The 72089-nt window shown below is 29.6% G+C and overlaps 5 protein-coding genes across 5 annotated transcripts; 2 read left to right on the top strand and 3 right to left on the bottom strand.

Moving 5' to 3' along the window:
- Nucleotides 1–6206: 6206 nt before the first annotated feature.
- LOC119689790 lies at nucleotides 6207–7809 on the top strand. The gene has a single exon (XM_038104692.1). It carries the CDS (start codon nucleotides 6340–6342, stop codon nucleotides 7762–7764), a length of 1425 nt encoding a protein of 474 aa, XP_037960620.1. The 5' UTR covers nucleotides 6207–6339; the 3' UTR covers nucleotides 7765–7809.
- Nucleotides 7810–36104: 28295 nt separating this feature from the next.
- Nucleotides 36105–36841, top strand: LOC119689788. Its single transcript, XM_038104691.1, has 2 exons — nucleotides 36105–36283; nucleotides 36429–36841. The coding sequence occupies exons 1-2, from the start codon at nucleotides 36267–36269 to the stop codon at nucleotides 36793–36795; spliced, it is 384 nt and encodes a 127-aa protein (XP_037960619.1). The 5' UTR covers nucleotides 36105–36266; the 3' UTR covers nucleotides 36796–36841.
- Nucleotides 36842–38250: 1409 nt separating this feature from the next.
- LOC119688260 (serine-rich adhesin for platelets-like) lies at nucleotides 38251–39296 on the bottom strand. Its single transcript, XM_038102941.1, has 2 exons — nucleotides 39206–39296; nucleotides 38251–38964 (listed from the first exon to the last, which is right to left on the bottom strand). The coding sequence occupies exons 1-2, from the start codon at nucleotides 39224–39226 to the stop codon at nucleotides 38251–38253; spliced, it is 735 nt and encodes a 244-aa protein (XP_037958869.1). The 5' UTR covers nucleotides 39227–39296.
- A 2723-nt stretch (nucleotides 39297–42019) lies between these two features.
- On the bottom strand, nucleotides 42020–43377 carry LOC119688259 (nuA4 complex subunit EAF3 homolog). The gene is made up of 4 exons (XM_038102939.1): nucleotides 43260–43377; nucleotides 43073–43190; nucleotides 42908–43020; nucleotides 42020–42825 (listed from the first exon to the last, which is right to left on the bottom strand). The coding sequence occupies exons 1-4, from the start codon at nucleotides 43285–43287 to the stop codon at nucleotides 42020–42022; spliced, it is 1065 nt and encodes a 354-aa protein (XP_037958867.1). The 5' UTR covers nucleotides 43288–43377.
- Nucleotides 43378–65300: 21923 nt separating this feature from the next.
- On the bottom strand, nucleotides 65301–66656 carry LOC119688258 (nuA4 complex subunit EAF3 homolog). Its single transcript, XM_038102938.1, has 4 exons — nucleotides 66541–66656; nucleotides 66354–66471; nucleotides 66189–66301; nucleotides 65301–66106 (listed from the first exon to the last, which is right to left on the bottom strand). The coding sequence occupies exons 1-4, from the start codon at nucleotides 66566–66568 to the stop codon at nucleotides 65301–65303; spliced, it is 1065 nt and encodes a 354-aa protein (XP_037958866.1). The 5' UTR covers nucleotides 66569–66656.
- Between the last annotated feature and the right edge of the window lie 5433 nt (nucleotides 66657–72089).

The raw sequence follows: 72089 nt of genomic DNA, 5'->3' as shown, positions 1-72089 counted from the left end.
TCGGTCTTGTTCAAACAATGACCGACATCATGGTACCATATTTTATTATCGTTATGCGGCGTAACCAAACTACGAATTTTGTTATCAGTATTCGATATTTCGAATTTGTGCTATAAATATAATAGAAGGCGTGAGATGTAAGTTAGTCTTAAGAAATATTTTAAATAAAGTGGTAGCAGAGGCTGCAAAGAAAGAAAAATACATAATATTAATTTGCATTTCGCTTTGGCTTAAGCTCGCTTAAGTTTTTACGTTACATACCGACTACCTGAGCCTTAACTGAGCCTTAAGAGAATGTCTCCCAAATAAGCAGTGACCGATTATACAAACCATGACCTTAAAGTTGTCTTCTCTATGTTAGACTTAGTAAATTTTTTTTTTCTATTAAGTATCGATCACATGGGACCAGTTTTTATACGGATGTCCTTGTTTGCTCAAGAACTGCTCGTTTCTTGAATAAAGTTATACATCTACAAAAATGTACAGGTGCTGATAAGTATTTCAACAACGATAAGAACAGAAATTAACTAAAGAAAAACAAAAACTAACTAAATTTTTTTTTTGTCTTATTTTTGCCATTCAACACCTTTTAAAAAAAATGCTTTGTTTGTTTAATAATAGCATGTCAGTATAAGTAGAGTTGCAATAGTTTATATCTAAATTATATTAACTTTTATATATAAATTAACTAAATTTTTGTTATTGTCTTTTTTTTGCTATTCAAATCCTTCTAAAAAAATTGGCTTGTTTGTTCAATAATAGCAATTCAGTATAAGTAGAGTGGCAAAGCTTTAGCATTTAATAAAATCAATGTTAATTATTTGAATACTTATTATATTAACAAACAGAGTTAAGAAATTATAGATTGTAATGTATTACTCATTCGGTAGTCAAATCGAGAGTGAGTTTAATTAATTAGTTCATTTATTTATTTATTCATTCATTTACTCTTCATTACATACTTAGCAAGATAATGTTAGATAATTTAATACAAGATTTTGCCAGATTGGCTTTATATTACAATACTTAACATTGATATAAAATTGTTTATATTTTATATTTTATTTTATATTTTATATCTTAAAATTATAATAATTGCTTATATATTCTTGATCTATTTCAATTCATACTATACTTTCTTTCGGTACAATAGTTTACTGTGATGTTTTCAAAAGAGACTGAAGTGTCGAAACTATATCCTTGTGTACACCTATAGGAGTTGAAAATAAAATTTGCATAAAAATTTGAAAAATAAAAATACATTCATAAGAAAATTAAAAATTTAAGCAAATATCCTTAAGTGCTAAATGCAGGATTCCTTAAATTATTTAACTACTTGCGCGTTTACATGAAAGAAGTGAAAAGCTATGATTACAGCTTTTATGTTTTATCTGAAGAAATTAAATTTTTGCTATCTTTAACATAAAAACGCCCTCGCCTGCAACAGAAAACAGAATAAAGAATAAACCGTTTTCCGTAAATTGCTAACTTGTCCTCTGTGCATTCTACTAAAAGACGTTGGAACCTTAAGCCGGTGGCAATACTTGTAGGTACCCTTTTCACGGATGCTGTTGGCAGTAACAACATGTTTGTCGCTAAAATATTTCACGTTTTTTTTGTGTTTTTTTCAAATTTCTTACATTTTTGTCTCAAACTTAAGTTTTAATTTGTTTCCTTATTTTTTTTGTTAAGATAATTGTTTCGAAGACTGAAAATTCTAAACGATTTCATTAAATTTCCCTTTCATAAACCATTTTTTCACTTTAACTGAAATTACAATACGAGGAAAGAAGAGAAAAAATGTGAGCAATATTTAACAAAATTAAGTCATTGTAAAAATATTGACGACATCCAAGGAGACAACAATGATAGCAGCGTTGATAACAGAAACGAAACAAAAAAGGAAAATGTCGAGAAATATTCATATTATTATCCTAATTTAATAATTGCGATTCTTCCTGCTGCTACCTTTGTGTTGTTGCTTTGTTGCTTTTGTGCTTCTTGAAAGTGTCTAAGTCGGAGTTGCTGTCGCATTTTCAAGGTAAAATAATCTTTGGGGAGTGCTTGGGTCCCTCTACTTGGGGTCTCGCTAATAAGTTAAAATGCTTGAATGACTTCAACACTTTACATAATTTTAACGATGCGACAATTGCTGTGCGTTGTTACATTTGATATTGGATTTTAGAGAAGAAGGAAATAAGAAACGAAATATTATTTGCTTTTTTGCTAACAAACAAAAGTAGCCAGTTTCATTATTGACAGTAGCTCCTTAGAATAGCTGCTTTGTAAAACTAAGATCCTTTTGCTTTAGTTAACTTATTATTTAGGTTTTGACGTGAAATCGCCAAATGCCGGTACTACAGCCAGAAGTGTCCTATTGTACCATGCTTTAGTTAATTTACAACATCTGTTGGATATTTTTCTTTTCGACATAAGTTCAAAAAAAAAAATGCAAAGATTTCTACTTTTATAAAATAATGAAGAGTAAAAATTTCGGGTCTGGTTCCTACAATTTTTAAATAGATGTATAATTCGATTTTACGTCTAATACTCCACGTTGACTAGTAAGGCTGATGGATAGCAGGTAGGTAGGTTGATTGAAGGGGCGGCCTTGTTTCCAAAAAAAACCCAATAATGCTCAAATGATGGCGCATTGTAGTACCACAGGAATAGCATTGGTACGTACATAGATTTAAATCAGCATACAGTCAACGCCCAAAAAGGTGGCGACTCCCACATTAGATAAAGGAAAACTAACCTGACAGTTCTATAAATTTGGCCAGGTCCCTAACATTACAGGATGACAGCTCGGTGAGAAAAGGGGATCCGAAGATTTTTGATTTTCTTTTAGCTAAAGAAGGACACTGACACATGAGATGGAACATGGTTTCCTCCTTATCCTCAGAGCCACAACCTCGACAAAAATCATTCGACGCAGTCTTATAGCATGCCTTTCTATTACGCAGTGTCCCGTCAGCACAGATACCATAGTGCTGATCAGGTTCCGCCTTAGTTGAAGTAGCTGACTAGTTCGTGTGGTGGTTTGTGCTTAATAAGCAATGTAATATGAATAAGTGGATGTATATACCATAATTATGTTAGATATAAATGAAACGTACTTTGCTGCTATTCAATCATAACTCCACGTTTTGTTGCTCACTCAAAGTTCTTGAAGTGTAAAGTGGCAACAATAATCTTAAAAACTAAAGAGAGATAGTTCACAATATAACTTAAATGAGGCTTAGTTCACACACATGAATTGGAATATAAGCGTGGCGGTATTAAGTGGTCTTGGAATTATTTCTTGTATTTGATTATTCGTAAATAATTTTTTGAGACTGCAAGTGCCAGGAATCGAACTCGTGCCCTGCCAAATCGGAAGCTCAGAGTCAGCACTCCTTAAACAACTAACCCAAAGCCGTACTTGACTTTTACTATATAGTCGCACATTTTTCTGTAGTTTTGCTGATTCGCTGTGAAAATTTATTCACAAATAAAGTGTATTTGTGTTCTGTGTTAGAACGAAATCATAAACCGGCTGTAGTATAATTGAATTAGTTAATTATATTTTTATTTTTAATTGTTAAATTTCAATAATATTCTGTAAGATTTTTTATAGAATAATAAACTGTAGACTTTTATCAGATCTAATGAAGTGCTTTCATAACGTTCTCCTTTTTTTATCTGTTTAGAGAAGAAGGAAACCTTTTATTTTGTTCTGACTTAATATTCCTTCCAAAAAATGATAAAATGTATATATTTAATTAATGAAGAAGAGTAGTAAATACGTCAATATTCTTGTGTATAACTTTGTGTCCTTTGAAGTTGTCCTTGTTTGAATAAAAAGTTTTGTGCAACCATATGTCCTGAACGATTTGCTCGCTTAGCAGTTACGAATTCATTCGTAATAAATTCGTCTTGTAGGAAAGTTTGTTGCTTCAGGGTAAATTAAATATAAGAAGAAAAACGAAATTTTGTTTTAAATTTAATATTAAATACAGTCTAAAGTAGCTCAGATGTAAACAAACAAAAATTATGAAAAAAAATTTTTTTAAAAAAACAAAAAGGAAAGCAAATATTTTCTGCTTTTATTATTCAGCAAGGAAAACAAGCAAAGTGAAGTGTAATAATGACAGAAGCAATAAAATTATTTTTTTTTTAAAAAAAAAGTTAAAATATTTAAAAATATGTGCGCTTTACGTGAAAATGCGTTTTTCTCATTTTCACTTTCTTTATACTTTCTCCTCATAATTTCGGTTACTTTTTGTTTCGACTGGGCCAGCTCCGGCATGTTTGCTCTCAATGAAGCTGTCAGAGAATTCGTTATTTTTATTATTATTATTATTATTTGGTTAAAACAAAAAAGTTTAAATGCTCAGAAAGAAAAATTAAATTGAATAAAGCAAATTAACCCACCAAAAGATGAATTTAAAAAGAAGATACCATTCACAGATAAAATTCACAAAAAAAAAAAAAAATGAGTGCACGGAATTGTGTGCTTCCCCCGTTTGGAGCTATCTTCGCTCCTTTCGTACACCGTTTTGATGACCGTAATTGTTGGAAAATTGTGCGTTCACGTTGTAAAATATAATTTCTCGTGCTCTTACTTTGACTGCTGTCGGTGTTCTTGCTAAATATTTTGTTAGCCAAATAATTGCATAATGAAAGACGTTTATGTTCTTAATTATAATTCATAAATTTTTTGTTTGCATTTTTATGCGATTTTAAACAGTTTAATTGCATCTTTAATGGCTTTAAACGAATCGCTAACGCTGAAGCCATTTGAATTATTTCATACGCGTACTCGTATCTTTGCCAGTCTTTGCCAGTCTTTGCTAGTCTTTCCCAGCAAAAGTAAAAACACGTAGGAAGCCTCAAATATTTATTTGTGGAAATCTGACGATGTATGGAATGGTTAAATTTTATAAAACATATAACAGTATTACGTTCCTAGATTTAGATTATGTATATAAGAAAGAATATATAAATCATGCCACATTGGTATAATGCCCTTACACACAGAATAGTTTGAAATTTAACAATTAAAAATAAAAAATATAATTAGTTAATTCAATTATACTACAGCCGGTTTATGACTACGGCTTTGGGTCACAATTCTTTAAGGAGCGCTGACTCTGAGCTTCAAATTTGGCACGGCACGAGTTCAATTCCTGTTACTTGCAGTCTTAATAAAAATTATTTACGAATAATTAAATACAAGAATTATTTCCAAGACCACTGATGATGGGCATGACTTAGCTATATTTACCATGTAAATGTTAAGTCTTACCATTCGTCACTCCTTCCCTTGAATTCTGAAATTAGACTCCCAGTCTTGGACCTACACGGGCAGTTGCTTGGCAACTATTCTCTTCACATTTCCTGTAAGGTGATTTTAGTGGGTAACGTGAGGGTAACTATAAAAAAAAACAACTGATGATGGGTATTTGACAATACTCGTAACAGTATTGTCAATACTCGAAATATTACAAAATTTTGTTGTTACAATTTACTACTATTCGAAGCCTATCTATTGAAAAATCTATATTATAAAAATTATTTAAAAACTTATTTAGATTAACTTAGAAAAATTTAGAATAATCTTATTATGTACGAATTTAATACATTGAATATTGATATTTTGTCAGGTCATTAAAGCATGAATCTTTGTAAAAATCTTTGATTAGCAAATCAAGCCAGAGGAAGCAGATAACACACACTGTAGTTGCGTTGTTGTAGTTGCATTTGCGTTGATGTTGTTATGTGCGTTATATGTGCAGTTACGGTTGTTATCATACACCTTATTTTTCGTAAAGTTGTTTGTATTTTTATGCTTTTGGCTTGTTGCTTTTTTTAATGTATGACGGTGGTTTTTGTATATTTTTTTTCTTCGAAGTGATCGAATATATATTTGTTTGAGTATATTTATATCTTATTTTTAATTGATTGTGTGCTTTCTTGCGTATTTGGTCAAATTGGGAAAAGGATATGAAAAATTATCAAATTATTACAATTAAATAATTTCATATTAATATTAATTTGAAATAAAATTAATATTAATATTAAAGTTTTTTACTTGTTTTTTGAAATAATTTCAAAGTTTATTTATTAAATGTTTTGTGAAGATTTTTTATTCATTTTTTTTTTATTTATTGAAACATATAATGTATTTTTGTATATAATTTTTATTTATCGAAAGAATTTTTTTAATTTTGTTTATTTTTTTTCTTAATTTTTTACTTTTATTATTTAATTATAAGCATTCTATTTTGTCACCAATTCCTTTTGCTGTTATTGCAAAAGTGCTAAATTCAAAAAAACTCACACCAGAAGCATGAAATGATTCATATACATAAGGACACCTACGTTCCACAATATCGCAATGGGACTTGGAAGTGGAACGACACAGACAAAGTTTTTGAGTTTGTGCCAATATATGAGTTAGCGCAAGAGCAAGAAGAATATCTGTTATGCGAAGGTTTTAAGTATAAAAAAACACTGAATCAAGTCGATGAAGTGCTTTTTCGCAGTGAATTTGAACGCTCAGAAATATCACACGATGCCGATGTCATTTTGATACAGGATATCAAAAATTTAGTTCTGTTTCTATCGCCAGCAGAAATGATGCGTCGAGATTTTTTGTGTTTTCTGCATACCGAAGTAGTTGATCGCCTTCTTAATTCACTTATCATATACTTTGAGTATTTTCTTAAACTCGTCGAGATGATACTTATTCGACGGGATGAAACCACAGGTCCAACTCCAAAAATTCAGAGCAAAGAAAGTTTGGATATGAAATACATTTTCTCATCACATTTATTACAATATCGTTTGATACTAGCACGTGAATATGCTGAAATTGTTTTGGGGAATGGAGAATTGGATGCATTCTACTTTATAACGCCGCTCGTTAAAATACCGCGAACAAGATGGGATAGTATGTTTCACGAGCAATTTCTCTCATTTGCTACGCAAATAGTATGGATTGCTATGCATCGTCGTGCTTACGATGTGATTGTTATGGAAATGGAACGTTTGTTTCGTACGGAACACTTTATGTTACAACAAACTAATCCACTGTATTTCAATCCATCTGAGGCAAGTATGCTATATGGTATAAATTATAAACGCCGAAATTTTCGTGTACAAAACTCACCGCTAATACAGGAATTAATGTCGGTCTCGAAACACAATTTGCCTTTTCTACGCATTGGTGAACAAAAATATCGCGGTACAGATTTGCGTGTACATCAAGTGGAACTAGAATATATTGTACCACCAAGTCAACTTGCACTGATCGATGTAACACATGGCATACTAGGCCATCCAAAGAAGTTGTATAACACACTTTTAGCACTGAATCAGGATGCAGTACGTTCTGAAAACTTTTCAGAAACCAACGATCCTTATCGGTTATTTAGACAACCCTGTATAAAGATACCTCCACTTGACTCGGAAAAAATGCGTTATTTTGCCAAAAAGCTTGATTCTTACTATAAAGTTGTGGCACGCATTGAAATTGTTAGTGAAGAAACGCTTATCAAGTGGTGCAAACGTGAAGAGATTAGATCTAATTTTAATGTCGAACTCATGGTCATTAGTAGTTTTGACAAGAGTGCGAAAGATGTTGAAAGCAATTCTTATGGTCCCACCGCCGAAGAAATTATTGAAAAGTTCATTGCAAAGAAAACAAAACTGCGGAAAATTAAGGAACTTGAAGAAAAGAAAGACGCAGAAGTCATTACATTTCATGCGGACAGGTAATACTTTCATTTGGAAATATGTTTTAATAATGAAATCAAAAATTAATAAAACTGCCAACAATAGTCGAATTTGATTTTTTCATTTCAAGATTGCAAGTATAGAACCTGGCGGCTAGATAGAATAGAACAACTACTTACAGCGACAACGTTTCTTCATTTTATTAAAAATCATATGAATTTATTTGTTTCAAGAATTTTTAAATTAAAATCTTATATAGATATATGAGAATATCGTCTAATCCACCGAATGTAAGAATTAAGTATGTTCTCGTAGTAAGATTTGAATTTGGATCTCTGCATAATGCAATTTTTTATACAGTCCGAATATTCGCTTTTAAAACAGATATTCAGAAAATTACTATAAGTAACAATAGTCAATATATAGCAACATATATAAAATAGTGGTAAATTAATATATCAGGTTCAGGTTCTGTCTGAATGTCGAAATCCTGTTGATAGTATTGAGTGACATATAATTGTCTAATTTGGCAAGTTCCTCTGTAAAGTACGCCAGCCCAATTCTAGTACCTCAAAAATTGCAGCTCCCATTTTTCTGTGCATTTTTGTCCCTCTTTTTTAGTATCATTTAACTGTTTAAGATAATATTGTAATTAAATGGTGTTTATACCAACATGATGAATCGGTTGTATTGGAGTATGGAAAACAAATATTCATCGGATTAATATGGTCTTAGTGTTATAAAATTTTTGAAAACTTCAGATATTTCCAGATATTCACTAAAAGTACCAAACTATTAACTACTCCCGACAAATGGACAGTCAAACATCATCCGCATATGTGGAGACTTTGTAAATGTAAAGAAACTCTGCTTCATTATGACAATGCCATACATATAATATGATGTGATATATATAATATACTTGATTAACTATCTGTCAAATATAACAAGTATGTATTCACTCATATACCCTTACTTAAATAGTGTGGAATACCCTTATATAATTAATAATCTTAAAAAGTTAATTGATAAATGTAAAAAATGTACAGTTTCAATATATAAAAGAAAAAATAGCAATATATTTAATCTATATATTTCGATTGATAAATCTGGGATAACTTTTTTAATCGAGATTTACTTTAAGTGCAATTTTAATTTTCGATTTGTAACTCTCGAGTGAAGTAAGTGTGTGCTTCCCGAGGGGGAAAGTGTATAACACACAAGATTAATTTGTAACCCTTTAGTTATTTTGCCAGAGAAGCAAGGTTAGCCTCATATTAACAGCTGTTTTATATGACTTGGCAAATTAAATATGACTTAATTTTATATATATTATATATGAATAATATCAAAATTTACTAAGACTAAAAAAATTATAGATTTTTGATCAACAAAATTGAGCAGATCGAGGTTAAATCCAGATTAAACTCAGATTTACCAATCGAAAATGGTATTAGACAAATTTTCGCCAACTACTAAGACGCAAACGTGACTAAACGTGGCTTTCAGCCCTTAAAATAATTTTTTTTATCCGTCACAGAAATTTTTCTTAGTATATATAGAGAGAAAAACGCAAGAATGCTTTTAACGCAAGAAAATACACTTATTGTATTTCGTCCCATACAGACTTAATCTCTTCCTGTTTATATATATAAATTATTTATATTAATTTACACTAATTAGTTTTAAGTCCTTTTAGTCCCTTACTACCAGCGCATAGATTCAACCAAGCTTTATTTTTACAAAACCGTTTTGCTAAGCAGACAATAAAATTAAATAAAAAAATTTCTGGAAAAAAAAATCGTAAATGAGAATCAAAAGCATAAATATCTACAAAAGAATATAATTAAATTCTAAGTATTGCTGAACCTTGCCTTTAATGTTTCTTATTAGGTCCGTCTGCTTTATAACATTTTTTGCACTCTTTACTTAGACACAAAGCGTCAACGAAGTCAAATACAAAAATAAATTTAAAATTTTCACCTTTAAAAGGATTCGAGCGAAGGAAAATTTTATAAAAAAAAAACATAACGGTACAGATTGGAAAATAACAACGTTGCAACCGGACTCTGGTCCACATGCAGCGAATAGCGCTGCCAAGCCAAACTGAGTGCCATATTTTGTTGATATATATATTTTTTTTTGTTTTAATTTTCATATTTTTCTTATTTCCTATTTTCCTTTTGGCTGTTCTTATAAAATAAAATAAAGTCAAATGTAGTAAACTAAAATAAAATACAAAAAAAAATAAAACAAAACACAAAAAAATAAAATAGAATACAAATAAATAATATAAAATTAAGTAAAATTAAATAAAATAAAATAATATACAAAATAAAATAAATTTTAAACATATATATAAAAAATTAAAATTTATACAATATAATATAAATAAATATATTTAAATAATAATATAAGATAGATTATTATAATATTATTAAAATTATTAAATAAAGAAAAACAAATCTATTAAAATTTTAATATAATATAATAGTAGAATAATATAGTTGAATAAAATAAAATAAAATAAAATAAAATAAAATAAAATAAAATAAAATAAAATAAAATAAAATAAAATAAAAAAAAGTAAAATAAAATAAAATAAAATAAAATAAAATAAAATAAAATAAAATAAAATAAAATACAATAAAATAAAATAAAATAAAATAACATAAAATAAAATAATATAAAATAAAATAAAATAAAATAAAATAAAATAAAATAAAATAAAATAAAATAATATAAAATAAAATAAAATAAAATAAAATAATTAAAATAAAATAAAATAAAATAAAATAAAATAAAATAAAATAAAATAAAATAATATAATATAATATAATATAAAATAAAATAAAATAAAATAAAATAAAATAAAATAAAATAAAACAAAACAAAATAAAATAAAATAAAATAAAATAAATTAAAATAAAATAAAATAAAATAAAATAAAACAAAATAATATAAAATAAAATAAAAACAAATAAAAACTAATAAAATAAAATAAAAACAAAAGAAAATAAAATAAAATTAAACAAAATATGGTAATATAAAATAAAATAAAATTAAACAAAATAAAATCAAACAAAAAAAATTAAGCAAAATAAAATTAAACAAAATAAAATGAAAGTAAAGTCAAATAATAAAAAACAGAATAAAATAGAATTTATTTCCTTTTTAGTGGCTACACAGCGTGCTCATCGTCATCGTCATCGTCGTCGTCGTCATCATTCCTGCATTCCAGGCATTGTAGAAGCTTTTCTATTTCAAGTGGGCGAGATTCAAAGGAAACGGCAATGCGGCATGTGCGGCTAGAGCGGCTACAGCGGCCGGTTGATGCAGCTATGCTGGCAATCCTATTGCATTTCTTTTGTTGTTGTTTTTGCATTGTTGTTCGAGTTTAGTTGGTGTTTAAGTTGGAGAGAGCATTTTAACATTTTTTCACACTTTCAACTCCCCACCACCCGCTGTCAGCAATGTTAGCTTTTTATGGTTTAAAATTGCAAAAAGGTTTAAAACACAGAAAAAACATGTGTTGTTTATATAAAAATATATGAAGAACAATAAATAAGAGCAAAAATAAGTAACGACAGAGCAAAATACATGTAATAATATTTAAAGCGGTTAAGTGAGAATTCACAGCGTTTTCCATTGTGGTTGTACCTAAATTGGATAATACATTTGTTCCCACAATTTCATAGAAAAAGTTTGAAAAAATTTTACATAGTTTTGTAAAACTTTTGATTAGACACCTTAATTAAGATATTATCAAACTATCAAGTGAAATATTTTTTAATTATGCCTCTACGTACACAAATTAATGACCGACTGGACTATGGAAAAATTAAACAATGCATACAAAATACTGCAAGGACCGTATATAATAGCTTCACCAAAAATATTCAAAAAGAAATAGTTGTCTAAATTCTTATTTTAGTATATAGTTATCATTTTAAATACTTTCATTCTACAGATAATGCAAAAATGCAAAACTCAAAAATTAAAAATTAAATTTGACTTTTTTAATTTTATTTTTTATGTACACAAATAAATATCACTAAAATTTATAAAATTGCAGAATTGGTTTTGTAATTACAATACTTATTAAATAAAAATCAAATTAACTTTTAAACATTTCGTTTGTGAGTTCACAAAAACAAATCCCAAATTCAGCCTTGTTCAAAAAAAAAAACGCCCCCTTGCGACTTCTATTTGTTTTTCTAAAAAAAAATTACAAACAAAGACTTTTATTTTTGCATTAAAAAAAAGAAGTAAGTATTTAGTTTTATATCATATTAAGTTTTATATATTAAGTAACAAATTTTTTGGTTTTCAATTAAGCACAATAAATATTTTTATATATATAGCACATTCACACTGTCTCATTTACGCGGTGTTGCTAATGAGAATGATTTACCACACAAAAATCTTTCATAATGAGTTCATTTCATTATCAATAAATCAGCTGATTTAAGAAATTATTTTTTTAAATATAAAATTAAAATTCATATAACAAAAAGCATCAAAATAACATTCCCCCTTCGACAAGCGACTTTCAATTCAGTAAAAATAAAAAGTTTTATTATTTAATCAAAAAAAAAATAAGTTGAGTTTAAAAAAATCCTACTGAATCTAACTTTTAGAGTCCAATTATAGAGCTCAGCTATATATACTAGAACTTCAGCGGCGGAAAAAAGTTTTTATATCAATCGAGAATATAAGGACATAAATTTTAGGGATTCTTTAAAATATTAATTAATAGAAGTTTAAAAAGTTCACTCCAGGACACATATAGCATAATGTTCTGCTCTTAAAGTTCTTAGGAGGAAGCAAGAGAAACGATACATTATTTTTTTTGCTAAACTATTTTATCTCCAGACAAAATTAAAGAGATCCAATAAGAAACGTACTGTCATATTTCTTAGTGTGTCGAAACTGCAGCTTCAACAACCCAATATTGTATATATGGAATTACTATTGTTATACAAAGTTATGTCAGATTTATTAGTAATTGCGTGGCTCCACATTACACACGGTAGTTATATATTCATCAATGCTCTTTAAAAGTTCACATTTTTAGGTCAGTGCTGAGTTGGTGAGTTTATTTCAGTCCATTTAGTAACCTTTTCTCACCATATAATCTGCTAGTTCATTCTCCTTAATACGAGTATCTTTATATGGATCAAATGGATCATTCATCTCCCACTAGTCACATCCCCACTGGGTAGTATAAAATGGACGTACGACTAATGAAAGAATTTCGAATGATTTCGCGTAATGGGAAATATTGTAAATGTGATTATTAATAATTATATTAGTGATGTCATAATTTTAGATATTAAGCTTGTGAAGCACAATAATCTATCTATAATCTAACTATAACAAAAGCGCTAAGGCTTAAAGGATTTGTCAGTGTAGGCCACTTCATTGATTCAGCTTGTTAGGCTGCGTGTAAAAGGTTCTCTAATCGCAGATCTTACTTATTGTAGATACTTTAATATTTAACTACACTATAATTTTATTATATATTTTACAATTTTTTATTAAAGCTTTTGCATCACAACTTTTGTTCCCAATAAATTTAAAAATACAATAACAACTTTTAATTATTTAACTTCTGCAAAGTGAATTTATTGTTTAAATTATTTTAACATATATTTTTAATATTTCATAAATTTTATTAAATTAACATATAATTTAGTTTGTATAAAGTTTGTTTTTAATCATTTCGAGAATAACAATAGTAACTTATAGTTTTAAATTTTAGCAAAATAAATTTGATATAAAATAAAAATTCCATAATTTTGAATCAAATCATTTTTTTTTTTCAAAAACCTTTGAAAAACATTAACGTAAAAGCGGAAAACTTATTCTTGAAATGTGTTTGCATCTTTTTCCAATGGAGTATCATCAATTTTGAATTCAACTCCACCGTCTTCAGTAGCAGCTTGCAAGACTTCTTCAATCAAACCTTCACGAACACCCTCATATTCCATAACACCATTATTTTTGGGCTTTAAATCGTCAGGAACATCTTTTATATGCATAGTTTTGTATGAAGAAGTTTTTGCAACTACATCCCCATTAATACCTTCATTTTGTATGATGTCGTCATTGGAAGATTGTTTTAGACGAACTGCTTCAACCACATCTTCGGCAGTGCCTTCGTTTTGCATGATGCTATCATTGATTATTAAGTTAGACATTTCAGACCTTAAATAATCCTGAAGTATACACTGATCTTGTATGTCTACAAGTTGATGCTGTGTAGCTGTACGAACGACATCTTCGTTTTGCGTAGTGACATCGCTAACTACTAGGGTAGACGTTGTAGTCATTAAACCATCCTGACCAATATTCTCACCCGCAAGCTTTTCCATTTCTACAAATTGATTATGATAAACTGTTTTAGCAACATCTCCGGCAATGCATTCATTTCGCATGTTATCATTATTGGTTATTGGGCCAGACATTTCAACCATTACACCATCCTGAAGAATATTCTGATTTTCCATGTCTACTAAATGATTTAGACGAACTGTTTGAGCAACATCTCCGGCACCATTTTCATTTTTCATGATTTCATTATTGGTTATTGGGCAAGAGACTTCTGTCACTATATCATTCTGAAGTATGGTTTGAACGATATCTTTATAAGTATCTTCATTTTGGCTGATGTCAGCATTTGTTATTCCGGTAAACATTTTAGACATCACATCATTCTGAAATTGCATGCCTATATATTGAGGTGTTGTGACTGTTGAATCAATATCTCTGTTACCATTTTCGTTTTGTATGATGTTATCATTAATTAAGTTTAATGTTTCAGTCGTTAAATCGTCCAGTAACATATCACAACTCTCAATATTTTCCATGCCTACAAATCGATTTAAAGGAACTGTTCGAATGACATCTCCCGTAGCTCCCGCATTTTCCATGATATCATCACCATCAATAGCTGTTCGAGTCGCATCTCTATCAACATCTTCGTTTTGCATGATGACATCATTGCTTATTAAGTTATTTGTTTCAGCCATTAAACCATAATTAAGTATATTCTGGGACTTAAGAACTTCTTCAGGGGTGTTCTTAATTTGATTGATTTCTTTTCCAGAAAGGTCTCGCAAAAATTCGCCTTTTGTAAGGACTGAAAATTTGCATTTCTCCAAATTCGATTCAATTTTTAAGTGGCTTGCTATATTTAACTTAATTAGACATACGTCATTAGTTTCATTACTTAGATTATAGTGGGCTTTCAGGTACTGCTCCGCTTTACATTCATTATAACCAATTGCTGATGCGCTCTTCTTGCTTTCAATGCCAAACTTATTAATTTTGAAGATATGAGAACCTTCAGCATCAAATCCACATATAATTATCTTGCAATATGAGCTATCATCAATATTGCGGAGTAGTCCCGACACGTATGAGGATATATATGAAACACTTATTTGCCCTCCACGTAGACTACATATAGCACATTCGGTTTTGGCCTCCTCATATACGTGCCACCCAATGAAACAATAGCCTACGGTCATCATAACAATTTGGTCTGTTAGTGGCAGGAGTCTGTTTTCAATACTGCATGGCAGAGACTCGTCATTTTCAATTAAATTATGGACACCGATAACGAAGGAACTTCTTCCACGAATCACAACGCTGCTTGAAGATAGATACATATCTGAAGAGATCATTTTTATATCCGGAACATTAGTTGCAGCCATTTTAGATTTTTGTTTGTATTATTATTCAATATTGCAGAACTGGAAAATTATCTGTAACAATCGAACCTATAATATTTTTTTTTTATTAAATAAAGAAATTTATTTATAAAATTTTATTTTTATATGTCAGTTTAAGGGCAATGCCAACTCTAAAAATTTTTCCATTTAATTATTATTTATACTCTAAACATACATAGGATTATATATATTATATTATATAGTTGCACAAAAAAACTATTTGTTCTATATATTAAATTTTGCTAAAAAGACCGTAGCAAATATAAATTAATTTAACTAATCGATTGTAGTTAGTATAGTAGATTAACAATATTAAATATATATAAATACGGTCAAATTTCCATTACTGAAACTTCTATAACTCGACTTTTCTATAACTCGAATTAAAACGAGTGCAAAGGGTTTTAGGGAGCAAATTACACATAATTCTGCTTCCTTTACTCGATCTTCAATAACTCGAATTTGTCACGTCCCAATAGGAATGTGGGAAAGTGCATTCTATAAGTGGAATTTTTGTTTAAAGTATGAATACATGTTGGTGTTAGGGAAAGTCCCTTTTTCCAAACTAAGTGTTTCAATTTTTTCTTTATTATGTTGTTTCTTTGCGCAAATGCCAGTCCCTGATAAATAGTAGTCAAACGGTAGTGCTCTACTTTAAAAAAGCTGGAATTGGATAATTTTCTACATGGGACGAACAGGACGACATTCTTTGAATTTACTGGAATAACATTGATGAAGACCGTGAATTGATGTAAAAGTAAAATAAAAGTAAAGAAAATAGAGTAACTGCCATTTGCTCCTCTTAACCATTATAGTATATTGAACTTAAGAATGAAATTTGTACATCAAGCTTTCCAACAGATGACGATATTATGGGAAATTATAGCTTTAAATAAGTGGAACCGATTCTAAGCGCAACGAAAAGTGATGAGGGTTTGGTGAATGAAATTGTGCATCAGACTTCCAAGAAATGTAGTAGAGGACTCATTCAAAATTCTGAATATTTATTTGCAAACGAATGGTACTACAACTGATGATCACTATAAGTGTATGATTAACGTGGAATCTCTTTTTACTGAAAATAAGAAAAAAAATAGAAATTTCAAACCCTAATTTCTGAATACTTTACTTCACTATAATTAATGTGCTGCATTTGATTGCAAATAAATAAATAAATATCTTAAAGTGTAATTCTAGTTTCTTTTAAAAATATGAAAAAAAAATAAAAAATTCTCTAACTCGAAGTTTGACTATAACTATATAATAACTAGATATTCTATACAATTATATTATAGTATATAATATAACTATATAATCTATATAGTTCTAGTTATACTTTCTGAATAAGTTACTTGCTATGTCTAAAAGTAAGAAAATATGTTTTATGAAAAATTAATTAATATAAGAAAAAACCTAAGATATACTATAAAATTATTATTACATTTAAATACTTTTCCTAATGGATACTTATAAACATAAAAAAAATATTATTATTCCTGAAAAATCCTTACCTTGCTACTTCACGACTTCACGACTTTGCGCTTTTAGTATCAAGAACTTTTTCCTTCCTTGTGATCGTGCAAGTGATAGGAGTTAGCCAATGTCTAATTGCACGACTTCACAAACAGTCCAAAGCAGTACTGTACCTTATTAAATTTACCACCAATTGATTATAATAACTAAAAAAAGAAGAAAGATTTTCAGTTTAAATTATTTATTATACCATTTTAGTTAATTATTTTTCATTTGTTTTGGTGTCCAGATCTCCAGGCGCCCATTTGGCAGATTGGAGCTCCATCACCCTCATGGGCCCATATCCATATCAATGGTGTCAAGTAAAAAAATGTCAGTAAAATCTTTAATTAATTTATACAAGTTAAGGGATCGTTTATATTGCAGAACTTCGGCGAGACTGGAGAACTTTACAGAGATGAAAAAACATATATAACGAGAATACAGTTTGATATGTTATAATAAAAAAGCGAATAAATTGGGACAGAACCTTTAGTTAATAATAAAATCATTCTCTTGTCAGTTTAGGTATATAGCAAGCAATATATTTTAAAGTCGGTTTTGTTTTTTCAAGAATTTTAATTTTTATGTCGAGCGCAATTTTTAGTATATTTCTATACGTATTTCGACAAATTTACTTTTGCATTCATCAGGGGAATTACTAATTCAGAAAATTTTCCATCAAAACATATATTTTAAAAATAACTTATCGTAGACAAAGCACAGAACTAACTGAATTAATGCCATGTTTCTATTTGCCTATTTCTATTATTTAAGGCAATTCTGTTCACTAAGTCATATAAATGAGCTCATTATAAATAAATCAACTCATTTAAGGCGGAAAATATCGAATGCAACCGTTAAAAATAAATTTGTCACAAGCTATTTCACATGCATCAGTTTTTGTCAGTGGCAACTACAAAATCTTAATATCTTTATCATTACTAGTTTAAGCTGCAGTGGAAACGACCAAATTTTAATTTCATTAACATTAGTAGTTTTAGCTACAATGGAAACGAGTAAATTTTATTATCATTAATTATTAGTAGAAGTTTTAGCTGCAGTGGAAACGACCAAATTTTAATTTCATTATCATTAGTTGCTTTAGTTACAGTGGAAACGACTAAATATTAGTATCATTAATTATTAGTAGAAGTTTTAGCTGCAGTGGAAACGACCAAATATTAATTTCATTAACATTAGTAGTTTTAGAAGCTGTGGTAAAATGACATATCTCCATAAAAACTCATTTTCAATATATAACTGAAGACTAGTTGAACTATAAAAAGTGTGCAAAGCAAGAAAGGAGCAAGGAATGAAATCCTGATTTCTCAAAAAAAACAAAGCTCATCCTAAATATAATTCGAGACTAGTCGAATTATAAATTGTAGGCAAAGAAACAAGGATTAAAAGCTATATTTGGTATCCATTAAATTTTATTTACAAGTAGAAATATTTTTAACTTAATAAATTAATACTGAAGCATTCATTTTTTGTTTTGAGTTTCATCGGAAAAGAAAAAAAACTTATTAAATATAAATACGTTGCCCTCTGGAAACTTAATAAATGATTAATGCACATTAACGAAATAAGGACAATTCATTTAAATGAGATTTAAGAACTTTACCGTCTCCATTATTAAAAGTGCTTGAAACACTTTTAATGCACTTTGCGCAATTTTTTCCCAAAAAACAACTTAAAACTTTTTAATTGGCAACCCAAAAGCCTGATTTAACCATTATTAGCCATAATCAAAAATTATTAAAAGCGAACACACTACACAAAGAATATATCTAAAACTTTTCTCAATAACAATTAAGTGAAAATAGAATTGCCTCGAAAAAATACTCCATATTCCCTCAAACAAAGGCAAATAGTAGGAACTGTTGAAAAAAAGCGAACCATACCGTACGGTACCGAACAGAAAGGGTCCGAAAAGGTAAAGGTAAAGGGGCAGGGCAGTGAGAATGTTGCTTTATGCATTATTAAAAATACAAAAATTTATAAACATTTTAGGCAATACAGCGTAAATATACGTACGAATGCATGGCATGGAGTCAGAATTTTCTGTAATTCATAAACAGTTTGCGCGAAAATTTCCATTTCACGGACTTTCGAAAACATTTTTTCAATTTTTAAAATTTTTACAATATTTACAATTTTCACAATTTTCACAATTTCCACAATTTTTACAGTTTTTACAAAATTAAACGTAGTCCGTAGCCGTAATGCCGGAGTATTTATGAAGTTGCGCGCGTGCAAAGGACCACTCATATAATTTACTAATAAAATGAGCATTAAAAGTAAAAGGAAAATTGGCACAGAAAGTGAAAAAATAAATATCAGCTCAAAAACGGTGGCATGCCGTTACGGCTCAAACAACACCAACAACACAAACAACACAAACACATTCAAACACAAAAATTGAAACGAATATGAACGAGGGTTGTTTGATAACTACACTTTTAATCTTTTAATCTTTTAAGATATTTACTATTCCATTATTTTTATAAGCTAATGATATTTAGAAGCTTAATTTTGATGGCTCTGAGAAGACTTTTCAAGGTACTATGGTACATTAGGACGACTAACATCCTCGCGGACCTCAAGATTGATCCGATCAAAAAATACATAAACGATAGAGCCCTGAAATTATTTACGAAAACTGACAGGCTTACCAACATCGCGTTATCGAATCCCAGAATCGTTACAGGCTCCTCGAAGAGGTAAGCAGATAAACAATAATCCAGTCAAGGCGTAAAAAGGGGGGTTATGAAGAAACCACGCAGTTAATAAAGAGTAAAAGTGCTCAAGTATGCTGACTCAACTAACCTCAACATAATAATTAACTTTGAAGTTTTATTATTTTTTTGTTTTTGTGACAATTGACAGTGCTCTTTTACTCTAACAGCTGTATATAAATTTCCCACGTCTAATGGCTTCCAAATCTGACATTATGTTACGTTATAATAACAATGTACACAATTGTGTTATGACCCATATTTTCAAAAATTTCAAAAAATGTACTGCACTCAAGCTCTATGTGTTTAGTCCTTTTATTGATTTGAATTTCTTCTCCACAACGACCAATTCGTGGTTCCAAGAGCAGGTCCCAGACTTACTTGTCAAACTCAATGGCCAACAAGTGCAGTTCAACATTCACAAAAGGGACGAACACAGACAGGCCCCTGTAGGTCCTTACAACAGCAATCAATTAAGTCAACAGAATTCATTATAAAAGTATTGTTTTTATAAAAGACATATTAATGAACGATCACCGATTGAAAGTACGTAACATTGTTAATATATCTGGTAATAGCCGTGCTATCTGTAATAAATTATTTAGAACATTTTTATTCATTTTTTTGGGATAAAATAATAATAAATATAACAAAGAAAAATTTGCTTGATTATGGTTGATAAGAAACATGTCGTGGGAAATATTATTCGCGGGCCACATAATTCTCGTGCGCCGTGCTTTGAACAACCCTGGCTTAACTAGTGATTTCTGAAAAACGTGGCTTGAAAAAATTGCGACTTTCGTGCGAAATCTTTAGTATTGATAAGCTACAAAAAAATAGTCCAAAAAATGCAAAAGTGCATCTTAATTTTTGCGTAATCAATTATCTTTTATAATACGAACTAATAACATAGCGATATTAGAAAACTCTTTTAGACCGTGGATTTTGGATACAATAAAATTTTAGAAAAATACACATTTGCAAAAAAATCATTCTTGTCACTACCATAGCTTGTCAGCTCTTTCGTCAGCAATTGCAACAGGTGAGTCAACTATAAGACCGGATTACATTTAAGTTATGATAACTGGCTCTGTTGTCTCTAGGGACTTATAATAACACATTTACTAGACTCAGCTTTATTTTTGATTATTTCTGACTAAAAATTTGAAAATATTGCTGCATTGTTTCCAATAAGCTACAAATAAATATTCTAAATACTTCAATGAACCCCATTTTTCAGAAAGTATAAAAAAAAATTGAAATATCGTCACACTAAGCGTATCGTCCGTCATCAGCCGTTTCTTTAGCTTTTTGGTGGACTTAAGGCTTCGGTAAAGCATGCTAAGCTTATATAGTTTAGGTTAAAAGATCGCACTCAACCAAATGCACGGGGTAAACATAAATGCAAAACATTCTTATTGGTTTTAAGTTGCTGACTTATCCAACAGCCCTCGTGTGTTGCTGTGCGTACTTCAACAGCTTCAATCACACACACACACACAAGTAAAAATTAAAAGAATATAAAAAAATTATTGAAAAAAGGAAATAGCTAAAAGAGTGCAAAATAACTGCCATCAATTATTTACAAAAGCAAATTATGTGTAATAAAACAATAATAATAAAACAAGCGAACAAAAGAAAATGAAGAAAAAACCAAAAAAAAAGATTATTTTTTTTTGAGAAAATTATAAACGTGATGCAGAGTAAAAGGTAATAAAAAAGGGGAAAGCATTGGTCACTAAAAACCCAGTTAAGACGCAGACTGTTGGTAAATTGAATGCTTTGCTGCTGCTTACGAGTGGTAAAAGGACTTTACAATTCTTTGCGGTAATCATTTTTAATTTACGCTTAAAAGCATGCAACGAAATATAAACGTAAACTCCGCTATGAAAAAAATACAAATATTAAGAACTACAGAGAAAAAGAAAAATCAAAGCAGAAAAAAAATTGTTAATAAATGTAACCATACCGGGGAATGAACTGAAAATAGCGTTAATGCGAATAAGTGGGGAGGGGGCGAAAGCATAAAAATAGAGTGTTGCATTTGAAATATTAAAAGTTTTTGATAAGTTTCTGAAATTAAATTCAACTCAGCGACGACTTAGCCCCAATATTAGCGTTAGAGGTAGTCGGGTTACTTGCGCAGTCTTTGGACACAATATTATTTTAATCGGTGTTCAAGAAAGTGTTCTATTTCATGTGCTTACGTGCAAACGTTTTCAAAAATCTAAAAAATCTGGCAACGACCCACTTATAACTCGCTCCTGAAAGAATGGCAAAGTCACTCCCAAGAAAAAACTACTTTTATGTTATTTTAATTTGTACAATTCAGTTGTTTTTTTTTCTTCTTTTTAAAGCTTTTAAGCTTTAAAGACAGTAATGAATTGCAATATTACTTGATTTAATTATTCACAAAAACACAACTTTTTTTGATATTAATCAAGGCAAATAGACGAATCACACTTAAACACTTTAAAATAAATTGAATTGCAAAAATTTTAATTACCTTTGAATGAAGAAGCACCCGAAACGACTTTTATTACCTTTGCATGAAAAAATACCCGAAACGATTTAATTAAACTAATTTGTTTAAAATTAATAGTCAATTACTGTTTAATTTTTTAATGTAAAAATGCGAATTCACGCTCTTCACATGTAATCTTGCTTCGTTAAGTTTTGCAGAAGAACTAATATCAGTTTTTTTTTTTCTTTCTTATATCTACAAATTTTTTTTTTCTTCAAATCTTTATGTTGTTTGCTTTGTTTTTGATACATTCAAATAATGCAGGGCAGTATTTTTCTAATTAAAATTTAATAAGATATATATAAAAGTAATAAGAAGTATATACGAAGTAGTACCTAAAATTTTTACTTAAATTTTTTTTTAATGTCAACCTAAATATTGTTTTCGTTGGACAGATTTCTCAATTTCACATCATAACCTAGAAATATGTTATCATGAGAGTATATATTTATGTATTTTTTTGTATATATATGTATATATGCTCAATGGCATAGTAGAACAAAATTACGTTCATTACATTATAAAATATTTAACTATTTTTCTATTTCAGTTTTATATCCCTTTTCCTTTTTAATTATTTATAAATATACTAATTGGTTAAATTTTAACTTTAAGAGAAGGAATAAATTTGTTATAGAATATTTAAAATTAATATTAATTTTATTATTGAGACCATTTTCTATAGCCATGCATATTTATACTTTTAGCGTTCTAATCTTTATTTGTCTATACAATACTTCACATTAGGTTATTGCACACTTAAACACTTTCTGAATATTGCATAGGTTTCCAATAATATAGATGTAAATATGATTTCTAATAGCACATTCACATTGTCTCATTTAAACAGTTTTGCTCATAATAAGCATTAATGAGGATGACTTACCATACAAAGTGTTTTCATATAAATGAGCTCATCAATAAATCACTCATATAAGGCGAAAAATGTCGAATGCATATGCTTTATATGTTAAATGTAAACAAACAACAGCTCAGCTGTAAACAAAGGCATTGAGAAAGTAAGTACTATCTATAATAAAATCTTTGTCTTTATTAATTGAATAACATATGTAACTAAATAAACTGTATAATATTATTTAATATGTTAATTATATATATAATTTTTTTGTGTAATATATTGTTAAATGAAGTTTATTTGTTTCATATAAAATTTCTATCAGCGGCATAAATGAGCTCATTTTAGTGTGAACGTTCACTTATTAATATGAATGAGCAAGTGCCTAAATGAAACAGTTTGAATGTTCAATAAGATATATATTTTCAAAAGTGAATAACTATTATTTTTAAATTTTGTTTTAGTTAACTTTAACTGATTGGCCCGTATAAAAATATATAAATAAAATTTGATATATAAATTAAAAACAATAAATTATCAAATAATAAAGAAATAATATAAAGAAAATATAAATGTCTTATTAAATTTTATGTCACAAAAAATTAATAAATTAATATTTACATTAAAAATCTTATATAAAGCACACAACGTTATTATATATTTATACAGATATTCGACTGAAAAAATTTTGTAACTAGGTTTAATAAAAACCGGTACTATAGATTTATAATAACAACTCTTCAGATGCCTCTGATACATGGAATTTAAAAGAGCAGCGCAAAATTTTCATTCATATGTTCGGAAAGGTCTGTGCACTGACTAATATCAATATAAATTTAAATGCATCTCTGCATATAGAATTAATTCAGTTCACTATTTCTTATTCAATTCGAAGATGGAACTAAAGTGTTTTTCAAAGTAAAGCATTTTTTTCGTTCCAACATGACTTTTGTGACTTAACGAAAAATAGTGCAAAGAAGATTGTTGCTGGAATGAGATATGTTCATTTATACAAGAAGCAAAAACCGCAGGGTTGCATGTTAAATTTAAGTGTTTACAGTTTGATAAGCACTGCCTAAATGAGTTTCATACATCATGAATGCAAAGAATAACAAAAAACATGTTTCCTAGGCACTCATATACGTAAATTATAAAATATAAAAAAAAATAAAAAAAAAAAAATGTGCCCTTAACGATCTAAAATGTCAGAAGTAGTGGGAAATATGGATGTGTGAACTGACCATTATTAATTTGAACAGCAAATAAAATATTTAAATAGTATAACAAACATTAATAGTAGGTCTGTTCCACGAGCTACTCGTAGTAACTTTGAGTAACACTGTGTATACACAAATGCGTTCCACCAGCAAATGTTCGAGTAAAAGAGAGCATTTGAGAGAGCGTAACATCCCTGTCGAAATTTTAAAATGCTACACAGACTCTGATCGTAGATTTTGTTTAAAATAAAATTTGTGTAATGTATGAATCAGCTGTTTTGGTTTGAATTCAAATTTTTGTGTTGTTTTTTTGCACGGTACTGGTGTTCTCAACAGACTTTACACAAAGCTATTCTATGAAAATCTGTGTAAAGAGCGTAATTTGGCACTTTATTTGTGTTACACTCACAGTTTGTACTTCACTTGTGTTTTAAGGCTCAGTTAGACGGTGAAAACGGAGAACTTTGTTTATTTCGTTTCTATCAAATACGCAGGTTTGAGTGGTTGTGCATTTCGCTTTGAAATAATTTCTTACGTTACCTACCGCCTAACTGAGCCTTTACTTGTGTTTTACTTGAGTTTTACTACGAGTAACTAATGGAACAGACCTAGCGTGAAAATGAAATTCGATTAATCAAATATTACACACATGCAATTTTAATTCGGTATTGCTGATATAGTGTTTATCAAATACTCTTATATATCAAATACTCTTATATATCAAATACTCATATATATCATTCTTTTAAATACAATAGACATTACTCTATGATTACCACTAGAAAGCAAGCATTTTATAGTGGGACATTGAGATTAATTTAATTCTAGTGCAGAACAGTACTGTGTACTTCACTAGAATGTATGGTATTAAAATTTTTATATATAAAAAAATGGAAATTTAAAAAGTATTGTAAAAACAGTTTTCAACTAACGGAAATTACTGTCACTGTATGACACTTTCCAGCAACTCCTGCTACGTTAATATACACACCGGAACTTATACGTATACGTATTTGAACCAAGCACATTTACTCACAATATCCTTCCACTTAAATACACAAAAATACATCCAAATCTATAAGAATGCGAAAAATTGAAGTCTGTCATATATAATATACAAGAAATCCAACAGAATAATACATACATGGCTTTATACATCTATGTGCATGCATGTGTACATGTGTACATATATGTATATGAGAACGTATAACGTATAAGTGAAATACTGAACTTAGTTTTTAAGTGTATAGCAAAAAGGATAACAGCAGGATACCGCTTAAGAAGAAGCAAAAAAAATCAGAAATGTGCGCATGCAGGAAAAGATGTCAACAAACATAAAATTTGCATACAAATAAAAAGCAAAATGGAGCGTCAAATATACAAAATAGTACAAATATTCACCAGCAAAATAGCAGAGCAGTCAGAAAGCGAAATATAATAAAATTGAAAGTGGCAAAGCGAAATAAAAGTGAAGGAGAGACGCGATTCCACACACACAAACAAATCAAAAACCTATTTCCGATTGTTAGGTAAGAATCTGACTATACACACACGTGTAATAATAAAAAAACTACTGAGATGGAAGGAACTTATGAAGAAATGCTCGACACGAAAATGTACGCAGCGATTATTATTAAAAATTTAAGGCAACGGAAACACTTTCAGTCAAGCAGACTCCTTTGAAGATGCTTTCAATAAGGATACAAGGATGCAATGTATAACAAATTTTTATATAGAATTTAAATTTTAATGAATCCGTTTAATGTGAGGTAAATGTATATACTCACAAACATAGGGTAAGTTTCTATTTAAAAGCTAAGGAAAGGAATACCTACAGCAACAAATTTATAAATAACACGAGCAAATACTATTGAAATATAATGTACTATAATATGCATTCAAAAAGAAATAAAACTAGTGAAAATACTAGTATTTATAGGAACGCCATCTATTGACAGCTATAGTCATCACTGTCACAATTTCATAATAAAGCAATGAAGTGATTGTAACTAAAATGATAACTCTCAAGGGTGTCGGTACAAATTTATTGATCGAGTTTGATAAACACAAAACGATTTTCTTGACCCCGGAAAAGAATATAAATATATATCTATATATAAATATAAAATATAAAGAATATAAACTATAGCCTTATACTATTACTTATTTCGAAACCTCGTTCTGGAGTATCTAGCCTCCACCATCGATTTAAAACGTATTCCATTAGGAGTTATTCTTGTGACATCATTCAAAGTAAATCCGCCATTATTTAATTATTTTTTAATTGTTTTCCGACTATGTTACCTTAAGCGCGGTGCAGACTATCATTTTTGAATATCAGTAAAGTTGCGCTCTCTCTTGCTAAATTTATTCAAACTTGAACATGCTTACATTCAAGAGTTGTCATTCAAGCAAAATTTTTGAAAAAAATGGGTGTTTGCGCACGCTGTAAGTGTATTAGTACAACCACGCAAAAATATGCTTTTGAATGACGAATGCAAGCTTTCGAGTGACAGACTATCATTCGCAGGATATTGGCAAGAAGCTCAATGATGTGCTCACGAAAATTTAAGCCCAGCTTTATTTCCATCCGTGTTTAATACTTCAACTTTATGTTGCAGATCGGATTGTCGATGCAATAAGATTGTATGCTAACTATAGTCAAGCATACATCAAATACAAAGAAGATCTAAAAACAACAACTCTTACTGACAGTAGACGAACTATTGGTAAAGAAAATGAAATGCTAGTCGAAGATATCAGAAAATGGAGCAAGCTTGAATAATAACTATATATTTAAATATGAATTTAGACAACTTTTTGCTGCTATTTTTTTTTGTAATTTTTTAAATTAACTTTAATATCGGTCCCTCTAATCACTGGAATATTTTAAAGACGACAAAATCAATTTTGATTGATTGTTAAATTTTTTTCGTTTATTTTCTTTTTAATATTTCAAAATACTTTATGCCGTGAAAGCATGTTGTCATCATCATCATCCGTGACTATACAGTCTATGTGGGACAGTCTATGAGGAACAATCTTCTCTGTTTTTTGGTTTTGTTTTCCAATTTCTTATGTTTATTTCTTCGAAGTCCTGCTGCACACTGTGTTTCCATCGCTTTCTTAGTCGCCTGTGAGTGCATATAACAGTTCAATAATTTTTCAAAACCTAAATAATTACTTGAGTAAAAATATATACTAAATATTTTTTATATTTTGGCAATAAATGTTCCTTTGTTAGAAGGAAATTTTTTTATATTCGAAATATTTCTTGAAAACTGGACGTGCGTCATTAAAAAATTTGAAGTCTACGTCTACGACATATCGCTGTATCGTTGCGAAACAAACGACCCCGCAGATACGAGTATCTGGAAATGTGCGCCTACAGAATAATGACTGCAATAAAATTTACCTTAGCATAGTTTTAGGCAACTTGTGTGTACCAAGTCATGTGCTGGCGTTTGCTCGTGTGTATAACAAGGCATTTAGAGCATTTACTGCATGTCAATCACTATTCGAATGTGTTAGTAAAAATCACAATTTCGTGTTTAAACTGCTTAAATTGACGTGCAACATGGCGCGCATTTAAATTTGTTGTGGAAAATTTCGTCTTGGCATGGACGTTGCCTATATCGTCTTCATCGCCTTCGTCGCCTTCGCTTGTGTAGCACTGGCGTCTGTAACTTAAAATTGTATTTCTTATCCAATTTTTTATGTTGCCTGGATATCCTTTCACTCAGTTACTGTTTCAGTTTCAGTTTCGGTTTCGGTTTCGGATTTCGGTGTCTATTTTTTCCTTTTTGTGTTATTATTTTTTTTTTTTGTGTTTTTTGCTTGTTGTGTTTTTTTGTAACTCCTTAAACCTTTGGCAAAGACAGTCAGCCACAAATCACAAATTGTATTGGCCGTCAATAGCAGACGTGCTTTCAATTCTCTCAAATATTACAATTCTATAAATACATACAAATAAACATGCAAGCACATACATATATGTGTGTATGTGCACATAAGTGTATATTTGTAAACATATACAAATATATGGGTGAGTGTCAGTGTATGTGGCTTTGGTTTATGTGGGTTTACATGTGTATGTTTAAGGGGATTTATGGATTTTATTATGCAGTCGCGCGTGTGGTATTATCGTTCTATTAAACCCTGCTTTTCAGCGTTTTGAAAGTGAAAAGGAAAAAGTTCCTTATAACTCGTACTACGAGTAGTTTTTATATTTCTTCATTTTCCACATTTATTGTAGCCATTATTTGCCTTCGTTGTTGTTGTACATCACTTTTCTTTTGTGATATGTGATTTTTCTTTCAAAGTAATTCGATCTTATTATATATGTCAATAAGAATATATAACGCTAAGCTTATTTACTTACTTAAGTGCTTGATACCAGCAAAAATAGCCAAACTGTGTGAACCATGAAATTCTATATTAAAAAAATTTTTAGTTATAATAATAAATGCGAATATATATGACACTAAATCAGTGAGCCAAAACGTATACGATATTCATATTTTATTGTATTTTTAAGTTGACAGAACAATTTATTTTATTCGATTATATTATGGTGCAGTCATTTAAATATATATATATATATATATACATAAAGTATATTTCTGTTCTATATATATCTGTTAAATTGCATTAAGGTGGCTTAAATAAATTTCTAAGTACTTTCTTTAATTAATTTTAACAATATATTTAACCAAAAAAAAAATTATTCAGATATATTTTCTATGATAATATTATTAAGAATAGTACATACTCAAATAAATGCATTTTTGGCTGCGGTTCTCAACGGAAGCTATGCTTCGTTAAAAAAAAAAGATGATGTAAGTATCACTTTTGATTCCACTTGACATCCACCGATAAAAATAGTTTTTTTATTCCCAAAAGAGCATTACTACATAACTGGAAATTGAATATATTTTTTATTCATATTATTTCCATTATAATTTTATAATAAATTAAATTTTAAAATCGGTTATGACGACAATGACTATTTTTCTTAATAAACATTATTGTGTTTAATACAGAGGTTTCGAACAGTACTGAATTGCAACAACAAAATTTTTTATTTAGTTTTAATTAATGTAATTTTAGGCTGATCATACAGTTGTTTCATGCAGTGCCAAATACCTATAAATATAAATATATCTTATATTTAATTATTTAAAAATAATTTTTTTAAGCAGCAAGTACCAATGATTGCACTCGTGCCCTACCAAATTTGAAGCTCGGAGTCAGTGTTCATTAGCCAACTGATCTAAGGCCAAATGCTTGATTTCTATGTTCGAACTTGGAGTCTTGCTATATAATAGTTCATTCATCAAATTCACTTGGTGTGTTATATTAGAATGAAATCATAAACGAACTGCATTTAATTATTAATAATTATTTTTTAATATTAGATTTCAATACCATTTTGTATTAATATTACTATTTTGTAGAGGCATTATTTATTACATGATGTTCAGTAATAAATTTAAATAATTAAAAATATTTGAAAAGTTTTGTTGTTGCTATTCCCTACTGTTTGTTTTTACATTTCTTTAGATTTTTATTAAGTCTATGGACTTTAGATCAGGTCCACGTAAGCTTATGGACCTAAATGGATCCGTTGGGATCACTAATGTAACTTAATTAATTACGAAGTAAGTAAGAAAAAATCATTTATAATTATTGAAAAAGATAATATGTACACTACGACGCAACACATATTTTGGTCTTATAAGTGCTATAAAATCCCTGAAGAGAATCTGTTCGGTTAACGTAGACAAATTAAGACTTCCGTCCAACCTATTTTGTTTTTTGTTTTTTTTTAATTTTTGTGGGTAAGGAGGTGGAACATTTTGTACACCGTTAAATCGGCTATCACCGGAATGGTTAGTGCACTTCTACTGTATAGTATATACACTAAAACCATTCCTCTTCTTCTTCGGGATTTCTCGCCCGGGATTGCTTTCACATTACTTCAGAAGGATCCCTTATAAAATGGTTATCCATGCCATATGCTTGTCGTAGAATCTGTGCTACTGTTAAAGATATTTAACACGTATTTCAGTAATATAGCTTATAATCATAAGTCCACAACGTTCACACTTTTGAATCAATAAAAATCTCCTTTTTCGGGATTTCTCCCCCGGGATCGCTTTCGCATTACTTCGGGGAGGATCCCTTATAAGGTGGCTATCCATGCCATATGCTTCTCGCAGATATAGCTTATAATCACTTTTGTGAACTTTTGTGAATCCATAAAAATCTCTTCGGGGAGGATCCCTTATAAGGTTGCTATCCATGCCATATGCTTCTCGCAGATATAGCTTATAGTCATAAGTACACAACGTGCACGCTTTTGTAAAGTTTAATAATCAACACAAATAATTCCATTTAAAAAAGAATTGATAATCATAAAAAGTTTATGAAATAGAAATATTGAGCCTATCTGCAAATTTTTGAAGTGCAAGGCAAATATAATTTCGTTAAAATCTTACTGAAAGAATTGAAAAACTTGAAATATACACGCGAAATACTTATGCATCAATGTTGACACTTTAGACACATATAAATACGATAAAGAAATATAAATAAAAAATAATCAAAAATGTTGCGAAACAAGATATAAAAACGCAAAATTTCAGGAAATGCTAATTCAAAAGAAATAGAAACAGACAATTTTTAATGCAAATTAAATCAAAATTAAATACAGAAAAATTACGCCTCACGCAAAGTCAGTGAAGGAATATTCGATACGCGTAAATAACGTAGAGAATAAAATCGGAACAACAAAAGTAAAGTTGACATAAAAGTCTGATAAAATTGCTGAGGACTTGAGGACTCGTTGAACTCGTCTTGGAGCTCCTTAAACTGCGTACTGTGCCTTGTACTGTTGCGCATCTCTTCTGCTCGTAGTATTGTCGGCTTCAAAATTGCGTTGTACAAATTTTAATGCTAACAAAATTGCAATTAAATTTAATTTTATTTCATTGATAATTGAGTAGACAATTTTCCAGCAGCAAAAAAAGAAAATAAAAAAAAATAGCATTCGCAATGAATATACAATTTTTGTATAGAATATCAAAATATCAGAATATCTACAATACGTGCAGAGAAGGAGGAAGGCAGAAGGAGACGCGTACATTGACAGCAGGTATGAAAAACGTAGAAAATTTGTTTGACGTGCCTTAAAGTATGCTATGTTAATAAACGTATAATGATTATGTGAATACTTATGAGGGTATAGCAGGATACTCGTCTCGTATAAGTAGGATAAGTAAGGAACGCGCATTACTTCAATATGGCGTGTACGTTCCAACGAGAAAATATCAAATTGTACGCTGCTTTGCCGTTTGAATCAATCTGTTTGCTTGTATAAGAAACTGTGATTTGCTTTGGCTTTATTCGATTTATTTTTATTTTATTTTATTTCATTTTATTTTATTTTTTTTTTTTTATTTGAACAGTTTTTCGATTTCATATGAATTTTAATTTACAATTTTAAAGATTATTTATTTCTTTCTTCTGCTACTACTTTCAGGAAGTATTTTCTTTTCTTCTCTTAAACGCTTATTTGATAAATGTATATTTATATAATGTAAATAAAACAATTTTTTTTCTAGTGTTACTAATATGTATACATGATTGTTTATGATAGAAAACAATAAATAATAAAGAAACTTACTAAATAAAAATTATGGGTTCGTATAGTCCTCTGTGCATTGGTAAAAAATTAAATAAATACTCCTTCTTCATCCATATCAAACACTATAGCATTAAAACTTTATGAATTCGTTCCAATATAAACACAGCAAATGAATTTAATAAGAAAAAAAAATTTTCAAAGCAAAGTAACAAAACTCCAGAAAAATGTGCGAACATAAAAGTCAAGTATGACTTTGGGTCTGTTCGTTAAGGAGCTCTGGCTCTGAGCTTCAGATTTGGCTGGGCACGAGTTCGATTCCTGGTATTTGCAACCCCAAAAAATAATTTACATATAATTAAATACAAGTATTATTTACAAGACTACTGATGATGGGTATTTGGCAATACTCGAAACCGCTGCATAGTCAGCCGAATATTCAATTAATTAAAATAAGATAAAAATGAATTTTTGTTGTTGTAGTTCACTAATTATCGAAAAACCTCTTTATTAAAACTCTATAAAATTTATAAAAATATTTGGATAAAATTATCCAATTCATAGTTGGATTCCGAAACAAATTTTAATGTATCGAAGAAGGATTTCCATATATGCTTGCAATAGTAAGTAAGGATCTTTTGATGTATGCTTAGCATAGTTACTGTCAACAATTCAGAGTCATTGAGTATGGCAAACATATTCAGTTAATTTGCTTATTTATTATCTGTAGTCCCTATACAGTCATAGATTTCTATTTGTTCGTATATTTGGTTTATATAAACATATTAGTTTCTATAACTATGAACTACATATGTACATATGTTTGCAAATAAATAATACGTAATGTGTCATTTCAATAATTGTTAATGAATTTGCAAAATTTATATCCGACAAATATTTGTGCATACATACATATACACATACAGAAAATTATATAAAAAATAAGAAAATATTATCGTAGTATGGAAATGTTTAAATTACCAGAAAAAAATATATCACAAATTTCCTGTGAACGAGATTTTTATTTCATTTCACAAATACAGCTAATTTCTTAATGTATGCAAGTGGAATATCTACAAATTTACTCACAAATTGATTAAAAGGCAAATATCTGCATAAGTTAAGTACCGCCAAAAAGAAAAATGAAGTATCGATATCAATTCAATCGCTGTGTACTAAATTAATTTGCTACACGAGCGATCAATATCAGCAGAATTGATATATAGGATGTAACACAGACACACATAAGTACTCGCATAGAAATTAATATCCATATATACAACATTAGTATGACATTTTGGCGTACTTACTCCCATACCCGTATGTGCATATGCAGACAGAGTTGGATACGTAATGAATTCGTTCGCTTTAATATTGTATTGTCGTATCTATATTTCATAGTGCACAAGTATAAAAAGCACATTTGACACTTTTCAAGCAACAACAGACGCCGAGAGCACTTATATGCTCCAATTTTATGTAGATACTCCATGTTTTATTCTAATGCCTTCCTTTCGACATAATCAATAAATATGGGGAAAGACAACGTAAGCGGAAATTTCAAAGCATACTTTCAGGCATATAATGAGCACAGCAGAATATATATAAAAATCATAGTTAAGTAAAGGGCGTCAAATTTAGCATTGTAACTTGTATGAAAAATGCGATAAAAGAAAAAAATATATACAAAAATATATACTATAAGTATATTTGAGGGCGACATATACAATATACAATATTCAATAGCGAAAATAAAAGAAAATTCTATGAATGAATATGTGCCATGGCACAAAAATAAACGACAGGTAAGCATATCTTTTCGTTAAAGTTATAGGTAGCGCCACATTAGAACAGTTACTCCCATGCAATATTGAAATATGTACTCACCGCATACAATCCTAAAAATAAAATTAAGCAAAAATATGAAAACTCCTCTTAGCGGAAAATGGAAACAAAAATCTGTAGTCTGTCAGTTACAAATAAAAGTAATTTCATATATCAATAAAGTATGTACTTAAGAGACGTCAAGTACACTTTGAAGAGTACAAAACAAAAACAAAAAAAAAACAACTAATTGCCGTAAGTCGGCATTTTTTACTGAGTGTATCACATACTCCTACTACCTCAACTGTTATCATCGAATAGCAGTGACTGGTATCGATGACTGCTCCGCCAAAACAGAGTGTGTATGGCAAAACGGGAAAGTTTTCATATAAATTTCAAGATAAATTATAACATAAATAATTGTTGTTTGTAAGTCGAGGTAAATAAAGGCTACTACATTAAATTAAGGGATTATAAAATTTGTTAAAAACTAGAATTAAATATACATAATGTTTTCAAATAGATATAATATTTTCAATATTTTTATTTAATGTATATTTCTTTTTTAATTAAAAATTTTTCAACATCAACCAGTAAATGAAAATTATAAGCAAATTAATTTCTGCCACTTTCATTTAAATCGAATCATGCTGTAGGTAAGTAGGTAGGTTAGAGTGGCAGTCTTGTTTCCAATACGCCCATTTCAGCTCAAATGATAACCCATAACCCATACATATATAGCTTTAAATCAGTATACAGTCAACTCTGAAAAAGCTAAGAACTCCTCCATGCTGTACTTCTGCTTGAAGTTCAAAAAAGACAGGATCAAAATCAAAACAATTGATCATTAACAAACCCTAGGTTAGGTTACTGGGGCCGTCTGAAGACGCACTTAGACCATGAGGTCCATTGTGATACCCTTAATTTAATTTAACACCTGTCACTATAACTATTTAGTTCTTGCCAGAATATAATTTAGCTCTCTTAATGAATTGAAAAAGTGCGACCCTAAGCAAAAGAATCTTGCGAAAGCAGAACACTCTAACAGAAGGTGTATTAGTGATTCCTCTCTGTCATCCTCTATACAATGTCTACAGTGCAAGGAGGCTCTGATATTATTGACGACCCTAACCTGAAAGAAAAATAAGTACCGAAAACACATTAGGCTACTCTAACTCGAAGTTCTGCTCAACAACAAGTCAGCAAGTCATTTACACTATGGCATTAACTTTTGCTAAAAAGATTGCTGTAAAGCTACAGTGAAAATAAAATACTTGATCTTAATCGCAAGAGTACCATCCAGATGCAGTATAAGTAAAGGTTTTAAAAAAACCTTCAGTCAGTAGAAAAGATTTACTCAAGTCAGGAATCTTATGCTCTGGTAATGATACATTTTCCAGGCTGCACTGATAAGGAAATGGCACTGCAAACGATATATACTGTCCGCGCAGCTAGGAATGACGTTGCAGATCTTGTTAGTAGATATAAGATTGTCTGACTTTTTCTTCTCTTTCTTCTTTTCTCTCTTTCTTAAGTTACAGCACTCTCTTGACGATACTATGTTTCAGATGTCGGTTCCGATGGTGTTAAGTAAATATTATCCGTTTTGCCTAATTTTGAGGAATAAATAAAATTTTCATGCAGAATGAAACAAATCTATTTTATATTTAAATTGCAAAATTTTTTCAAAGTACTGAGGAAATTTACTGTATATGTCAACCAATGATTCTTTTAATTATTACAATTTTTTTTGTTTTATTTATTAAAGCGATGTTTTATTTGTGTTTCCGTATTAAAATCTGATATATAATTCTATCTGAATGGAGCATATAAAAGCCATCCCTCTTGTAAAAGGGATATATGTCTAGATGAAGAAAAACAAACAAATTTTCGTTGGATGATATTATGAAGATAAATAGCTACTATCTTTCGCTCGTCTTTTATCAGTCACCACTTTTAAGTGTCACGCTTGTTGTTTTTTTCTCTTGCTTCTGAGAAGACGCGCTTAATAATAATGAATGCTATTTGTACTTTGATTTCTACATCACGCCAGATGGCGTTGCGCTGGTTAATGTGTTCGCCACACATATACCTATAATCTTTTATGTTCAATTCAATCTTTTAATAATCTTTTAATTCAATTATATAGAATAATTCTAATTCTAACATATTTTTAAAACACAAAAAAAAAACTATAATAAAATGAACCAAGTTCTATAATGTGTTCCATATAAAAAACCTTCACATATGTTTTTTATGAATTTCAAGAAAAAAGCAACCATATGCTTTTTTCTGTGAACCGATTACTTTCGAAAAATATTTTCTATCGCATACGAATTTCTAGAAAAATCGACCTTTTCGTGGTTGAACACGAGTCAAACAGAATCTCACGAAGTGTAGTAAGTTGCCTATAAGCGTTAACATCCTTCGTTTGTTTATCGTGTATTATAAAAAAACAACAAAGTTTTTGGAGACAATAACTGATAATGGAACCGAAATTTGTGTAAGTGTGAAATACTAATTAAATTGAATTATATTGTATAATATAAATGTGATCTTTTGATAAATGTGATATAAAGTAAAATAAAAAAAATGTTCGCGCGCAATTTTTTTATGAATTTCTTTCTTACTATTTTTTTTGTAAACAGAGTTGGCAAATACACTGAGAAGGAAATGGAAGCTGCAATGGCGCTTTTAGAACTGCACGAGCGTGTTTATTTAGACGACCCACGTGGAAGTCGGGTTGAAAAACCCACAGTTCAAACATCGCCGATCGATTTCACATTGGCAAAAACAAAGACCAAAGTGGTTGAAGAAAGGAAGCAATATCACGTTTCTGTAATCCGCCCCAATATTATGATTAACCAAAAACCAGCAGATACAGCAGAACTGTTTGGTGCACCACAACTAAAAGAAGAACAAGTTTCAGGTGATAATGCTCAAGTTAACGCCGGCATGAAAAAATCTGGCGCTGCAAGGGAGAAAACAGTTGTTATTTTAAATCCACGTTCATGAAGTCCTAATTTCAGTCGTAATGATTTAATATTTTTTTGTTCTTAAACCAATAAATATTTAAATAAATCCAGAAAACGTTTAATGGATCCAAGTAAAAAAGTTGTTTTTAATTAAAAGGATGTATTGGGTTGAGAAAAATTACCAGGCGGGTGTTTAATAAAATAATAAAATAAAAAAAAATTGAATAAAAATGAAATTTTGTTATTGTTTTTAAATTTTAATTAAAATGACTAATTTATTTACCTTTTTAGAAATATTTTTTGGTTTTTTTTTTGCTATTATTATTTGTTCAAAAATTTTTTTTTTTTGTAGTTATTTTTATTTTATATTAATTTATTTTTTTTACGTTTTATTTGTGTTATACTGATTCATGTGATTTTCACAGTCTTCGTTTAAGATTATGTTATATTATGTTATGAAAATAATAAGATTATGATTATATAGGTAATGTGAAAAAAATAAAAATATTGAATAAATGATATACTATAACTCTAATATTATATCGTGAATGCATGAAACCCTCTCTGCCACGTTTGCTCAACTTTTGTTAGGCGATCAAAAATATGTATGGCTCAACATTGTTTGAAGAAAGAAGGTATATTTCTCCCTACAGCCACATTAATTATTTGACAGTAGGGTTTCGAGTCAAAATATATATATATATAATGGATGATACCATTGCAATTCATGTGTTGCGCTTGACCTTATTTAATCCAACTAGTTTTCAGACAATAATAAAGTATATTATATTTTTATTTATCATTTTTGGAAATACTCCAAGATGAGGTTTATATGATCTTGAAGTGTATTGGTTACGTTGGGAGCATATTCATCCGAGTATAACATACACGTATCGTCACTGTCGCCTGACTTAACATTGCCATATCGAACGTATGGGTGTTGTAAAGAGTGGGGGAACGCGGCGATCCCTGAGAAAAGCCTGCTTCTATAGTTCGAACTGACGAGAGAGAAAATGGTAATTTATTGATAATAAAACTTTATTTATTCTACTACATAATTTTTAAGTATTCAACGTAGTTATAGAATCAAAATGTTTTCCTAAGCGTCATTGAATTGTAATTTTCATATACATAAATTATGTATTTTTTCTCCTAATTAATTACTTATTTTTATTATTAATTATTTCTCTTAACTATAGGCTGTTATTCATTTAACGATTTTTGATAATAACGAACTAAATAATTTTATCAAATGAATAAATAATTAAGTCCTGTACTTGGAACAATTATCTTTAGCTGACTAGTAGTTTATCACAAAGTGAGAACTAAAATAAAGCTCAATATCTATAGATAACTAAAAGAAAATTCATTAATTTGCAGTAAATAGAAATATTTTGTTAGTATTTATTTTAATACATCTTAAAGACGTTAACAGATTTTTAATATTGGTTTTAATTATTACATAAATAATTAACGTTTTGCATAAATCATTAAATTAGAGACTCTCCGATGAAGAAGAGTCCATGGTTTCCATAGGTACATCGGATTGAAAATTCGATCCATTTGAATAAAATTCGGCACTGGTCTCTATGGTTACATGCGATAAGCCCGAATCAATTATTTCACTATTACCATTATCGCCGATAGTGGTATTATCGCTGATAGTAGTGGTATCACTGATAGTGGTAGTATTGCTGGTAGTGGTAGTGTCAGTAATACTAGAGTCATCAGTGGAGTATATGGTTACATCCGACAAATCTGAACCAATTATTTCACTATTATCAGTATCGTTAATAGACTCTATGGACTCCATATCTGATAAACTCGAATCAATTACAGCACTACGACCACTATCGCTGGTAGTGGTAGCACTATCTTCAAATTGTTCTATTGCCACAGCTAGATCGGAAATGCTTTCTATCATTCGAAGTATAGAACGAGGACTAAGTGTGCTACCATGTGGGTTAATTCGAACACTTGGATCAAAACGTCGACCTTCGATTCCGGAACTAGTTGAGGCACGTTCATCATTATCAGTATTTGTGATATACTTTGTGAAGTAAGCTTTGTTGGTTAATTTTTCGTTTTCCAATTGCTCTTTTTCAAACGGATCCATAGCCTCAATTTCGTCCTCACTTAATGACTCACCGTCTGATCCATATTTGTCAGGCATATTTTTAGGGCGTGTTATTCCACGAATTACATTCCTCTGAAATTAATAATATATAATAATGTATAATGTATATTTTTTTTAACATTTTGTAAATATAATTTTTATATAATGTTCCAGTATGACGTTAAGCTACTGATGAACACTATATAAAATGTACATTTATATTACATGTCACGAATAAGATAATTATTGGAACACGTGTTTAAAACACACATTTCATACACAAAATAATAGCAAATATGTATATGCATTTATTAATAAATATTCAAACACTTACCAGATCGTCAAGGTTTTCCATATTTTACTGTCGTTGTGTTTTTTACTTTAAATATAATCCAAGAAAACTAACTAGGTACTGTCACTGTCCCGTTAACAAAAAGAACTGACGCCAACGGAAATGAAATTATTAAAAATGCTTGTTCTACTATAGATATTCACAGTAATATATAAGTCTCCATGGAGACTTCCAAAAAATGTATTTATGTAATGTAATAATAGATGTATCACTATTAATTTTTATCTCGCATCTCACACATCACGTTTTCTTTATCGGGTTTTACTGGTTTTTGGTGTACGGGAACAAAATGATTGATACAGATTTGGAATATGCGAATGCAGCAAAAGTAGTGATCCTCTTACTAGATACAAGAAGGTAAGTCTTGTCACAAGTTGCTTATTACTACCTAAACAACGCCAGTGAATAAACTCAATACATCATGTAAAATAGTATAATATTATATTACTTTTACTTCACATCACACAACTGACACAAAAGCCATTTCTTGCCTTATAGAATTTTTAAAAAGCAGTAAAAATTTGAAAGCTCTTATTTGAAACAGAACATATGGATATTATAACCAAAAGATCACTTAATATACGAGGGCGGTTTGATTATTCAGTGACTTTTTGAATAAAACAAAATAAACATTTTATTTTTCTATATATAATCACCTTTTAGCTGGATACATTTAGTCCAGCGTTTTTCTAATTTTCTTATTCCCTCCAAATAATAGGTTTTCTCAAAGCCCACTGTTTCGGTAATGACTTCTTCATCCGACTCAAATCTCTTACCGCCCAGCCATTTCTTTAGGTTTGGAAACAGAAAATAGTCGAAGAGGCTAAATCTGGAGAATATGCAGTATGGGGTAGCAGTTCGTATCCCAATTCGTGGATTTGGGAAATTCACTTTTTTCCATTTTCGTAAAAATTCACGAGGTTGTCTGCTTTGAACGGCTATCAAACAGCAACTGAACGACTAGCTTGCTCAAAATTAAAAAGTTGTTCACTGGTAGATTACAGCTGACGGCAGCACTGTTGCATTTGAAGTAACTGCGCGGGAAATTCAAAAAGTCACTGACTTATCAAACCGCCCCCGAAGTTTGAAGGCAAGTATGTAGTTTAAATATTTTAAAACAAATTTTAATGGTATCTACAACTCTTCATATATCCTCAATATATTTTCAATAATTTGTTTTTGCAACGATTTCGTCTTTAGAAAGTGATGTTAGTGTATTATGTGCTCATATAGAATACTACGTTCACACTTACAATTATAGAAACTTATTTACAAATTTTCAAAAAGATTTCGTATGAAAAATAATATTTCGTAACGTATTAGCATAACGTAATGCTAATATCATATTTCCACTGCAGTTAAAATTATGTTAATGAAATTAAGATTTAATCGTTTCCATTGACAGAACTTGATTTATGCACGTGAAATAGCTTGTTTGTTCACATTTTACATATGAAACATATGACAAATATTTCAAATTTTGGTAGTTTCCCCTGTGGGAAATTTATATTTAAGTGTTTCACTTGACATTTTTCGCTTTAAATCAGTTGATTAATTTATAATGAGCTCATTTACATAAAAGCTTCTTTTATGGTAAATTAATCTCATTAGCGGCTTTAATGAGCAATAATGCCTAAATGAGACAAGTGAAAACATAGTATAATGCTTCAATAGCTGTAATTTGTTCATTTTGTATTCTGAAGAAGTGATTCCAGTGGCTTTAAGTCCCACACTGTGGCTTTCAATGCCTTTCACTTACTGGGAAAGAAAGAATCGTATTTCGATATGATAACTTGAATTTACAGATATACGCCAAGTGGTTAATAACATTGTGAAAATCCAATATGTTTCAAACTTTCCACATATTCTAAATTTCTGAGTTATTTAAAGTTTTTTCATTAATATGGGCGCTATTACTTCCCATACTTGGATATATCCCATAAAGGTGACGGCCGATTTTATGAAAATTATGTGTTCGTGTACTCTACCAATTCTTATATTAATGTACTATTATATATTTACAAATATTTTAAACGGACGTTGTATATCTAATGTGTTTACTAGCTTTGCACTCGTATGGCGTATCTCCAGCAATTGGTTTAAAGTGTCTATTTCCCCACAATATTGTATTTTCTTTTCTTAAAATAGTACAACATAACATAGTAAATGTTAATGAACTTTCACTGCAAATTAACAAAAAACTTCAAGTTCGGACATACGGCTTGGCTTGGCCTGGTCAAGTACGACTTGGCTAATGAACACTGACTCTGAGCTTCAAATTTGGCAGGGCATGAGTTCAACTCGTGGTAACTATTTAGTAACTCTTAATTTCTTCTTAATTTATTTTTATTTATTTTTTTAAGTCGTGAAATGTGCATTTAAATTGTGGTTTTGGATAATGTGACATTACAGGACGGTTGGATATGATTGAAAAAAATATTTACAATTACTTGCAATTATGTATTAAATATTTTTGCAAAATTTATTCATGTATACGTTTATATATGTACTTAAGCTGTATGTTTGTCTTATGTAAATAAAACCAATATATCCATAATGTTTATACGTAAATTAATAAGTATAAAAATCTAGTAACTTATCATTAAAATAATATATGAAAATTGTAATTATATTTTTTGATTTATTGTTCTGATGTTGACTCTCAAGGAGAGTTTAGTTTTTTTATTTTATTGATTGACTTATATTTATTTAAGACATATTAGTCACTGATATATTTTAATTACAAACAATATATTTTCTTTAATTAATTATTTAAATTTCAATTAATTATTTCAATCATTCAAACTCAGGTTGAACAGAAAACTCATTTTTATCAAAATATTTTGCACTATTTTCTGCCAAAAACTTGATGAAATTGTCAATCTGTTCCAACACAATTTTCGCTGAACTTTCATCCAGTTCACTACTTTTCAAGAATGGTCCCAATTTAACAAAAAGCCGAATCATATGTATACACCCGTAAACGCTAGACATTCTCATATTTGGATAACCGTTCGCAATTTGGTTATATTGCGATTGTTCAAGATCATACAATAGTTTTTTATCAAGTACAAGGTTAAAATAATCAATTAAACCCGTCAACATTTCGGTATTTTCTTGCTCGTTTGAGTCTTTTCTAAATTCTACATATTGATTAACCACATCTTGTACTGTTACCTTAGCTGGAATAGTAGCCAGCTTAAATTCACGATTGATTGCATACCAATCATATAGTAATACAGATTTCAGTTCATCTGGTATTATAATTTTAATATCCACTTTAGGACGAATTTCATCATCAGTTTCATTCTGAACATCCACATCGCTCATACTGCCTAGAGTGTCTTCTTCATCATCACTATCGGAAGATTCACTATTAACAATACTACTGTTAGTACTGCAACTACCAGTTGCAGTTATTTCATCTTCTAGAGTGTCTTCTTCACCATCACTCTCGGATGAATCTGCTTGAACGATACTGTTATTAGCACTGCAACTACCAGTTGCAGTTATTTCATCTTCTAGCGTGTCTTCTTCACCATCACTATCGGATGAATCTGCTTCAATAATATCGGCTGATTGGGAACTATCAGAATGCGAGCCTACCTCATTTGGTTTATTATTATAATATAGAAAACCATTTTTTACATTAATAAAACAATTTCTGCTTAATATTTCACTCACCTGCTTGGGTTTTATTTACTATGGTACCGACATCACCAGCGAGCTCGTCTTCTAGCTCTACGTCAGTAAGATTATATTTTTTGAGTCTAACCTCCAATGCCCATTCATCCCACCTGCGGTTATATTATAAATATTTTTAATTTTTTAATCACATAGAAAGCTTACTTCTTGTTCCAACCAAAATAGTGTACCAGATATTTTTTCTGGTTTTTATCAGTTAACAAACATTTCAAGATTTTTGCTTCATATGCAATTCCTTGATAGTAGCAAAGCACTTTCTCACCTAATTTATTGCAATGATTAACTCTGATGGACTAATAATAAGATTATTTTTTGAGAAATTATTATTTACCCTTGGCGAACTTAAATCCAGGTTCCATATTTCCGATTTTTTTTATTAAAAAGTATATATATAACAGTAATTTGTTAATGTGTTAAAATTTCTTAACCTCACCGACTTTTCAAGAACAATCGTGTGGTGACTTGCAAAACGAAGTAATGACATACTTGCAGTTAGTAAGGCCTTGCATACACGGCAAATCGGATTGATGCGAGACTCATGCAAGTGTGATAGGTTTTAGACATTACGATTAAAACAATAATAATTGTATTATAATTATATATAATAAACATAATTAATTATTATTATAATAATTATTACAATCTCATAATTATTAATTAATTATTAAATTTCCTTACTTTCTAAAATATGGAATAAGTATTAGATATTTTTCAAAAGCAAATACACAAATGGGAATGTTTAAATTTTTCATATACACTACTGAATATAGAAAATATTGAATTGACATAAAATAAAATCTACTTTACATTTCTGAAAGAATCTTTATAAATAAGTTTTTATTTTTAAAATTTTTCTAGTGAAATGATAGCCTATATCAATACTAAAGCTCTAATAGACGAAACAATCAGTCAGTCCAACATAGAATCAATATCGTCGCAATCGTAATGCTTATAACAATGGTAAATAAAGTTACAGTCAAAGTAGATGTGACAAGGACTCCAAATCGGTCGTCCATAAGCATGTAATCATATATAACTTTGTTAAAAAAATATATTTTATATAATTAAAGCTAATAATAATTTTTAAAAATTATATAGTATAAAAGTATTCGTATTTAATTATATTTCTTATAGATTGCTATAGCACACAAGTTTTCGGACGACTAAGATATATCTAAGATAAGATATAAATATAGTTTGTTAGAACAAGAATTTTTTTAAAAATAATATTTAAAAAAAATTATAAAAATACTTTCAAAATTGATTATTAATTTTAATCATTTAATAGTTAATCGATAAAAAAAGAAGAAAACCGTGGATTAAATCACATTAACGTAGAAATAAAGTGCTGAAAAAAAGAATCTCAAGGAGAAAAGTTTCTATTTCAATTAATATAAAAGTTTGTTGCTCTAGTTTCCTTGCTAGGTATTGAAATTAATAATTAATTCAGTAATTGAAATGATATAAAATTTTTTCAATTGGTATATATAACAGAAAATCTGTCTAAAATCAAGATAAAGCATTTCTATTAGGTCCATGTTATATAGAGTGTCACGGGCACGATAAAATTGGCTCTTTAGGGCAATGACGGAAATGCATGTTATGTAGACTGTCACATCAGTTTTGTCAATTTCGTATTTTTACTACTTTTTGATATATTATAGTTGTGCCTTAATTTAAAAGGAAATGTAGATATGCTCACTTTCAATTTGCCACCAAAAATAACCAGCAACAAAAAACTCATAGAGGCTGTCATAATGTTAATTTATTATTATATTTTCTTATAATAATTGTTAACAGTACTAACAAAACTATATACCCCATTCCTTAAAATCGGAAAACGTAATAATTAGACTATTAGCGGTTTATAAAATAAGCTGTGTTGCTTACTGCTATTTTTCCTCTAAAACGTACTAAAATTGGAATAATTTGCTCCTAAAAGGCTCAAACTCTAAAGTTTATTACAAAACAACACTGCTTTGCCTTAGTGACGTGGCACAAATACGACGGCTCGCAGCCGAAATTTGAACCGACGAAATTTTTTTTTCTGAATCTCAATTTTATAATTTATACTGACAACAACAACAACTTTACTCATGCCGTGCCCGAGACACTCTACATAACATGACCCTAACATGGTCCTAAACAGAGGACCATAACCCTTAACAGAGATATTTAGTTAAAAAAGTTTATTTATGTATTTTTAAGATAGTCTTTATATTGGTAACTAATGCTCTGCTTAAAAGGAAAGGCAAGGCTTTAACGTTCAAAATTCAATCAGTTTGAAAGAGCAGCTTCCTCTGTAGTTGCGCAGCGCTAAGTATCAGTAGACCAAAATAACTATCTGTATTATAAATATTTTTCAAAAATAAAATAAAAAAATTTTAACACAAATTAATAAGTACAATTTTTTATTATTTGTATGTATTAAATAAACGACCTTAGCTCGGTGAAAATTGCAAATTTTATTGATAAAAGTGGTAGGTAGGTTGGGGTGGCAGCCTTGTTTCTAAAAAGCCCACTTAAGCTCAAATGACTTGAGTAGTAACACAGGAATAGCATTGGTACGTACATAGATTTAAAACAGTATACAGTCAATGCCGAAAAAGATAACGACTCCCCCATTAGGCAAAGGAAAACCAACCTGATAATTCTATAAACTTGGCCAGATTCCTAACATTACAGGACCCAGTCTCATAGCATGCCTTCCTATTTCGGAGTGTCCCATCAGCACAGTTACCGTCGTGCTGAGCAGGTTACGCCTTAGTTAAAGTAGCTGACTAGTTCGTTTTTTGTTTAAATTAGACCTAGTCAACCTAAATATCTGACAACAGTATTTCTGATCTGATTAGCCCAGTATTGCTTGACTATGCTAAGCTAAGCTAAAATTGGTCGTATTAACAATTAATTATTAAATCAAATTAAATTAATTAATTAAACCTTTGATGTTGTTCTAAAAGTCATAATTTAAAATATATTTATAGATATTTATAAATATATTTAAACAAATCTAATATTTTCTAGAGTTCTCAAGCCTTAGTTTTTTTAATTTTACTCAATATTTGTCTTTAATTATATATAAAAACACTTTTTAAATTCTAGTTCAATATTTATGTTGATATCTTTGTGCATAATTTTTAACAAATATTTTAATATTAAATATTTTATTAGTTTTTTACTGTAACATTAATTTACTTGGGAGGCTTTAAGTAACATAAAAGTCTATGTAAATTGAGATGAATTTCAATATGTTGAAATTTAAAGCTTTGAAGTCAATTTGGTAAATGTTTTGATCTCCCCTTAAAGTCAAAAGGATGACATAGGCAAATACCACATTAGCAGTGACATAAAAATATTTGTTAGGTTGATTTTACAGATAAATATGCTAAAAACGTGATTATTTATGTAAATATTTGACATTCATGCAACAGTATTATATATAAATACAACCAATTTGCATATATACATATATATTTATACACATACATATTTTTACAACCACATAGATAAGCTATGTACGGCTATATGAGGTTGTATGAAACTTAAATATATGCATGTACATATCTATATACTCGTATAAATATGTCTGAACTAATAAATGTTTCTCTCTTAGAAATCCATTAAAGGTGAACATATTTCATGATTATTTTAACTTGAACGCTTAATTTTCATGTTGATTAATGACGCAATATTTAAGCACAATAACATCAATGTTGACACAAATAAATTAATATATATATATACATCCATTTATACACATATTACTATAGATTACAACACTAGCTTATATTGTCTAGTGGGAATTACTTCAGTTTGTTCTACAAAATGATACTTAAGCTTTAAGAAATTCCAATATTAAGGTGTGTTTCTTACTTAAATATTGCATTGACTAATTATAAATTATAATATAAATTTTAATATAAAATTTGGTGATTTTGTGTTTGGTGATAAAGCACTAAAGCACAATATAATCAGGGTTTTAGTATCCCAAATAATTATTTCAGTTTTCATATCTTCCCTGATATGATCGGAGAAAGTTCCGAAAAGTATGTTACTACGTATTTAAATGGCATGATAACAATTACTTAGTTTCACTGAGAGAGTAACTCATATTAATGTTTTTTAGATGTTAAAGAATCTATAGTTCATACTGGTTTATATTACTGGTTTTATATAAGGATAATTTTTTTTTATCGAATTTTTCATATATCGCACGAATCTTATAGTTGTGATGAGCTTTATAACGCTATATCTATTGTATATTCCACAGAGCATGCTCCAAACTTTCTTTTGTTATGGATATAATCCATAGTTTATAATATAAAGTTCCAGAGCTGGAGCTGGAATTTACTCGAAAGAATTAAAACTAACGTGTACTCTATATACAAAAAAAAACTATGTTTCCGTTTGTTAGGTGGAACTTATAGCGGTCTCAGTTGCTCTGGATCACCTATTGGATTGTGAGGTGTATCAGAAAAAGTTTCTGATAGCGTTCAACAATCAAGATGTTATCAAAAGCATACAAAAGACGTGTGTAGTCAACAACTTAGTACAAGAATGTGTCACGAAGCTCATTGAATGTAAGGTAACAGTCATGTGGGTTAAAGGACATAACAATACTGAGCAAAACGAAAAGGCAAATGATCAAGATATAAGTTCTGCGGCCAAAAGTGCAAAATACCATTGGGCAACAACATAACTGCAGCCAACGTCCATAAGTGGATAACTTCACTTGGCTGACCTCATTGATTGCTGTGTGTGTGAACATAAAAACTTCAAGTAACAACCCAAAAAGACATTTGATCTTGTTGTGGAAGACACCTGCAGACTATGTGTCGAACAAAAGGAGACAGCGGTGCATATATTCTGCCAATGTCCAGCACTGGCAAGCAGGAGAATGTCTGTTTTGTGATACATTGCGTTGGTGTTGACTTGTCAGCCAACCTTAAGCTAAAAACATCCAAGTCCCAAGTTTCGTGATCTAATTTAATTAATCCTTCATTTAAGTGGAGTCATTTGATGGACGGTGTGCTGTCCATGAACGTCTCACTGAGTTTACTGAAAACCCATTTAAACATCAAATTTTGAGTGTCTCTCAGTAGTTTTTGTGATTAGAATTAAAGTTTACGGATTGGATGAGCGAAGTTAGCGATAACATAACTTCTGGCTGTAATTATTATTATAATTATTTTTTAATATTTTTATACATAATAATGTTTATTTATACGTGTATGTATATATTTTATATACCATATATGAAAGTTGTAAATATTTTTATGAGTAATTTGTGCACAGAACTCCACACTCTCTCAGCTCAGTGATAACAATGTTGATAATGAAAAGTTGTCGTCCGTTAACTGTATGTGCTACTTCCTCGTACATTTTATGGTCTCATTAATATTCTATGCTCCAGGTCGTTGTTTTTGTAGCTCCTGTCGTTGATGTCGCTGTTGTTGTTGTTGTTGTTAGTATTATTGTTGCTATTCGTTTTTCATGTCCACATATGCGTGTTGATGTTAACATTACTTTTGTTGTTGCATGAAATTATTTTATTGCTTTTAATGTGCTTTAATATACCTCTCACCGCAACTCCAACAATAGTGTTTGATTGTATGTGCTTGTATGAGTAATTGTAACAATTGTTGTTACATTTGATTTGTTATTGTTGTTGTTGTTGTTGTTGTAGTTTTGTTCATTTGTTGTAGCATGCACTTAGTCCTCTCATAGTTATTGCTATTGCTATTACAACTGATGTTGTTGCTGTTGTTGTTGTTGTTGTTGTTGTTGTTGTTGTTACTGTAGTAGTACTCGTATTTGTAGTTTTTATTGTTTATTTATTTATGCACGAATTAAAGGTAATATGTTTGTGCATGAATGTTCTACACACTGATTAACATAAATTTAATTGTTTTATTTAATCAATAAAATAATTAAATGTTTTCCCATTCATTATAAATCAAGACAAATACAAATTGAAATTTTTGTTGTTCCAACATGTGTAATTTCTTGTATTCTGTATTTGTTTTTTGAATTACATTTCCGTAAGTTCAAACAGAATGCGATTAGAACGACAACTGCAGACACAAAAACAATAACAGAGACTATAACAGAAACTATACAACAGCAATATAACAGCAATACAAAAGCAGAAGAGATCTCAAGTGCAAATACATATGTTAAAAGACAAATCATGACCTAAGGACATAATGACTTTTACTGACATAAAACGATAATACAACACTTAAAAGTTTAAAGCATTATTAAAATGTAAACGCATGTACAATGTATATAATGTATGTATATATAATGTATGAGAAATATATTTCTATGTTTTTGGTATGAGTACGCTGAGTGTATATAAGAACTACGGCATACAGGATATCGGTTCAATCTCTAACTAAGATTTGGTTAAAAAATACATTGGAAAAAATTTTGAAAAATGCTTGCTGGGTGAGTCTCAGTAATGAAGCTGTAAACACTATTTATTTTCGCAAAAAAATTATACAGACATGGCCAAATAGAGGCTTGACTCTATGTGATATTGTTAGGGATCAATAGATATGTGTTTCCGTCGAAATGCGTTGAGTACTAATTGACATTGAAAGCAGCAGTGTGATTATAATGAATATATTAAAAATCAAAAGGTTTAAGCTAAATTTATAAAAGCTCTAAAAGCTTTGACGTAGTAGGAGGGAAAGTGTTTATAGATAAAGCTAACTGACATCGAAAGCAGCAGTGTGACTATAATGGATATTTTAAAGATTACAATTGTAGGACTGAAAGGCTTAAGCTAAATTTATCAAAGCTCTAAAAGATTTGACGTAGTAGGAGAGAAAGTGTTTATAGATAAAGCAATTGTAGTTAGAACTTAAACTAACGAGAAAACAAGCTCGCTAAATAACTCTATCTCGGGGTCATAACAACACTGGTTGTATAATATAAAGTGTTGCGGATGGATAAACTTCTTCTTAAGATAGAGTGCAATAAATTGAGTAGGTTTGAGTCTCATAGTCTCAAATAACAGGGTTGGGAAATAATTATTATTAGTTTATTTATATACAACAAATTGTATTCATTGTCATTTATAATTTTATATTTTAATAACCCTAAACTTTATTTTTTATATTTCTTATTTTTTATTGCACTTGGCCCCAAACCCCAAAATATAATAAAGAATGTTCTGTTGGTGTCTGTAACTTGACCGAGTCGGTTGTTTTTGTCTTTGTTTTCTTTTTGTTTTGTTTGTTTTATCGTGGCTTCAAAAATGTTTGTAGTCCCAACAGGATTTATGTGGAAGGAGTCGAAAGGATTTGGACCCCCGTGTAAAATATATTCTAGTAAGTGAAAGCAGATATTGGTCTACTCAAGTAATTTTTGAAGAATTCAGAACTAAGAAGTTGTGATGATGTTTGCCACATGGCCAAATAATCATGAATAGCTCTTCTATCAAATGCTTGAATGAATTCCATGTGGTAGGTGACGATTCCAGAACAGATGGAAAAGACGTATGAAGGTGGGGCAGCTATTACTTTTTACTAATCGAGAGTTTTGAATATGCTACAGATATATGCGCGGCGGTCAATCAGTTTAATCTAAACCTTCACGTATACAAAAGAAAAAGAATTTTATCATAAGAATTAACATCAATATTTTTTAAATGCCACTAAAAAATATTTGTGGTGAGCTTTTTACGAAGGCAGTGTATTTTAGTGTCCAATGTCCAATAAAATGCTTTAATCTGCATTGATGTTGTTGTGTTTTTCAAAAGTAAAAGAAAAATTTATTAGCATTTACAACGCATATATTTTGTTTAAGTTACGGAGACGCAGTACATTATCTTAGCAGTACACTAAGATAATGAACCGCTTATTTTTGTTCACTCTGGTATCACTTAAAATAGCTAGCTAGGGAAGTTCAACTATTTGGAATTAAGATTCTAACTAGAAATACAGTTAATAATAGAGTTGTAGTCTTATTAAGGGCTACATATCTATCCTATCAGCAGAATCACTTGTTGTCATTAGGGTTAGTCTATTAGTCTATTCATCTCAACACTATACAGGCGCAATCTTTTTTCTCTGTCTAATTAGCAGAAAATTGCGCAAGCGCGGGGTGGTTAGAGGTATAATCTATGTCCAATGTCGGGAGAGCTATGATTGTAGAGTGGGATGATGGAAGCATCAGAATGACTCTAATCGAAGTATTACATGTGGTATTGGGGAGCTGGAGTGCTGGAGTTCAGTGGTGTTCAGTGGGGGAGAGTTGAATGATTGAATAAGGTTAACTTATTTAAATCAATTAATTAATTAAATTATAACTTATTTTAATATATAGTAAAAGTAATACATAATCTACGTATGACATTTTGGTGATTCCATTAGAATAAATAAAACTGTTTTATTATTAAATAGATGCTTAGTGTTGACGAGCTTATAAATTAGCACACTCGTATGTATATAGTGGAAGTAATGAGCGACTAAAATATTCTCGTAATAACCCTCAACTAATTAACAGTATGCAAAGCAAAAAGTCAGATATATTTTTAATTATTCAAAACTAACTTTCGCACTGTCATTTATAATTTATAGTTGGATTTGACATATTAGTTAAATTTGTAGTTAAACGCCTCACTTACATGCCCGCCCAAGCCACTAATGTACACACATATATATTTTAATATTATTATTGTGGCACACAACTAAATACATAATGCAAAATGAAATACATATTTGAGTACAAGGATTTGAAATAGTTTCAATTTTAATTAGCACAAAAATATGCAAAAATTATTTTAAATAAAAAAGGACCGGAGAAACGGGCTATACCGAGTGCAACTGCGGGAAACAACCTTCATTAAGGCAAATTCTGGTATAAAACTAAAGGATAAACAAAATAATTTTGAACTTTTGTTTAAGCCAGGATTACTTTTGTTATTTGTGTCGATTGAAAATAAAAATTTCAGCATTGTGAACCATTTGATATTAATGAGCAACAAATTTCGATTAAATAATTTAAAACTCTATAAACTTTTAGAATAAATAAAAATGAAATTATATGCATTTTTTAATCTATTTATGATTTCTGACAATATTAATTTAAAATAAATTAAATAACTTTAGTGTGTGCCAACATTTCGTATTTGCATTTATTTTTGCGTATATAAAATATTTTTTAAATTTTATTTTAAATGTTGCTATTCGTAACATACAGAAGTAGGCTTCTGACAGGTATCCACAAATGGGCGTCGTCGTAGCCCATTTAACTGCAAAGCACAATTACGGCAAATGCCGAGCAAATAGAAATGAAATCATTTTAGCTGTCAAGCATGCACTAATGTATGTGTCAGTTAATTACGAAATGCAATTCCATTTAAATTGTTGCGATGCATTTTCACGGGCATTCATACACTCAACACGAAGACTTACGTACGTACTCGCACATCTATGGGTACTGATATATCCAGATACATATGTGTATTCAAAAATATCTATGCATATACAAGTATTTATTTTAATTTGCATATAACTACGTTAAAGCAAATATATATATGATATATATACATATAGAAGAATGTCACAAAAAAAGCTGCTAATTATTTAATTATTTTGCAATCCACGAGTGACATCATTATATATAAGTCTTACATTTAATTCAAAATAAATTCGACTTAGAAATTATATACTAATTATATACTAATAACTTATACTAATTATATACTAATTAATAAACTAATTTAGGGCCAAAAGGAGAAGGATATAAAGAAGGATTGAAAATGCATATAATAACGAGCTTATAGCAAATAATTGTTAACTGTTTACCTCCCCTGCTAATCTAATTGCATCACAATGGGTAATAGTTGTCCCAAGTGAGTTTGTGAATGTTTGTCTAAACACGCGTCATATCAACCTGAGTAAAAAACTTAGAACTTGAATGTTGAAAGTTTGTGCAACAGGCATGAGTTCTAAGTTTGACAGTTGCACTCCAATAAATCATGGACGGACTATAAACTAATTAAATAAAAAATTCGAATATTTCCTAAGATCATTGATGATAAGTACTTGACAATACTTCGCGCTAAATAAGCAATTGTGAAATAAAGCCCTCTCTCGACAAAAGAAAGTCACGCTCTACAAATCTCTTATCATGCCCGTCCTGCTGTATGGTGCAGAAGCTTAGACAATCAACAGTGATGAGAAGGTGTTAGGAGCATTCAAGAGAAAAATTCTTCGGCAGATCTATGGCCCGTTACGTGCTGGCGACGAATTTCGAATTAAATACGCGGTTAATGACGATTCACGTCAGTAATGGACAACTAAGTAAGTAAGTAAATAATATTTGTAACAACATTGTATGGTCAGCCAAATTTCAATAAATTATATAAAAAAATGTTTGTTATTATTGCTACATTACTGTTCGAACCCTTCTAACTTAAAAATAATTTATTTTTGTCATATGATGCATCGTATTTTCTTTAAAAATTAACTAACTAAATTTTGTTTTATTATTATTTGTTCTAGCATTAAATTATTGAAAAATTTATGCAGATATATACTTATATACTATATATACTATATATATATTTCACTGCTACTCAATGAAATTAATTCCTTTTCTTTTTTATTATTATATAATGTACATTCTATAGTATATAGAATGTGTATTCTCACGTAAGAGGTAATAGAACTCTGTAAAGTAGGTTCTATACTACTTTTTTTTGACGCAACAGGACTTAGAGACCTACTCTAAACCCAGAAGGGGGCACAAAAAACCTGATCGTCGCAATGCCACATTCCCTAACAATAATAATAATTATATAATGTTAAGACTTAAGTAAGGATTATACAAATTATATGAAGGGATGTTGACTTCATATATATAGAACTATTCGAATAAAGACTAAATGGCTATTGTTTTATTTATAAATTTGGATTTTTAATTTTTATAATTTAACTGAAACTTACTTGTGAACAATTCAGAAGTAATTTAATAAAAAATTATAAACTATTGTGTATAAAAATAATTTCGAATCACATATTTTTACTTACCATAATTGTTGTCAATTGTGAATTATTGAAATTAAAATTGAAATTATTTGACCCGCATAACAACAACATTTCAATTAATTTGTACGAGTATTGTTCTTTGATTAAATAATAAACGTTTTTTTTGCATTTATCATGCTTCACATAGTTCAACACTTAATATAATTTATTAAGATGTATTAAAGTGATATTTCCCACTTCATTGCACTTTTATGTTTTTGCTGATATTTAAATTAATTACTCATACGTCGTGTGTAACAATAAAATTCAATCCAGCAATCAAAAAAAAATAAATTCTTTTTTTTTCGATATCAATAATTTTTTCTTATATGAACAATTATTTCTGAAATCTATTTTTATTAGTTTTTATTACATTATAAAGGCTGACACATATTGTTTGTTCATTATTAATTTTTAAAAATGTTAAATATAATATACACAACTGTGTTTTTAATGAAACGGAAATGTACACATGCATTTGATATCTATATTTATATATAAACTTATGTATCAATACGCATTTATATGTATAATACATAAATATACATATATATTGAATTGAAATATAAACTTTATTGTTGTTATGACCCTATTAAATTAATTGTGAGTGATTAATATAAGTGCATAATTTTTTTAATTTAATACTAACTGTCACATAAAATGTGGTTGAAATTAATATCCCAGAAACCATGCAATCTCCTCACTTTACTTAATATCATATAGTAGGTTAAACTAAACTAAATTAAATTAAATTATTTAAAATTTAGACGAATTCGAATAGCAAAGAAAAGACAAGAACAAATTTTAGTTATTTTATTGAAATTTGATTGGTCAATCAACGTTGCTTAGAGTATTGCTAAGTACTCATCATCAGTAGCCTTAGGATATATTCGAATTTAGTTTATAGTCCGTATATAAATTGTTTAGACTGCGTAAGTGCCAGACTTAGAACTCGTGCCAGTCAAATTAGAAGCTATGACTAATGCTATGTTTCCATAACTTTCTACCTAACATGGTTTTTGAGGATACTAAAAAACATGAAAATAGATAATTTTTCACCCAAAATTAGGTGAGGTTTCGCTGGGCCGATTGAACTCAAATTAGATTCAAAAGAAATGCCATATCAAAAATAAAGCTTTAGAAAAATTCAATTTCAATATCTGTACTAGATCAGAAAATATCGGATTTTGATCGTCTAATATCTGGTTTGGCACACTATGCGTCGGTTATATTTATATTGAAGACTATATAAAAGTACAAACTAATATACAAGCTATTGTTTTATTCACATAAGCATTTTCAAAAAACGGAGATATTCTAATTTATTTAGTTGACAATATTTTGTTTTAAAAATATGAATAAAAACAACAGTGCAAACGATAAGAAATCAGCAGATCAACTTCTTTTAAGAAGTAATGATTTTTAATAGAATGTTTGATTTTAAATATGAACACCGTAATATTAAGAATTGAAAATGTAATTTTTTTATGTTTTAAAACAAAAATATTTTTTTTCACCATTCAATATTAGATAAACAAAAACCTTTTCTTTATTGACCATTTCCATAATCCAGTCAAAGTGCAGAAGTTCACTGACTCAACTAGCCTCAAGATAATACAAAAATTTGTAAATTGGAAACGGATTTCTTTTGAAGCACTTATTCTGCTCGCCTTGCGATAATGTTCATAAATAATAAAATAATATCTCATATTTGAACAATCAGCTTTGTGAATATAAATACTTCGATTATAGCCCACTGTCGTAGCGCTAATATTATTATTGTTAGGTGATGTGGCACTGTGACGTTCGGATCTATTGTGCTCACTTCTGGGTTTAGAGTAGGTCTCTAAGCCCTGTTGCGTAGATAAAAAGTAGTATAGAACCTACTTTACAGAGTTTTAGAGCCTCTTCCTTAAGAGTGTACATTACCAGGAGCCTATTCCGTATGTGCATTAGCGCAGGGCATTCTAATAGCACATATATGGCTGACTCCTTATACTCTTCACGGAATCTATAGTTTGCATATTCAGTCTTGTCATCTTTGCGTTTATAAATAAATTAACATTTGCGAATATGAATATTTCGATTATAGACCACTATAGTAGCGCTGTTATTGTTATTGTTAGGAGATGTGGCACAACGTCTTAAAAAATTTCAGTTCTATTGGGTTATTCTGTTCATAAAGCGCGATGAAGACTATCATTTTTCAGTGTCTTTCAAGGAACAAAAGTAATGAATGATACTCAAAAATGATAGTCTGCACCTTTGAATGACACGCAACCAATATGTTGGTGAGCACATCATTCAGCTTTTCACCAACATGTTGTGAATGATAGTCTCTCACCCAAAAACTTGCATTCTTCATTCAGAAGCATATTTTTGCATGGTTGCGCTAACACACTTACAGTGTGCGTAAACAACCTTATTCCTTGAAAATTATGCTTGAATGACAACTCGTGAATGTGAGCATGTTCAAGTTTGTTCGCTAGAATAAACAAGAGAGCAAGAGAGAGCGCAACTTGAGTGACATGCAAAAATGATAGTCTGCACCGCGCTTAATGTACAATTTTTGTAATTTAGTAGTAAAGTTACAAGTTGTGTTATTACAATTTAATAAGTTTATTTCTTTTGCTTTCTTCAAGTATGAATTAAAGAAAATCCCTGTGGTTGGTTGCAAAGCTTTAATATTGTCATTAAATCGGTGCTAATAAAATATTCAAATAACTGCATTGAAAAAATCAAATGCACGAGAAAACAAGCTTGTGAATGCAAAAGTATAAAGTAAATACAATATACCAGCGTGTGAGTGAAAAAAATAGTAGTATAATTGTGTATACGCGGATATAGACGTACTAAAGGTAGGAGTAAGGGGTACGAGAGAAAAGTAGTAACTTAAATGTGTTGGTATCAACAAATCAGCATAAAAAATTACTGCTGTAATTGAGTTTAATTTACCAACGCCAAAGCGCACACCTACTATAATGCAGACAGCAACAACAATTGCTATTATTGTTGCTGTCGAGTAGATGTGATGAGAGTGTGCAAGTGTGTGCGAGTGCAGATGTATGTGAGTGTGTAGGGATATAGGTAAATGGCAATGTGTGCACATATGTATGTACGATTGTGCATTTGTGCCTGTCGCAATGATATTAGTTCATTGTTGATATGTGCGAGCGATTGGAAGGTTAAATTAAGGTTAAATTGTCTAATCATTAGTTTTTCATCAAAAACTCAATGCACAAACAGGCGCACGCAAATAAAAACTCTACACAACCACCACAACTGCAGCGAAGCAGTTAAACATGCATTAAAGCGTAGAATGCAGGAATGAAAACAAATATATCAAACAAAACAAAAAAAAAATAACATACATACATATTATGCCAATGCCAGTGCTAGTGCATATGCTTTATAAGCCTATGAAATGCAAATTTCTGCCATTTTTTTCCCCAATCTCTATTAAATATTGGCTAAAAAATATATAACAAAATTTAAATCATAAAAAAAATTATTTTATTATAATATCTCATTTGTTTTACTTCATTTTTTCATGTTCATTACAAAAATAATCGAATTTTTATGTTTTGATTGTATCAAATTGAAGTCCGTGCAATTTAAAATATTTAAACAAATAAAGTTCTGTATTTTTTTGAAGTTTTGCGAATTGTAAATTCTGTAAATTCTGTAATTTTTATGGAGTTCATCTAAAATAAGCAATCACACACATTGACTCACACACAAAAACACATAAAAATAAATATAACAAAAAAAATGTCCATTAAATGCAGTTTAAACAAATGCAAATACGCATAAGTCTATAAAAAAAATTCAAATTGTTTTTTTTTACTTCATTATACAGTTAGTTGCATTATTTCAGGCTGAAACGAACAGTATTGAAAGTCAAATAATCGATTAAAATGATGCAAGCAGCGTTAACCCAATGCAACAGCAGCAGCAGGCAGTAAATACCCAGTAGGAAACGGTGCGCGGTAGACATGCATAACGATCGACAATGTCTTATAGAGCGTTCACATGCAAAACACCAATGTGCGCTCGTTGCTGTACAGCTCTTTGTTATTTTTTTTCTCTCTTTACTAAATCTCTTTTCTTTACGTTGCTTGATAATACTATATTCATTTCATTTCGTAAAAATGAAATTAAGTTAATTTCGAAAGTGTTCATACTGCTCCAAATTAAGCAAATCACATGTTTTTTGGTTTACAAATCTTATGTTAAAAATTACATGCTCCAAACAGCGTTTATATCTGGCAAATTTCAAATGTTGATTATTATAACTATAAAGGACGACATAAAGTAATTTTATTAGTTATTATTAGAGTAGGTTGCATCTGCTTGGCTTTTATATGGTTTTTCCACGTATCTCAGGTATTTCACAGAATCATATTGCTGAATTGCAATATCATGTTATCAAGTCAAACTTATGTAGAGGTTATTCTTCTTAGTGTGTTACGTTACTTGCGCGAGTTTTTGTGCATTGATTTTAATTTTCCATTTTCCACATTAGAAAGTTTCACAAATTTGAAAATCGTGAGAAAGAAATATTTTGAAAATAAATATAAATTGAAAAATAAATATTTTAAAAATATTTAAAAATTATGAAAAATAATAAAAAAGGAATTTTTGAAAAATGCAAAAATATATTGTACCTATATTGATTTCATCACCTTTTCAACAGTACCTCTGTAACCCTTGAACCATTAAAGCATAAATGTATTGAACTGTAATGTATTTTATTTTAAATATAAATTTTAAAATGCAGGAATTGTTGACAAATCATTTTAATTTTTTAATAAATATTTAAATTTATACAAAATTTAGTTTGTCTTGAATTTTTCGCTCATACCTCAAACTTATTAATTCTGATAACTTGATAGTTGACAAATTGACAAGCACTAACGCCAATATATCAGAAAGAGACTTAATTACGAATTGTTTTTTTTTTGCCGCAACAAGTCTCTTGCAGTTCAAAGCGTTCGAATTGACCTATTATTTCTCTTTTTGAGCAAAAACAACAACAACAACTACACACGCACTCATCGCATAATTTTGAAACTTCGTATAACGAAAAAATGAACACTTTAATTAGCACAGTTAGTTATTAGCAATTGTTCTGCAATGCATTGCGAATCATTGCAATGTCATTGACGACAATTTAGGCAACTGGGTAGCTTCAGCTGAGCCGCTTAAATGACAACAGCCTTATGCTCTGTGCGTACTTAAACACATATGACTTACAAATACCTATGCATAGGTATATGTGCAAGCCACATACTTATAAGTATGTGGTGTAAAAGTGTGAGCTATGAAACGTACCAACTAGTGTAAAAAAGTTATAAGTATTAAGAAAAAAAAAAGGCAGCAACAACAAAAATTAGTAAAAGAAAATTGTAGGCAAAAACGCACATATAATCCAGATTCTAGAAGAAACTTTATTAGAGTTGATTACAACAATTGTGCAAACTTTCTCCTGCCTTCTGCAAACAAATCGCACTCACAAGCATACAAACACACCAACACAACAAGTACACAATCGCGTTTAAATGCACATATGTTTGTATATTGGGTAACAGAGCGACATACATGCACACATAAACATACACGCAAACAAAACACTTCAGTAGTATACTTTTTCTTTATTTGTTTCCGTAGTTATTGTTTTTTTTGTTGTTGTTGTTTTCATTTTGTTTTTTTTGTTGTAGCACTAAAGTATAACTAGTTTAGTTGAAATGAAATTTAGGTTAAAGTTGAATTGAAACTGAAATGAAACTTGGCTCAACGCAACCAACAACAACAACAACAATTGCTTAAGCCATGCAAAAACGAACCCCAGGAAAAAAATTCAGCAACTTTAATAAAATCAAATCAAATAAATTAAATGTACGAATGAATAAATGAATGGATGAATGAATGGATGAATGAATGGATGAATGTATTGTGTATAAAGTGCGTTGGAAAATTAAATTCGCTCACTACTCGTAAAGTTTACAGTGTGCTAACTTCATGATTAATGATACCCCCACCGATAAATCATAAATAACTAAAGAAAATCAAACAAATAAAAAGAAAATATATTGCAGAAATGAACAAAAAATAAATAAATAAGATAAAAGATAAACAAAACAAAAGAAAAAAGCAAAATAATTAAAAAAAAAAGTAAAATGTTTAATGTTCTTTGCCAGTTATAAACTTTAGTAATGAAATATTTTAACACCTTGAAGAAGTTGCGAGTTAATCGGGGGCAAAAGCTTAACCCGTAAAGTATGCATTGAAAAAATTTGCAGAATTCTAACGTATTTGCTTTCCTTAAAGGTAGGTTTGTACAGCGCCTTCACTTACTTTATTTTAACAAAGTAAACGGTTACTTGCTTATTAGGTGGCGCTATGCAGATAATTAGTGTGACGAAGATAAGAGGAGCCGTGCTTTTTTGTGAGTTAGGAAGATGTTCTGTAACGATTAACTTTGTTCACTCATTAAGGAAGCAAGAAAAGCAGTTTTTTTTTGCACTTAACTTAATTTTCAACTAAGCGTGGAGCTTACGACGATTAATTTTGCATTCAATGAAGTGATGCCTATATATAGTTTTCATAAACTAACACCAATTGAACCAGAAACTCTGTTAGAGTTGGAGAAGAAAATGTACGAGGTGAAAAATTATTATTAGATTATAAAGTATTGATACAAAAAACTTGAACAAAAATCGCCAACAGTTGACTATCAAGAGTTATGAAAATTAAAATGGAAATATGTCAAAAAAAAAAAAATTATTCTATTCTATAGAATTCCACATAATTCTATAGCAGAAGTGATTCTATTCTCTGTTTCAGAATATGTGTTCATCATAGCGTCGATTCAGTATAGCTTGTACACTATATTCAAATGGTTTCACTGAAAATTTTTTCACATTATTGATTATGGACGAACTACACGAATTCTCCATTTATGTAGTATTATTCTGGGAAATTTAATAAAACCGTTTTTTCTTTTTAATTGTCACTTTTGATTGTAGAACTGACTTAAGATTAGGTTAGGTTAAGTTAGAGTGATAGCCTAATACCAGCCCCCCTTTAGCTCTTCTGATAACCTATTCCGACACCGCAGTTAAAAGTCGTTCACACACGGACTAAAAGGATTTTCGAAAGATTCGCTATGGACAGCTTACGAATAACGTTAAAAGGCATGACTCCCACAATTCAAGTGAATGTAAACCAACCTGACAAGCATATAAATTTGGCCAAATTACTAATTATGCTGGTTGAAAGCTCTATTTTAAATTGTAATGGACACTGACACATAATATTAAGTATAGTTTATAACCCTGACAAAAATCATTACAGCATAGATACAATCTCGTTACATGCGTTTCTAGTACGTAGTGACCCGTTGTCTCCAATAACATAGCATTGAGTAGGTTGCGCCGTAATTTAAGCAGCTGACTGGCACGATTTATGTCTATTTTGAACCATGTCGATCTTGAAATCTACTAAAAGGTTCATCTGCTCAAGTTTGTTTAGCTATGCTGATATATTTTTGTTTGGTTATAATATCTAAAATAAGTAAAAATATTTAAAAAATCAATGTCAAGGAGCAGAGTGCCTGCCTTGCCAATATCGTCTGTCGAACCGATGCCCACGATTTTCCTGTGACTAGCTACCAATGTGAGTTAAACATTGACACACCTGGGTAGCTTGTGAAGACAAGTTTAGCATTCCTGAATTGTTAAGCGCTTGCAAGAGTAATAGCTGCTTGAGACTCTGAGTAGACTACCATAATTGCATTGGAGATCTTATTGCCTAGTACTTTATAGTTAAGACTAAAGTGTAAAGTGTATTTTAACATTCTAAGAAGATGCAGCATAAACAATTAAATGTGTCAACTCACAATGTATTAAAAGCTATAGACCTTATGGAGATATGAACCCAAATCATAATAATAGTATGCAGCGTTGGCCTATATATTAAATCTTAAAATCTAAACATTTTATAAGATTGGAACTATTTTACCAAATTATTTAAATTTGTATAGATGATTTCAATATCTTGATTTAGTTAATTATCTTATTCAGTTATAATGTCTGCAATAATAAATTTTACAAATAATACTAATAAGAAATAAGCTGTTGTAATATAACAAATATGCATTTTCTTGAAATTCTTTAAAGAATAATTAAAATATACATCAAAAATTCATATCAAATTTTTTGAATTATATATAAAATACATTAAAACTTTCTTTATTTATATTTCGGTATTCGTTCTTTAAAGGGAAATTCTGAATCAATAAGTTAACAAGTTTTTCTTGCTTTCCTCTTTTAAGTGGACAAAAAAGAGCACCTTAAGTCGGGAGAATTACTTTAAATATTTTAAAAAAAGTAAGAAAAAATCTGTTTTGCTAAAAAAATACATTTGCGAGAAAACTTTTAAGTCAGTGGATTCAATATTTTATCAAAGAGCTAAGCACGAAGTATAAAGGAAAACTTAATTGCTTGGTATTTTAATTTTCTTGATAAAATAGAAGTAAGTTTCCGCAAAGTTAGAATAGAGCAAATATTTGTATTCATTACTTTTTCACTTTTCTTTTCTCTATTTCTCACTTTTCATTTTTCATTTCTCATACTACCAACATTCTTTTGCAGTTTATGGGAACATAATTATGCGAAATTTTTTAATGCAACAGCACAAAGTTTTTTGTTGATTAAATACTAAAAATGAAAATGTTTATATCTCAAAAGAAGCTTTTTCTAACTAAAAGAAGTAACCACCAATAATAACTCTCTTGAAGTGACATATCCTTTTAACTAACATAAGCTTGCATTATTTATAAGATATTTGGTTAGTTTCATATAAAATATTAAAATAAAATTAAAAAGTTTTATGTCTATAAACAAAGATTTTAAAAGCAATAATAATATAAAATTTTTTCATATGTAAAAATAAATTTTTTTAGTATTGCCTATAAGTATGCAATAAATAATAAATTATAATAAGGACGAGGAGGACGATAATATTTTTTTATACAATAATAAAATGCATGCTATTGATAACCAGATAATTTAATTTTTTAAATTTTATTCTAAATGCTTTCGAATTATTTTTATTTCGATAAGAAGTATTCAGTGTAAATGAGTTTGTATGTTCTTCAAGGTCTTGCTTCCATTGGTTACTACATACTTGTAATTCTTCTTTCACAAGATATAATTTTAGATCTTAATGAACATAGTAATGACTTACAGGTGCATACTAGGAGGAGTAAAATGTATTCTATATCGAAGTCTTACTGTTATGGTCCTTAGACAATATAACCTAGTAATTACATTGATTGATAGCAAATACTATACTGAAAACAACTCAAAATTTATGTAGTAATTTTCAAAATTAATAAAAATAAATTAAAAGATATTCTAATTGCAGTAGAGGACAACAATACGCCCATATCACAAAATTTGCTTCTAATACTATGCTTTTGAGACATTACCGTCTAAAAACATTATTTTACCCAGCAATAAGGCTAAACTTAAGTTATTATATTATTTAACATTATTGTAGTTACTACTCTTTATATTTTTCTTCTACTCTTATTCCTTTTTCCAACAAGAACATTTAATTCCTAAATCAGCTATGTAAAGAACACATGTAGCTCTCTTCTATAACACGCACAATAAAAAATAAGTAGGAATCCTTAGAGCCAGTCAAATTCTCTGTGACTGCCCAGTCTTGATCTGGAACAGTGAGAAAGTTCTCACTGGGTCGAGAACTCTCTGTTCTGACATTAGGAGATCCTTAATGGCCAACATTCTGGGTTTCATTCGGAAGGGGGAATGTCTTCTGTTTGGTTAGGGTCTGTTGCAGCACAAAAGATCAACCATGGTCGCAGAGCTCCGTTCCGTTGGGAGCTGTTACCTAGCTTTTTCCGATTCCTAGAGACCCGTTAAAATAGAATATTATATTATAGTTAACTGGTAATGGTCTACAAGTAATATAATTTTGTAATGTATATATAAATAGATTGAAGATTCGATTTGTTATTGTTAGTCTCTAAGAGAGAAGATTCAATAAATAACTTCAATGTATTCAAAGAAAAAATACATATTTTAGGGGTATCAGGAAATATTAAATAAGAAAATCTGAATACCTTTGATGTGAAATAGGCAGTTCGTTAATTTTTTAAAAATCATTTTAAAAAACGATGAGAACAAACGTGATGTGTGATGCAAGTGGTGTGACCAATGATTGTACCAATAATACAATCTTTATGACAAAAAATCACAAGAAAACCTGAAATCTATTGTGCTTGCAACTATAAGTGATTTCGCTACTTATAGTTCGAATTAATTTCGAAACTATCGTCAAAAGCTAGTCTTCTTACAGATTTTGGAAAGCCGAAACATCGTATTAGAAGCGGTTCGTTATCTATTTCGATTGCAGATACATCAGAATGACCAGAAACCGATTGAAGGTTTAAGTCGTCGGATATGAAGGTACAGTTAAACTTACCTTTGCATTAATGGACTACTTATGTTGATTTAAACAGATTGAACAGAGCTTTAAATACAGCTTAGCTGTCAGAACCACGATGATTTTCCCTTTTCATTATTTAAATTCAGAAATTATTCTATATTCCAATTATTTCATTATATTTATAGAGTGAGATATCGTGATTATGTCGATGTGAAAGTAAACGCAATCCATTTTAAATGCAATTTTTAACTATTCAACCTCAATTTACATGGATACGCTGTATGCGAATATGAGAGAACAGTTTTTATTACTCTCTTTGTTTGTTACTCTTCTCTCAATGTTCTTTATGTTTCACATCAATATTAGTTTAAATAAAATTAATTTGAATAAATAAATGGATTTATCTATTCATATAATGATTACATGAACTTGTTCTTGTTCTAATTCCTGTCCTCTGTATGCTCTCATTCCTTAAGCATTATTATTTCCATTTTTTCCAATTTCATTTTTGATATTTTTGGAGAAATTCTTTAATAGGTGCTGTGTTATTAAATTCTTCTTTTATGAGAGAAACTGTTTTTTTCGTGACTTTTTTTGTTGGAAACCATCTTTAAGCATAAAATGGATGGAGCGACTCGAAACTCAAAAAAAAAGAATTATAACTGTTAAGATTATATAAGAAAACTATACCTATTTTGTCATACCTTTCTTCTAAATAAACAAGCTTGCCTTTACGGTTTTTTATTTTATTGACTAACTTATATTTATTTAAGACATATTAGTCACTGATATATTTTAATTACAAACAGTATATTTTTTTAATTAATTATTTAAATTTCAATTATTTATTTCAATCATTCAAACTCAGGTTGAACAGAAAACTCATTTTTATCAAAATATTTTGCACTATTTTCTGCCAAAAACTTGATGAAATTGTCAATCTGTTCCAACACAATTTTCGCTGACTTTTCATCCAGTTCAGTACTTTCCAAGAATGGTCCCAATTTAACAAAAAGCCGAATCATATGTATACACCCGTAAACGCTAGACATTCTCATATTTGGATAACCGTTCGCAATTTGGTTATATTGCGATTGTTCAAGATCATACAATAGTTTTTTATCAAGTACAAGGTTGAAGTAATCTATTAAACCAGTCAACATTTCGGTATTTTCTTGCTCGTTTGAGTCTTTTCTAAATTCTATATATTGATTAACCACATCTTGTACTGTTACCTTAGCTGGAATAGTAGCCAGCTTAAATTCACGATTGATTGCATACCAATCATATAGTAAGATAGATTTCAGTTCATCTGGTATTATAATTTTAATATCCAATTTGGGACGAATTTCATCATCAGTTTCATTCTGAACATCTACATCGCTCATACTGCCTAGAGTGTCTTCGTCATCATCACTATCGAAAGATTCACTATTAACAATACTACTGTTGGTACTGCAACTAGTAGTTGAAGTTATTCCTTCTTCTAGAGTGTCTTCTTCACCATCACTCTCGGACGAATCTGCTTCAACGATACTGTTATTAGCACTGCAACTACCAGTTGCAGTTGTTTCATCTTCTTGCGTGTCTTCTTCACCATCGCTCTCGGATGAATCTGCTTCAATAATATCGGCTGATTGGGAACTATCAGAATGCGAGCCTACCTCATTTGGTTTATTATTATAATATAGAAAACCATTTTTTACATAAATAAAACAATTTCTGCTTAATATTTCACTCACCTGCTTGCGTTTTTTTTACTATGGTACCGACATCACCAGCGAGCTCGTTTTCTAGCTCTACGTCAGTAAGATTATATTTTTTGAGCCTAACCTCCAATGCCCATTCATCCCACCTGCGGTTATATTATAAATATTTTCAGTTTTTTAATCACATAGAAAGCTTACTTCTTGTTCCAACCAAAATAGTGTACCAGGTATTTCTTCTGGTTTTTATCAGTTAACAAACATTTCAAGATTTTTGCTTCGTATGCAACTCCTTGGTAGTAGCAAAGCACTTTCTCACCTAATTTATTGCAATGATTAACTCTGATGGACTAATAATAAGATTATTTTTTGAGAAATTATTATTTACCCTTGGCGAACTTAAATCCAGGTTCCATATTTCCGATTTTTTTTATTAAAAAGTATATATATAACAGTAATTTGTTAATGTGTTAAAATTTCTTAACCTCACCGACTTTTCAAGAACAATCGTGTGGTGACTTGCAAAACGAAGTAATGACATACTTGCAGTTAGTAAGGCCTTGCATACACGGCAAATCGGATTGATGCGAGACTCATGCAAGTGTGATAGGTTTTAGACATTACGATTAATACAATAATTATTGCATTATAATTATATACAATAAATATTAATAATTATTGCAATCGTTTTACTCGTATTTTTGCCATGAGTTACCAGGAAAACATAATTTCATTTTCATTAATGAAAAGTATTTGATTTCCAATAAGGGCTATGTTTTGTAGAGTGTCAGGGGGTCGTCGTGAACCCCCTGAGTTCAAATATTGTCATGAGAGCCGAGACTATCTGTGCCTTGTCACTTATGCAAAGCAGTGTTATTTAGTAATAAATATCTACATTTGTGTCTTTTAGAAGCAAATTATGACAATATCTGTGACCAAAAGTCACAATTTGGATAAGCCCATGACACTCTACATAACACTGTCCTTACTTAATTCAATTTGTAAAACACTAAAGCTACAGATGCAAATAGTTGTCATATTTTTAATCAATGAAAATATTTTTGTTTTAAAAATATTATATCATTACATGGTAAAAAATTTAATTTTTAACCTATTGCATTTTTTGATTAACCATACAGCTGATACGTGTGTGTGTTCAGAATATATAAATTTTATTGCGAATATTTAGTCCCAAGAACCGTTAGAGGCCATGTTACCGGGCACGGTAAAATTGGTTCTTTCTGGCTATGCCGAAAATGCATGTTATGTTAACTGTAACATCAGTATTGCCATTTTCTACTACTACTTACTACTTTTTAGTATTACTACTTTTTGGTGTTACTACTTTTTGATATTTTTTGGTTGTGCCTATATTTAAAAGGAAATGTAGATGTGCTCACTAAGGGCCATGTTATGCAGAGTGTCTCGGGCACGGCATGAGTACAATTGTTGTTGTTTTCAATGCAAATTTTAAATTTGAGAATGAGAGAAAAAACAATATGGCCGTTCAAACTCCGGCATGAGAGCCGGCGTATTTGTGCCCCGGCACTAAGGCAAAACAGTGTTGTTCAATAATAAATTTCAAAATTTGCGCCTTTTAGGAGCAAACTACTACAATTCTAGTACGTTTTGGAGAAAAAATGGCAGTAAGCAACACAGCATTTTTTTTATAAATCGCTAATAATATAATTATTACACTTTCCGATTTTAAAGAAACGCGTAAGTACTGTTAACAATTATTATAAGATAATATAATAATAAATTAACATTGTTACAGCATCTATGGGTTTTTTCATGCGAGTTATTTTTGGTGGCAAATTGAGAGTAAGCATATCTAAATTTCCTTTTAAATTTAGGCACAACCAAGAAGTAGTGAAAATACAAAATTAGCAATACTGATGTGACACTCTGCATAACATGCATTTTCGGCATAGCCCGAAAGAGCGTAATTTGCCGTGCCCGAGACACTCTGCATAACATGGCCCTAAGATGCAAATTCTAAAATTTGTTTCTAGACATCACTGCTTTGCTATAGTGCCGAGGAATTTGAACCGACATATTGTTTTTCCTCTGAATCTCTTCAGAACACTGAAGGGCATTCATTATATATAGAAAGGTGTTTGATTGAACTTTTGTTTTTGATTAAATGTTAATTCTACTAATTGTGGAGTTTTACTTCTCAATTAATTTGAAACCGAGTGCATACGACAAATAAATAATTATACAACTTTCTGTTTTCCTATATAGAACATTTGATACTTTTATGGAAGTCATTGCAAATTTTCAAATTATCATTTATTGAATCCGTTTTCACAACCTCAAAAAGTCATCTATCTACCATACATATAGGGAAGCCTGGATTTTATTTCCGAATTTCCAAGCATTGGTCAAGTATTACTCTAATTACAATATCTGCAATGATTGCTGGAGAACCCATGGACATACCTGATTATTGTAAGATACTTATTGTCTGAGAGACAGGAATTTACAATTTCAAAAAACATTTTTGTGAATTGTCTGATTTTCAAGAGTTTCAAAACTAAATCGAGAAGTATGCTAGAAAATATAGACACGACATCTAATGATTTCATTTTTTCAACGTCATACATATATGTATTATAGATTTTATGTTTAAAATTAATTGTGATTTTATTATTAGATTTTTAGGAATAGTAATTGGCAAAGTGTGTACGAAAGTGAACTCATAGTTGAGTAAATAGATCAAAGTAGCATATTTACCGTGAGAATTTTAGGTGATCCCTATATTCTTGGTAACCCTCCCTGTATTTATTGTTAAATGTTCTTTATCGCTTTTATTTATAATTTAGTCTTTAAAAAATTTTTTAACTAAAAGATTGTTCAAAAAGCTACCTCTTGTTGAGGAAGATACTTGTTGACTATGCCTAGAAGAAAGGAAGACAGCGGTGCATATATTGTGCTAATATTCAGCACTAGCAAGCAGAAGGATGACTGTCTTGGGGCACCATTGGGTTGATGATGACTTCACAGGCAACCTAAAGCCAAATGAGCTGCTTGCAATAACAAAAGATGTGGTTATACTAATGTAAGCCTCTCTAGCTTTAACTCAATAACGACATCCGAGAATCGAATGACGAAAAAGGACCCAAATCGTTTGGTGATCTACTTCGGCTAATCTTTCACTTCAGTGGGACCACTTGCTGGACGGTGCACTGTCCCAATGTCCTACAGTATATATGTATATAGTTTGTAGTGAATGTGTTGAGTCATTTCTTAATATTCTATAAGACTAATAATGTATTTTCGAATTATAATATTCTTTAGTCATGATAACTGTTTTATTAGTCTTATAAGATTTTAATATTATTATGTTATTATTTTCTTTGGGTCAGTTCCACTGTGCGCAAAATAATATTTAAGTAATATTTTTTAAAATAGGTTTTTTCGAAAAGTACTGAACTACAACAACAAAAACTCATTTTTATATTATTTTAATCAATTGAATTTTTGACTGACCACACAGCTATTTCAAATATTACCAAAAACCCAGCATCAGTGGTCTTCGAAATAATTCTTGTATTTAATTATTAGTAAATCATTTTTTGAGACCGCAAGTGCCAGGGATTGAACTACTGCCCTGCCAAATTTGCACTACGAGTCAGCGCTCCTTAACAAACTGACCCAAAGTCATACTTGACATATATGTTCCAATATTTTTTTGAAGTGTTAGTTTGCTGTTGAAGTTTTATTAACAAATTCACTTGCTGTGTTTATATTAGAACAACATATTTTTTTAATATGTAAAGATACTCTATTTACCAAACAAATTGCTAACATATTTTTTACTTTAATTTAATTTACTTATTAAATTTTTTATTAATTATTAACTAATTTGGGTGATTTATCTTATTTTTGATTCAATTATAAAAATTGAATTTTTGTCGCCACCTGCGGTTGTAAATTCAACTTCTAAAGAAATTAAGGATTTTCTTATGAAAACTTGTGGGAGCAAATAAAATCAAAAATTTGAAAGTATTTTTCATGAAGAATTCTTTTGAAAATATTTAATTAAATTAATTTACAATTCAAACAGAAATTGACTGCAAGACGTCTTTAATACTTAAGTTAATCAAACTAATTATAATCGCGAGGATTTATTAAATATTTTCAGAAGTTGTTTTATTCTTGAAATCGAAAACTTGAGTCGACAAAAGCCTCTGTGAATATATAAGATATCAACAGAAATGTATGGAAATGCATATACATATATCATACAACTTACTTAATATGTATGGTATATGCTTAAAAGAAGTCAAATAAATCATTAAATTTTACAAATTCACACCTTAAGAGAACTATTACAACTTAGAAGAACCTTAATGACTATAATTTTCCTATTGCCACATTTCACCCGAATATTTTATTCACTCCCGTGTACATATAGTAATTCGATTTTTAATAAAAATTGATATATTATAATTTTATTAAATTATTAAATGTTAAATAATGCACTTTGACAAATGTTCCATTGTAAGTATTGATGATTTAATGATATAATTACTTCAAATATGCGCTGCCCAGTTGGGAACCTAAATGATTAACATGATAAGCTAATTTGCTTATAAGAGCTTTTTAATAAGAATTTAAACCTACTTAAATTCTATAGAAAATTAATAAAGAGGTTTTTCGAATAGTAGAGAACTACAACAACAAACATTCATTTTATATTATTTTAATCAATTGAGTTTTTGGCTGTGTGGTCTACAGCTTTGGTTCATAATGACCCGTCATGAAACCCGTTAGCAACCTTGAATTACCTTTTTAAGATACTTTTAAGGGTTTATAAATATTTTTGTGGGAATATATTAGATGAATATTATCTATATTTGTGAATAAATGAAACTTTTTAATTTAATTAATGCATATTAAATTTGATCTTAATAAAAATTTAGGTTTAAAAATTTAAGAAAAATTTATATATATTAAGGATTATAATTTCAACTTACCGTATACTATGTAAATAAAACATAATTTAATGTATATGAAATGTTTTTTTTTATTTATATATGTTTGTAAATTATATTAAATACTTTTCATTTAGTCAGCACATTTAATGGTTTATATGTTGTTTTTACTCAAGTCATTCTTTCAGAAGAATTTTCTGTAATATGTGACCATCGTTTGCCATCTTACGATGATTCGTAATGTTCTCCAACTTTGCTGTGCGTTTATCATGGAACTGTTATAAAAACACCAAATCCGACAAATCAGAAATGAATATATTTTATTATTCTGAAACACATTAAACTTAAGTCCATTCTAAAATCTGATAAAAATTATTTAAAATTGTTTCTAATAATCTGTATTATATGATATCATATATCATCCAAACATCTATTAAAAAGTTTCAAGAAATTATAATGCCTACTTAATTACTTATTTAACCCTAATAATTCGTCACCGGGTTTCGGCTTGACACAATGGCTTATTAACAACACTTAAAATAATGTCTGTAATTAGTTAATATCTATTAAGAGTTAAGAAATTCTTTTGGGTTAACAGAGTCATTTTATTTCTTCAAAAAAAGGTTGCATAACAGTTACACTAGTTCAACCATACTTAAGGCACAAACAAATCCAGTTTGTATACATCTCTAAGGCTACATATCCTACAAATAGTTTTCTTAACGGTTATGAGCTTATCAGTTTTTTTCTTAATTTTTATTGAAAGTGTTCGAATGATCTCTATTGTTAACAGTTCTTCAAAATCTCTTTCATGAACAATGTATGATTTTTTTATATTAAGTTTAATATTAAGCATTCGAAAGTACCCTCATTCATTTTATAACCATTATCATAACATTTACGGATCAGTATCATGAGAGATAGCCATGAGATCATGAGAGAATATTGTTTTTTGGTGTTTGTAAATTTAATTATTGATATCTGCTATAGATAT

Source organism: Teleopsis dalmanni, chromosome X (genome assembly GCF_002237135.1).
Source record: "Teleopsis dalmanni isolate 2A chromosome X, ASM223713v2, whole genome shotgun sequence".
Taxonomy (NCBI): domain Eukaryota; kingdom Metazoa; phylum Arthropoda; class Insecta; order Diptera; family Diopsidae; genus Teleopsis; species Teleopsis dalmanni.
The sequence above is the reverse complement of the archived record's forward strand: the minus strand, read 5'-3'. Positions and strand labels throughout refer to the sequence as shown.

What these genes read in the sequence shown, in the direction of transcription:
- LOC119688258 (XM_038102938.1), bottom strand. Translation starts at nt 66,568, where the DNA reads ATGGAACCTGGATTTAAGTTCGCCAAGG. An exon ending in TATTTTGGTTGGAACAAGAA is followed by an intron (nt 66,302 to 66,353) that starts GTAAGCTTTCTA and finishes ATATAACCGCAG; the next exon opens with GTGGGATGAATGGGCATTGG. An exon ending in AGTAAAAAAAACGCAAGCAG is followed by an intron (nt 66,107 to 66,188) that starts GTGAGTGAAATA and finishes CAAATGAGGTAG; the next exon opens with GCTCGCATTCTGATAGTTCC.
- LOC119688259 (XM_038102939.1), bottom strand. Translation starts at nt 43,287, where the DNA reads ATGGAACCTGGATTTAAGTTCGCCAAGG. An exon ending in TATTTTGGTTGGAACAAGAA is followed by an intron (nt 43,021 to 43,072) that starts GTAAGCTTTCTA and finishes ATATAACCGCAG; the next exon opens with GTGGGATGAATGGGCATTGG. An exon ending in AGTAAATAAAACCCAAGCAG is followed by an intron (nt 42,826 to 42,907) that starts GTGAGTGAAATA and finishes CAAATGAGGTAG; the next exon opens with GCTCGCATTCTGATAGTTCC.
- LOC119689790 (XM_038104692.1), top strand. Translation starts at nt 6,340, where the DNA reads ATGATTCATATACATAAGGACACCTACGTTCCACAATATCGCAATGGG.
- LOC119688260 (XM_038102941.1), bottom strand. Translation starts at nt 39,226, where the DNA reads ATGGAAAACCTTGACGATCTG. An exon ending in TGGAAAACCTTGACGATCTG is followed by an intron (nt 38,965 to 39,205) that starts GTAAGTGTTTGA and finishes TATTAATTTCAG; the next exon opens with AGGAATGTAATTCGTGGAAT.